Below are 72,089 nucleotides of genomic sequence, written 5' to 3' on the forward strand. Positions count from 1 at the left end.
GAGTTTCTCTTTAAAAAAGTTTTGTTTTTCCATTATTTGCAGACCAGTTTTAGGAACACTGGGTTTGGTTTCAGAGTTCTAGAAGGTGACATGCATGTATGCTATCAGAGGACAAAGTAAACATCAGTTTAATTTATTTTTGAGTGTCACAAACATCAACAATGGCAAGCCTAAAAATATATGCCAGAGATAAAATAGTGGCATGAATATCATTGGAGTGAAGAACTGCTTTTTCCTTGGATTTAAGTCCCACTTCTCAAGATAGAATCCACACATAGCATTATTATCTAGACCAAGAACATAGGGCTAGACAAATCATAGACCAGAGGGAAGAGTTGACATTTATTACTCTGCCAAAGTGACATAATATTAAAGTGACAACTAGTGACTTCTCAATACTATGGTAATCAAAACAAAGATTCACAACTGGTCAAGGTGTAGAGAATAAGAGACTGTACAGTGCTCAGCCCTAAATGCGACATCTATAATGCAAACCCTTCTCCCACGTGTCAGAGATCATTATAGAAGAGCAGGTTTGTGCCAAACACCATGGCCAGCAGAGTGTCAATGCACGGGAGGTAAGGACATTTAATTCAGCAAGACTCAGTGGCCTGTGTTGTTTCAAATTAAAGTCTGATATTAGGTAGTTTATTTCAAGCATATTTAAGCATAGCACAACTTAGAAAAAATTCATGGTGATAATTAACTTAATCCTGTTTCACAATAAAGATTAAGCCATGGCAACATCTAGAATCTGATAAAGTACAAGTGACAAATTCCATAACAATGAGTTCTAAAGATTAACTAAGAAAGCAAGCTCAAAGTTAACAATGTTCATGGTGAAGTTTCAGGAAGGATGGTGCTATAGATTTATATAGCTATAGATTTACTGAGATAAATGTAGGAGTCTGGGTGAGCTGGTAATGTCTGGCCATATAAAAAGTGTTGAGATCACCAGGCTATTAACCACACCCATTTTCAGAATTCTGGGCAGAACACAGATTATGTATCTCTTCCTTTAAAGGGACAATCTAATCATGTGTCTTTAACATTCCTTGTTTCCCTAGTGCTAGTCTGTGAATACAAGTATTTACATGCTTCCTGCAGTCTGGTAGAGCATAGTAGCAAAATCAGATGAGTATAGGAGACAGAGTTTTGCAGATATAAGAGGGAAGTTGCACATATGAATGTCCAGTGCTTATGAAAGTATTCACCAGACCTGTCTAACTTATGTCAGACAAAAGCCCAGTATGGAGAAAGGAGACTGAGACAAGATTTTAACTCTAGCTGAGAGAGATATTTTGTTTTATTGAGCTATACATTTTTCTCTACTCCCCCTTTTTCCTCCACCCTTCCATCTATCCTCTCCTGTGACACCCAAGCTCCTAATTTACTCAGGAGATCTTGTCTTTTTTCTCCTTTCTACGTAGATCCATGTATGTCTCTTTTAGTGTTTTTGTTGGCTAGGTTCTCTGGGGTTTTGGACTGTAAGTTTTTTCTTTGTTTTATGTCAAAAGTCACTTATGAAAGAGTCCTTCTATTATATTTGTCTTTCTAGATTTGGGTTACCTCACTTAATATGGTTTTTTTTTGCTAGATCCATCCATTTTTAAATGGCCTCATTTTTTACCACTATGTAGTATTCCATTGTGTAAATGTATCATAATTTGTGCATTTATAATGAATAAGTAAATCTTTAAAAGATTTACTTTTATTAGTGTGTGGCTTCTGGTAGACAGAATATGCTTCAATGTATGACAATAACCAAGGGTATATAGACACACTAATTAGACAGAAATTACTCCTTAAATAAAGTAGGCAGGGTATGGATCTCAGAGGAACTGAGGAAGTAAGAAGAGGTAAAATTGATCAAAAATTAAAACTCTATTGTAGTTCATTGCAGTTGATGATAATGTTGGCAATTATTTTTTTTAAAAAAAATTCTATCAGTATGTTTATAAGGCAAGGGTGATGGGGAAACTCTATCAACCAATCATATCTAGTTAGGGCGTGGCTACCTGGGGCCCAGGTAGAAAAACTGGGAGGAACCAGGTGCGTGCTCTCTCTGCACGGTGCCAGCTGGACAGATAGGATGGCGGACCTCCCACTCTTGTAGTATGAGTTTCCCCTTTTTTACCATTAAAATATAACTGTTATTCTTGAACTGGTCTGGTTATTTATCATACCGACCTAATTCACAACACAAGGGAGTATCAGTTTATATGCTGATTTCCATATCTTGAAATATTGAAAATTATAATATTTTGTTTATTATTTTGGGTTCTTTGTAAAGACAAAGTGTAGTTTTGAACTTAAAATGCAGAGGAACTACTGGGTAAATGCAGTAAAGAATCTAGAAAGTTGCTTTGGGACAAAAGTGAGAAGTAAATAAGTGGAGAAAGGATGTTTATTCAAGAATTTTTTACCAAGAAAAATGGTTTTGATGGCACAAATTCCATATTCATATTAAAGTAAATACCATTTCACATCTTAAAAATAAAAATAATCAGGTCATAGAATAAAAAGAAAATAGTAGACTATAAACTTTCTAAAGAGAGCAAAGGATGCAATCTTATGGTTTTGTGTCTGGAAAAGCCTTCTCAGGAAAATAAAACAAAACATTTTATTGAAAGTGTTTAAAGGAGACTGAAGTAAGATGTGTGCACTCCACCAGCAATGGATGGCTGTTTCCCTTACTCCACATCCTCACCAGCGTGAACTGTCACTTATTCTATTGATCTTAGCTATTCATTGGGGCTTAAGATAAAATCTCAAAATAATTTTGGTTTGCATTCCCTGAAGGTTACTAAAGTTGAACCTTCTTTTAAATGTTTTTCAGTCACTTGACTTTCCTTTTGTGAGAATTGTCTGTTTAGATCTCACTTTGTAGACCAGTCTGTCCTCAGATTCACATAGATTTGCCTGCCTCTGCCTCCTGAGTACTAGGTGGCATGTACCACCCTGCCCAATTAGCACCCTATTTTTTAATTGAATTACTCATTTGATCGATCTTCTGGTGTTTTGAGTACCTTATATATTTGGATATTAGGTCGCTATCAGATGTGTAGTTGGTAATACTTTTTTCTCATTCTGTACACTGCTTCCTTGTCTGAAGGATGGTGTCCTTTGCAATGCAGAAATTTTGCAATTTCATGATGTCCCTTTTATTAATTGTTGATCCTTAGTGCCTGCGCTAACCCTGTTCTGTTCAGAAGAACTCTCTTTATAGGACTTCATAATCCAAGAATAAGGTCAACAACTGACTAATGAAACCACATAAAACTTCAATTTGTGTACAGTAAATGGAACAGACAATGGAGAGAAGAAACAGCACACAGAATGAGAGAGAATCCTAATAGATTCTATACTCTGAAAGTTCTAATCAGACTATTGAACTCAATATTGACAAAATTCTGTGTATTCCATCCTATGTGTCCAACAGAGCACAAATATACCAGTATCTAGCAGTTAACGCATAAATTGAACAAACTACATACAGCATTTTGTACTTATGTCCCTTTAAAAAGAAATTTATTATTTTCACACTAGAGAAATTAAATTCAAGTATTATTTTCATAGAAAAGGAGAGCAATGAGGAAATTTGCAAATGAAAATACATAATCACAAATTAAATAGAAAGACATTTAAATGCTTGAATGTACTACTAAAGCTGTTGCTTATTTACAGTTGCTTGGTGTCTCTATTTTAAAAGCTGTCCACTGTTAAAAGCACTGAATTGATCTTGTGGATAGCTACTTCATCTCCATCTTCTGTGTTTTTTTTTTCAAGTCTTGGTAGCCTTGAAAGAGATAGTGAGAGATATTATAAGATTCTAGTCATTGAACTAAAACACTCTTTATATTTCTCCAGTCATCTATCCTTGCCTCTTGCCCTCAATGGCCTTATATGATCTTTTGCCCTCTCCAAGGCTGTTGATCTTCTCTGCTTTACTTTCTTCATTGTATTGCCTTATTTTGAGCCACCCTTTTCCAACTATGTGGTTCTTGAAGAGATGGCTTTTCACACTCAACATGACTTTCTTTTGGGGCAGGGAATTATAACAAAAAAGCAAAAGTATTGGTTTACCTTTCCAAAACATGGGTTGGAGCAGAAAAACAAAACCAAACTACATGAAGTTCTAATTTTCTTCACTACTGCTCTGGGCTATCAGGTATAGTTGGAACTCATGAATTCTTGTATTCTTGAAAATAGAACAATTAATGTTTATATCCTTGTGTCAAAATGTAGCCACATCTGCATTTTTGACTGTTGTATCTGGAGCATATCTTCTGCTAAAGTCATCTCTAGCTTATTAATGTAGTTATTTTCAGAGAGCTCCTTGCTCTTTTGTATCTGGAATGATCTATGTTGACCCCATTCCTCTTTAAATTTTTATATCTATGTTTCATCTCTTTCATTTTATCTTGCCCTTTCAATTTGTTTATCTTAATTTATAGTATTGTTTACTTATCCCTTCACTGTCCTGTGATTCATAACTGCCTCAATGATCTGTATAATCACCTTGTATAAGAATCTGCATTCAGTGCCAGGTAGCACAGGTAGATTTCAGTTCCACCATGCACGTTGTCTGTGATTATTACTGACTATCTGTGAAATGAAAATAATTATTATCTCTCTATTGTTGCTTAAAGTCTCAACACAAAGTAAGTACTTAGTATGTGTTCTCTATTTGTATGCATGTAAATTTCCTCAAGGGAGTTTAACATCATCATCAATCTGAGCATGCTTCAAACCCCTAGGTGTTGTTCTTGTTTTTAGTGTTGGCACCAGCGCCATTTATTCTGCCTATTAGTGTTATCTCTGAATAGCTTTTGGATGTGCTTTGAACCCACTTTTTTCTCTTACCACCATTACCAAGCTGGTTGTAAAATAATGAGGGTTTATCTTCTTAAACATTAGTCATTTCTATCACTCAAAGTTCCATTTATCTTTTCCCTGCCTAATAAAATTATAAAATAGATTCTGTGATGTCTTGATAAGGTAGCTGCCTGATTTCCAAAATCATTCTCAATAGCCTTTAAATGTTTTAGTGCTGTAAATCTATGGTGACTTTCAAACTGCTGGAGATTTCATAAGCAACTTGCAATGTTTCTGAATATTTAACACAAATATTTAATACAAAGTGTATAATAGTACATAGTTGTGTCTAACTAATATTTCTACCTCCAAGGCAAGTTTCTCTGAAACACAAATTTTCAAGACAAGTACAAAATTCTTTTTTACTTATGTGTCAAAGTTATCAAGCATTCAAACTCAGAAAGTCTTTCAATATTTACTTTATCCACCATGAATGGTTCTTACTTCCTTATTTCGGACAGCACTACATTTATTTGACCATTTAAACAGCCCTTTAGGCTCATGTTCTCAGAGTCTCTGTCTTTCATATGTAGAAGAATTAATAGTGGTGAGCCATACATTGATATATTTTCATGCCATTTCTATTTCTTAGGTCTCTCTCTCTCTCTCTCTCTCTCTCTCTCTCTCTCTCTCTCTCTCTCTCCTTCACTCCGCTAAGAAAATAGTACCTACTCACTTTTCATGATGTGCCAAATTCTGTGATAACTCATACATATCCAGGCATTTCTTACCCTAAAGTCCAGATTTAAAGTGAAGCTTTCCCCAGAATCAGTCAATTCTTAATGGTTAAAGCTGGCTTTCAACTCAAATTTGACACTTATTTAAAACTCTTGTTCTTGATCACTTTTGAAATATATTTCCACATCACTCTTACTTCCTCATATATCTTGTTATTTAGCATATATACAATATTCTTTGGATTATTTCTTCAATATATTTTTTAAAAATCTTCCCCATAGAAATGAGTATAAGGACATCATTTTAATTCTCCCCTCCAGAGACAGAATTATCTATGTGACACACTAAAAGTTCACGTACAGAATCCTAAAGAAATGTGAATTTCTGCTTTGATAAATCTGTTCCCTGTCTACTTCGTACCTTAATGAAACTGTGATCGCCAGACACCAGCTTCGGTTGCTTGTCAATTGTTTTCACTTGAAAGCAGAAGAGTCGCAGTTTGTCTCCTTCCTTACATCTGATGTTGTAGCATTGCTCACTCCCTAGAACTTCTATATTTCCTGTGCTGTCCTTCATTTCATAGACTGTATTCTTTGGGTTCACCTTTATCTGAAAAAGTAAAATTGGCATTACTTTTCTGAAAGTTATCTAATTCACAAACATTATTATACATTCAAAAAAGACTTTTTCAGGACAAAAAATAGAAAAATATGAGAACTGTTACAGACACAGGCATGTAGATGTCTGTAGTGAAGTGTTCCCAAAGAACTTTCTTTATTAGTGTGATGATTTTCTTTCTTTATCAAGAAGATTTGTGCCTGGAAGTGTTAGGACAATAAATGCTTTTCCTGATTTCCTCTGCTTCTTATACCTCAATAGCTTGCATTCCCTCTAAATCACCCAGGATCATAGACATTAGAAATTCAGGCATCCATATTTGTATCTTATGGTTATAAAGGGATGAATGACATTAACTCCCACTATTCATTCATCCAATAGGTTATAAGAAATCTACATAACAGGTAAGATTCCTGTAATTCACTCATTTAGACCCTCTTCATTTACTTTCTTTTCAAGTATCATGTCCAAATAAGCCAATATCCCCAATTCACATTGTATTGAGTGATCCATCAATGAGATGTCTGCATGTATTTTCTTCTCTAAATGAGAAAACTAGGTTCACTTGCCTTCTAAATGTCACTTTATACTATAGTTCTCAATTGCTAAGGTCTTCAGAAGTAGTTAATTGAATAAGATACAAAGTCAACATTGATTAAAACTACTGAAGAGATAAAAGATTCATTCTATTGAATGGTTTTTAATTTAGAAGGTTGCTAGCCAATCATTTATTACTCCAAATATCTGTTGTAATTAATATTCACCTTAGTTCAGACAATCAATAGAAACATAGTGTATAGAAAGAAAAGAATAAATATTGTATGGTTGCAATAGAGCTTAAAAATCTGAGACTGTTAGCATGGTACTGACCTACTATACTATTCCTGCTTATTGTGGCTGAGGGTAAATATTTTTTAGCAAAGAAAGTAAAGATTATTTGTAATTTATTTTCAGAGAACTTTTAAAGAAATATCATAGAAAATAGGCTGTTGAATTATCTCTTAATATGCGGGATAATTTCATCTGTTACCCCAGACATGGTAAAGTCTTCTGTAACAATACAGTCATTATACATGGACTGGAAAGTTCTTATATTTGAGCTCAGGTGTTGGTGGAGAAGAGGACATAAACAAAATTTCAGACATTACCTTGTGTAATGTAAATAACCCATAAACCGGTGTTCCAGTGGCATACTTGCGAATATCAAAAATCTTGGGAGTTTCTTTTGATTTTCTGATAAGCCTTATAGGGACTTTAATACTTTGGACAGGACCAGCTTCAAGCACAGAGGAATTTTCATTTATCTCTAGGATTCCTTTGAATTCAAGGTAATTAGAGATCATGATGACATTCTCTCTTGTGAACTTCTTTTTCAGGTTGATGTTGAAAACTTTCACGTGGAAATACTCGCTTTCAGTGGCCACTGTAGCATGAAACATCATCTTTCTTCCAGGTTCTGTTGACTTATATACAAATGGCTCTGTTGCCTTGAGTACCATCACTACCATGGCATTATTTTTGCAAACAGCACCTCTGGCAGTGTTCTGGTTTTGGGTCTGTGTCTTTTGGTTCTGGGTTGAACAAACACAGAGATAGAAACATATAAGTTTAGCCACAAATAAAAAAATAACCTTTACATAAGATAAACACAATCTCCACATTAGTTCTATCAATTTTTATATATTGGTTGAACTATGGAAAAGCTAAAGAGGAACTCTTTCACTGGCCAAACGTCTAATGAATTAAAACAATGGGTTTAGCCACAGAACCTTGAGCACTTTTGTTGTAAACTCAGAGGACTATTTCCAACATGAAACATGATGTTCAGCATGAACACAGCACTGGGCTGAACTCCTGGAGAAGCAGTATTATGAGCAAGGGAGCCAAGATCATGATGAAAAAACCCACAGAAACAGCTGACCCAAGCAAGTGGGAGCTTACTGACTCCAGACTGACAGCTGCGGAACCTGTATAAGACTGAACTAGGTTCTCTGAATGTGGGTGACACTTGTGTGGCTTGGGCAGTTTGTGAGGCCATTAGCAGTGGAACCACTATTTATCCCTAGTGGATGAACTGGCTCTTTGGAGCCCATTCCCTATGGAGGGGTACCTTGCTTAGCATAGATAAAGGGGCCTTGTTCCTCTTTCAAGTGATGTGTCAGATTTTGTTAACTCCTTGTGAGAGGCCTCTCTGAGGAGCAGTTGGGGGTGGTGTGGATAGATGTTGGAGATAGCGGAAGGACAGGAGGAAAAGAAAACTGGGATTGGTATGTAAAATAAGATTGTTTTAAAAATTAAATAAAATATTAGCAAAAAAATCATAAAGCAATATAGTTAGTGATAGTGATAGGTAAACAAGTAGGAAAGACTAGATTGAAATTAACAGAAAGTTATATGATATGCATAAAAAAATTAGTGATATACTATGAAAAACACAAAATGAAGTATGGGGTGGAGATAGGGGTGGGGTAAGGTTGGGGAAGGGGAGAGGGGGAGAGGGAAGGGAGAAGGGAAATACTGGCGAGAGCTTGGGGGAGTGTGAGGGTAGAGATGAAGGAAGTGCGGATATAGGAGCAGGGAAGAAGATATCTACATTAAGGGAGCCATTTTAGGGTTGGCAAAAGACTTGGCTCTAGGGGGGATCCCAGGTGTCCACAGGGATGTCCCCAGTTATGTCCTTGGTCATCAGAGTAGAGGGTGCCTGAACTGTCCTTGCCCTACTATCACACTGATGATTATCTTGAATATCACTATAAAATCTTCATCTGGTGACAGATGGAGATAGAGACAGAGACCCTCATCAGAGCAATGGACTGAGCTCCCAAGGTCCAGTTGAAGGGCAGACAGAGGGAGAAGATGAGCAAGGAAGTCAGGACTGTGAGGGGTTGGTCCACCCACTGAGGCAGTGTGCCTGTTCTAATGGGAGCTCACCAAATCCAGCTGGACTGGGACTAAACAAGCATGTGATCAAACCGGACTCTCTGATTGTGGCTCACAAAATGATTCTTAATGTGTAGAAGAGACAGGGCCACTTATTCATCCCAGCCACCCAGCCAGCTTAACCTTGAAATAATCACACAGAAACTGTGCTAATTAAATCACTGCTTAGCCTACTAGCTCTAACATCTTATTGGCTAACTCTTACACCTTGATTTAGCTCATTTCTATTAATCTATATATTGCCACGTGGCAGCGGCTTATCAGGAAAGATTCGGCATGCCTGATTCTGGCAGTTCCATGGTGTCTCTCTCCTCTTCTTTCTTCCTCCCAGAATTCAGTTCTGTCTTCTCAGGCTACCTGAATTCTGCCCCTATCAGGCCAATGCAGTTTCTTTATTCATTAACCAATATAAGCAACACATAGAAAGAAGGACCTCCTACACCATTAATGCACACATATCAAGGATATTCTGATGTGGGATATCCTTCTGTATATGAGTTGCTTTTATTGATTGATGAATAAAGCTGTTTTAACTAATGACTTAGCAGAGTAAATCCAGGTGGAAAATTCGAACATATATATATATATATATATATATATATATATATATAGAGAGAGAGAGAGAGAGAGAGAGAGAGAGTAGGCAGAGTCAGGCAGATGCCATGTAGCTGCCAAAGGAGAAGGATGCCAGAACCTTACCAGTAGACCACACCCTCATAGTGATACGCAGATTGATAGAAATGGGTTAATTTAAGATGTAACAACTAGCTAAAAATATGCCTAAGCTATTGGCCAAACTGTGTTGCAATTAATGTAGTTCCTGTGTGATTATTAGAGTCTGGGCAGCCAGGAAACCAAACACAGTCTCCATTCACAATATTCATTGAAAGTGGAACTGAGTTTGTAGTAGTGGATAAACAATCTACAGTGGATTATTTTAAAAAGCAACATAAATACTGATATAGCCATTGAATGTTATATGCTTGTATCTTAGGGAGTTGGAAAGGTAATCCTGATATTTCAAATTGGAAAAACAGTGAAGTAATAACTCTTGTAAGATGTTACTCTAGAAAGATTTTCCACATAATTATAACAATCAATGAAAAATATAACAAAAATATTTATCTCTAAATTATTAGAATGATAATGTTTGAGGTGAGTAAAATTGCTTCTGTTTTTGATTAACTGTCTGGTTATATTTCATCAAGTGATAAAGAGATGGGGGCATACAGAAGGAAACCTAGAGGGAGGAAAAGGAGAGTTCAGAGATGGATGCTGACATTGCTACGGTTTTTTTCCAGTGAGTACTCAGAAAAAGTAAGAGGCATCCATTCTCTAATTTCCCTCACTACATTTCTTTTCTTCCCTCTCAGAATTAGTATTTTTCTATTATTTTCATTTAAAAATTTTCCATACAATATACATTGATCAGGATTCCAACACTTCCAAATCCTCCCCCATTTAACTTCATGTCTTCCTCTCACTCTCAAAATGTAGATAAATAAAAAGATAAGAAAAAGCCAGAAAAACATTTCCCCAAAAAGACAAAATAAAAGAACCAATCCACCACACACATAAAACCATGTGGACCTCTTTGGTGTTGGTGCACCACCCTCATTCAGACTGTGGTTGATAGTCTCCATTGAAGAAACCCTTTGGTAGTTGTTATCTACTGAAAATTGCTTGTTGGTTAAGGGTGGGACTTATGTCCCCTCCCTTCTCCCTGTTCTGGGACCCCAGGCAGCTTGAACCTGTGCCTTTTAAATGTGTGCCACTACAGTGTCTGAGCTCATATGTGCATCACTCCTGTTTGTCCAAAAGGACAAACACTGATTCCTTGGAGTCATGTACTATCTTTGACTCTTACAAGCTTTCATCTTCCTCTTCCACATAGATCCCTTAAGGGATTTGATGCAGACTCCCCATTGAGGGATGGATACTGTGAAGTCTCTCACTATCTGCACATTGGCAGCTGTGGGTCTCTGTTAATTCCCATCTTTGACAAGAAGCTTCTCTGATGAGACCTGAATAAAGCACTGATCTATAGATATGACAGCTTGTCACTATGAGTCATCTTGTTGCTATGTTCCTTAAGCAGAATAATAGTAGTACGTTTCTCAGATTCTTGACTGCTTTAGCTAAGTCAGGTATGGGTTCCATCTTATAGAAATGGAGCCTATGGCTACTGACTCTTCATCTCTCCCTATCTATGATCAGCTCAAGGCAGGACATTTCTCATTGTCCGAAATGCCAGGTTTATTAAATGTCTTCGTGGCAGCCAAAAGTTATGATGCAGCAATTTCTGTAATTGTATCATGTACATTTATGTTTCTGCCTTTGTATGGTGATCTACTTCTATTGTATCCAAACACTGTGTGTGTCTAACTAATTAAATCTCAGTGATAAGTGTGGAACACGGTCAAAACTTGAAGATCTGATTCTGATATCTAGATCGAGAAAATGAAAGGGAGGCATAAGATTTGTACCTTATCCAAAGAAGTGTTGAATGAAGCCAAAGATGAGGTCTGGAATACTGAGTACTGGCATCTGGCTGTGTTTTCTGTAGAACATGGAGGGTGATTTGGCCTCTCAGACCCCTTGACCTTTTTCACGGCCGTCTTTTCATTATTCATACTTTTTCTTTTCTGAAAGTGTATCCATGGCAATGTTAATGAGTCTCAGTATCAAGTGATCAAAGTGTGTCTTCATTATTAGGTAGTAGGTTTATTATGCCTGAATATGTTGGAAACTTGGGGTGACACCCACCCTCTGGCCAAGTTTAGAATATGATTATGAATATTCACAAAATGTGTGCATAAGTAGTTTCATTATATAAAGGGAGAGGAAAGGGTTATATACACAGTTTTTCTCACATTACCATTATGGTAGGACATAATTGAATTTGAATTTGAAATTGAAAACTAGGTCTTGTATAAACATGGAACAGCCATTATTCTACTTGATTGTCAAGAATACCACATCTCTTGTAGGAGTTACCACATTTTAATGCCACATGATCATTTATCCATGAGTTTCAATAAAGCTTGAAGATAAGCTAAAAAAGCAGTCAGTGCCTGATGGACAGAGTATGGACAAGTGGCTCTGCTGCAGCCTTTTTGGCCTGTCAATCTGCTGCTGTACCTCAAGCTCACCTGAGCTGCGGAAGTTTTCCCTCCATCCGATGCTGAAGTATTGCTTGCAGTTGGTGTTTTTATAGCAGAACCTGCTTCTTGATTCTTATTTCTCAGTGGTGTTTTTCCTTTTACTGGGAAGAATATAATTTTCATCACAACAAATGCATGAACAAAAGAGTCCACTTGAACCAAAATAGAGGATCTAGGAACCATCTAGTTTTCCTGCCATATGAACACATTTTTATTGCATTCATATCAAAGTTTATTCCATTAGGTTATTGTAGGATTACACCACTAAAGGCACAGTCTTAGACACTGTTTCTACTACTTGATGTTTTCCTTACTTGTTCCCTATAATGGGAGAAAACCTTCTTGTCCTTGACCCTCATTACATCAGCCAAGCATTTCTCATTCTCATTCTCCTGCCATTCTCTTAAAAATACAAATTTTCATCATGATTTGTTGGTTATGTTTTGTGTATAGTATGCTCAAATCTGTAGATGGAGCAGCAGGCTGTTTCCTGCTGCCCGGAAGGGCTCCCGGCCACCGGCTAGCTTTACCCGAAATAATTACATGGAAACTGTATTCTTCTAAACACTGCGGGGCCCATTAGTTCCAGCCTCTTATTGGCTAATTCTCACATCTTGATTAACCCATTTCTAATAATCTGTGTAGCACCACGAGGTGGAGGCTTACTGGAAAGGATCTTAACCTGCATCCATCTTGGAGAGGAGAGCTATAGCGTCTGCTTGACTCAGCTTTCTTTCTCCTAGCATTCTGTTCTGTCTTCCCCACCTACCTATGTTCTAACCTATCAGGCCAAGCAGTTTCTTTATTAATTAACCAATGAAAGCAACAGATAGACATATGACCCTCCTCCATCACAAATCATAAAAAATCAGTAAAAGAAATCTGGTACTCACTTGTGGAATAAGATAGAAAAGTAGTGGATTTTATCTTTCTAAAATCTTATTACTTAACTCAATAATTTTATGAATGACAATGGTGATTTATACCTTCTTAAGGCAATATTTGATTAAAGTATTGTCTTATCTTTGTCAATAGAGATGATAATTATGTTAGTATTCTTAATAACATAAGTGACACTATTGGTTAATGAATATAATTAGATCTTAAACCATAATTTTCTAATATCTATGTTACACCTGCAAGCCCAATCTCAGATGAAATTTTATTTTTGTGTTAGTCCACATGCCAAATAGGCTCTTTAAGTTATAGCATCTACTAGAAAGGGAACAACTGTGATCACTGAAGTATAAATTGGTATATGAAAGCTATGTGGATGAAGGAAGCAGAGATAGTAATATGGTATTAGGGACAGAGGGTTCTACGTTACATGTTACCTTTTGATTTCTCTTCTTTAAGGGTTTTAGCAAGTCCTTTAAGAGTTTGTATATTTTCACAAAAGTCAATCAGTTTGCTCAATCCAGCATCAGTTGGAAATTCATCTTCCATCATGTCAGCAATCTGAACCTTGGTATATTTCTCTTGCATATTTCTCTCCAGTCTTAAATCACTGGACATTAATGACTTAAAGTAGTCAAATTGATCACTACTGATGTTCTCTAATCCTTTCAGCAGAACAATTCTCTTGTATTCATTCACCATCTTTAAAGTTGTTGGTGAAACTGTAAGGCAAAATTGGCATGCACAGTTGTATATGTGTTCAGAAATTTCCTAAGAAAGGAATGTCTACATGAATGAATGCACTATGTGAAAATATTGTATACATGTGTGTTAACAAAAAACAATAGTACAACAGTCATTTATGTTACACGGAATATTGGGTAAGAATTGCTGCATTAGGAAAAACTTCAAATCAATCTTTCCTATTAAAGAAGATGGTTATTTGGGGTCAAAGCTAGCTGAGATGGAAAGATTCTGGAAGAATGCCACTGTGGCAGAACTTAGGAGTATTGGTTTGCATCTTCTCTTTTCTTCACTTTAAGTGCCTGAACCTTTCCCTTGTTTGTTTATCGGATCCTGACTCCTCAGACTTACTGTGGCTAAACTGGTTACTTTTCTAGTGACTGTGACAATAATACCCAATAGAAACAACACATGGGGGCTGATATCCAAAATATACAAAGAACTCAAGAAATATATCTTCAAAAGAACAAATAATCCAATAAAAATGGGCTACAAACCTAAACAGAGAGTGCTCATCAGACAAATCTAAAATGGCTGAATGACAGTTAAGGAAATGTTCAACATTCTTAACCATCAGAGAAATGCAAATTAAAACAACTCTGAGATTTCATCTTACACCTGTAAGAATGGCCAAGTTCAAAAACACTGATGACAGCTTATGTTAGAGAGGATGTGGGGAGAAGGGAACACTTCTGCATTGCTGGTGGGAGTGCAAACTGGTACAGCTGCTTTCGAAATCAGTATGGCGATTTCTCAGGGAAGAACCTACATTAAGACCAAGCAATACCACTTTTGGGTATATACCCAAAGGTTGCTCAATTTTACCACAAGGACATGTGCACAACTATGTTCATAGCAGCATTGTTTGTCATAGCCAGAATCTGGAAACAACCTAAAGGCCCCTCAACTGAATAATGAATAAAGAAAATAAATGTGGTAAATTTACACCATGGAGTACTACTCAGAAGAAAAAAATAATGACATATTGAAATTTTCAGGCTAATTGATGGATCTAGGAAACACCATACTGCGTGAGATAACCCAGGCCCAGAAAGACAAATATGATATGTACTCACTCACTCATAAGTGGCTTTTAGACATAAAGCAAGTTTTCTAATTATCAGAAAAAGTTAAATAAAAGCTATAGTGACCTATCATTTCACCCAGTTAGAGTATTTATCATTACACAGATAAAAATAAATTATGATTAGGATTCAAAGAAGCAGCAACTCTAATACTTTGTTTGAAGTTACATAATTTAGCATAACCATTACAAAAAATAATATAGCAATCCCTTAAACACAAAAAGCACAACCAGTGTATTTCATTTCTTCCATTAAATGAATATATAACCAAAGGAGATGAATAAGTTATATAGAAAAGGTAATTGCACTTTTATATTTATTACATTATTATTTACAATAGCCAAAATACAGAATAACTGCAAATGTTTTTTGGGTGGATGAGTGAAGTAAGAAAAAAAAAATAGCCGGGCACTATAGTACATGCCTATAATTTCAGTACTGAAGAGGTGAAGAAAGGATTAGGAGTTCAAGGGAATCCCCAATTATGAGATTGTTTGGAAAATGAAAACAAAAACCAAATACAAAAGCACATGGTAAATATACATTTAATGGGCAATGGAGATGGCTTAGTTGGTAAAAGTGCCCATTGTAGCCTGCCTTAGATCCCTGGAACCTGTAGAAACAAGATGCAGTAGTGCATGTCTGTAATCCTAGCCCCCGTATGGTGACAGAGAAGCTGGAGATAGGAAAATTGCCTGGAAATTTGTGGGCCAGCTCTTCTGGAATACAGAGCATAGCAACAGAAAAATAAGAAAGGCTTACTCAAAACAACATAGAAGGCAAGAAGCAACTCCACAAAGATACATCATGATCTCCACATGTATATGCCTGCACTTCCATACATGACCCACACACACACACGCCAAGTATTCATTAGCCTTAGAAGCAATGAACTCCCGTCATTTGAAGCAACATGAATAGAAAATAAGATAACCTTGTTAAGGGAAAAATGACAGATAGAGAAAGATAAATACCACTTGTCTCAGTTATTAACAGAAATAAACTCTATAGAAGAATGAAGTGGAATCATGGTTCTCTAGAGATGGGGAAGATCTAGAGGCAGGAGGAACAAAGGAGGAACAGAAAGAAATTAAAAAATAAATTCAAGATTACAACACAGAGTACAGCTCAACTCTTGTTCTTATTTAGTACAACAGGGCAATTATTGGACAGAACAGTGTATGACATAGTTCAGCACAGTTAGAAAATAAAATGTGTAATTCCCAAAACATACAATAGTTGATTGTTGAAGGCATGGAAATGCCTGTTTCACAGACTATATTACTAGACATTACATATGTGTATTGATTTTACAGTGGGCCATATACAGGAGTGTAAGTTAGAAAAAATAATAAATCACTAAATAAATAATGTATAAGATTCAGCACTTAGATGGCAAACAGAAATCTCTTATTTCTTTCCTATGTTCTTTTATATTTCACAGAGATATCTGATCATATATTTAGGAAACAGACTCACCTCCCTGGAAATTTCTGCAGCGATGTTCAGATCCTGAGACCTTTAACAAGGCAAGAAGTGAGCTTGTTTGGTTTGAGTAGATAGATGAACGAGTAAATCAAAAACTGTAGAGTAGGACACAAGTCAAGACACCAGGGTCTGTGACATTGTTAAAGACACCTCCTATCTTGAGCAGCACTAAATGTCGCTCACTGTGCTTTCTCCTTGGGGAGGGGGTGCTGAAATAGTCAGGCCTCCTCCCAGTGTTGCTCAATTTCCCTGGGTAGTGAAACCTGACTCCTTACTTCCCATAAACATTTGGTTATCGTAAATATATATCAAAGTTTAGTTATGCTCACATTCTTCTCTTATGAAACTCACCAGCTCACAAAAGCCCAACCTTGTGACTTGTTTTTGTTTTTGTTTTTCGAGACAGGGTTTCTCTGTGGCTTTGGAACCTGTTCTGGAACTAGCTCTGTAGACCAGGCTGGTCTCGAACTCACAGAGATCCGCCTGCCTCTGCCTCGCGAGTGCTGGGATTAAAGGTGTGTGCCACCACCGCCCGGCATAATATTATTTCTGCGTGTATGCCTGAAGGCCAGAAGAGGGCACCAGACCTCATTACAGATGGTTGTGAGCCACCATGTGGTTGCTGGGAATTGAACTCAGGACCTTTGGAAGAGCAGGCAATGCTCTTAACTGCTGAGCCATCTCTCCAGCCCCCCTTGTGACTTTTGTAGCAAACAGTTGTACTCTAGTCACTAGACACAAACCCCACATACAGGGTGCACCAATTTCAGGGGGTTAACACTAGCTGGCCAAGGTCCCTTTGCTCTACCTGGGTAGGAATCATGGAGAACTGAGACAGGGTTTTTATTGTAGTAGAAGACTCAAGGCTTCGGACATAGTCTAATATACCCAGGGTCTTACAAACTCTAAACTCTTCAGAAGCTAAAGATCTGTGGTCCTGAGGTTTGAGATGGGAGACTTGTTAATCTGGGCTTTAACCACCAACTTCCAGCCTTGAACTTGGAAGCTTTTGTCATCAACAGCTTCTGGAAGCAGTAGGTAAAATATGGCAGCACACAGGCAGTGCCTTTATGATCCTGGGGCCTTGAGCGTGGCTAGTGTCACAGCTCTTTGGCTAGGATGCTGGCATTGTTGGCGCTTAAAGATTGACAGCTGTCTGGGATGCATCTGGTTGTTAGAGTCACCAGTGTCACATCCTCAGGTATTAATACAGCCCTCATTGACTTTATCTCTAACTTCTTATTTCAGCCCCAGAAGATCTCTGGAATTCCCAGCTGCTCTTTTACCACAACCACCACTGTCACTGATACTGTCACCTCCGCCACTCTGCCTTCCTCACAGTCTTCTAATCTTTCTCAGTGTTACCAGCTCATCTCACTCTATCAGTGAAAAACAAAAGCCAAGAAAAGGCCATTTAAGAGAAGCCTCTAACTGAGCTTTATGTTGCAATAGCACAGATTAAACCAGGAGTGATTTTTCCACATACTTCCAAAGGGAAATTATTTCTTGCTTATATGGACATATAAAGAGAATTGATAGTGATCAAGATACATCGTCAAACAACTCTATGGCTATCTGCAACAATCAAGGCACCGTGTTTTAATACAAATGAGAAACTGCCCTTCCTCCAATCATAGCTCTAATAATTTCACCATGTAAATGAAGTGTTGTGATTGCTGGTAGACTTGAGCCTTTTGCTGGGTCATAAGGAGAGATTCTTTCTCCAGGTCTAGTTCCAATTGATAATGTAGAAAGGTAAATGTATAGACACAGGACAAAAACATCAAGGGTTACATGTACTTGGAGGAAGTAGAGAAAAAGTTAAAGAACAGGTCAGTAAAAGTGTTTTAGGCAGTTTGGATGCTCACCTTACTAGACCTGGATGGAGGTGGGTGGTCCTTGGACTTCCCACAGGGCAGGGAACCCTGATTGCTCTTTGGGCTGACGAGGGAGAGGGACTTCATTGGGGGAGGGGGAGGGAAATGGGAGGCGGTGGCGGGGAAGAGACAGAAATCTTTAATAAATAAATAAATAATTAACAAAGATAAAAGTGTTCCATACGATACTGAAATGGTAGGCGTGTGTATTACACATTTGTGCCAAACCACAGAATGCACAAAAGGAAGAGAAAACTCTGATGTGAATTATGTGTTGGACTGATAAAGACATATCAGTATTAAACACATATTGGTTGGGTGTAGCAAATGTCTCACTGCTGTGGGAAATGGTGACAGTGAGGGAGATGGTACATGTGTTGGGCAAAGGATATATGGGAACTTTAATTTGGACACCATTCATTCATTTTAAATTATATCTACTATCTATCTATCATCTATCTATCTATCTATCTATCTATCTATCTATCATCTCTCTCTCATGTGTGTGTTTGTGTACAGGTACGTGCATGTTCTGCCATTTATGTGGAGGTTAGATGGTAACTCTTGTGCTACTTTATTGAATTAGCATATTTATATATTGAATTCATATATTATACATATATAATATAAATATATTATATATTTAATTCAGCTAGTCAAGTTTGTGAGTAAATGTTTTTATTCACTGAGTCATTTGTCTGGCCCTGGCACCGTTTTCTATGAACTTAAATTTCTAAAGACAACAATGATAAATAAACAAAAAATAACATTATAGAATTTAAGGCTAATTCATTTTTTGTAGTAAAACATATAAAAGAGCTTTTTATGTGTGACATAAAACCTGTGTGCTTAAGTATTTAAGTAGTGAGAGAAATGCCACAGTAAAGAAGATGGGGCCTTAACAATAATTGAGCTTATTTTCCATCCCAAACTTTAAGAAGTAATTTCCCATGCTATAATCCCTCCCTATAACTCATCATGGCAGGATTGTATTAGCTGAAATGTCACAGCCTCAGACAGGGTTTCCTTTCAGGAAAGGCATTAGCACATTCTAGTCTATTGACCCTGGCCAAACTGCAGTCCATAAACCTGAAGAGATATGGATCTCTAATTACAGAAGGGTCTAGATCGTGTCACAAATCATGAGTATTTTTGATGTATCAGAGATCTTGCCTCTTTCATAGTTTAATGTCTTCTAAAGATCATGATAAATATACAGACCTGAAGACCTCCAGGCTTTTAGTCATTCATTGAACTCATCTCTAACCCAATACTTTTAATACTCAGAAATCATTTCTTGTGTTTGGAATTAGATTCGTGTATGCTGCTAAAATAATAGATGTCAGCAAAGTTAGGCTCCATTTGTGCAGCAGTTTATTGTATGTTCACTTAAATTTTTTTACAGACTCTTCCCATTGGTCTTCCATGTGGTCACTACTTTCAGTTGCAAATGAGGCCCCCCAAATTAAGGGAATTGTGTATAATTTTTTAAAATGATAAAGTATGGGATTAGAATTAAAGTGTAGGGGTTTTGATGGAATATTTTGTGGTATATTCGTTTGTGGATTTTACTTTCTAGTAACACCCGAGAGTCATACATGTACAGACACGTAAAGATAGGTAATGATTGCAACCTTTTCTGTTTTAAAAGGATGTGAGCTTTGTTTTCATAAGATAGGCAGCTTACAACATGTTCTAAAAGATCAGAAAAGAACACAAAATTAGCGTAATTGGCTTGGTTCACATGGTATGCCTCCTCCCCCCACAGTGTGTATAATCAAGAGTCAATCTATTTATTGAACTTGATTTCACTCCTTTGTTGCTAGTGCCCTGATATTAAGCTGGGATTAGTTTCATCATACTTACTTTGCACTCAATATCATTTATCAGAGTTTAGAATTACAGTTCAAAACACCATAAAAGTTACAGAGTGAAATTACTTTTGTTTTAATAAAAAGGTTGAGGCCAGGGAAGGTCTGTGGCTCACAATGTACTGGAGTTAGCTAGTGGCAAAGTTTGGATTCACACTTAGGCCTGCCCGAATGTCAGTCTAAGTCAACATATTGCCTAGTATAGATACAAGAAACAAATGTATTATTTAGGGAAAGTCTCTGCAGAAGGGATTCCTACAAAGTCTTAACCTAAAGTACCGATTTTGACGTCTAGGTCTGTGTTCCCATGATCCTAATTAGGGCTAATTGAAGAAAGTAAAAAGGAAACAACGAGGGCCTCCCCAAAGCTTCCTACTATGACACTCCTGTGCTGGTGATCTCTGAAGAGAAAATGCTGATAATTACTGAAGTTGAAGTCCCAGGTCATTAATTGGGCATTGACTTCCACCTGGGAGCCATTCCCCTTGCTCTGGCTCCTGGCTTCCTCAGCTCAATTAAGCAACTCGTTTGTTTTCTCATTAGGAAACTTGTTAGTGTCTCACTCTGTTCCCCTGAGTTGCTCTGGAGAAAACTTTGTGGGAGGATTTCTAAAGCTGCTTCAGGTCTGCCTCTCTCGCTTCCCTGTGAGACATATGCTCCAACAGGATGTGTTACATCCATAGTCAGCAGTGGGGTCAAAGCTCCTTGTCTTGAAAACATAATATGGAAACAAATGGTTGGTGTGACTAGAGATAGCAATGGTCAAGGCAACTGCCTGAGACCTACTGAAAAAGAGGGAATATTGAACACTTGCTTTGAACACCCGTTTATAAGCATGTCCAGGACCATTGCATGCTGTTGAGCTTTTGTGCAGTCAGGCTGGTGCATTCTGGTCTCTTCTCTCTATGTCTAGAATTGCTATAGTCCCTGAACATTGGTGCAGCTTTTTTGTTGTCCACCGAACACTTATTTGAGTGACAGTTCACTGAGGAAAGACAGGTCATGATACATGTACAACCTCATTCCTCATTTATCAAATAGATGCCCAGGACTCCAGTTACTTAACCTGTTAATGGACATCGAGTGTAGGAACAGGGCTTTCAACTACGACAGATGAAATGCTATTTGTAACTCTTCATTCTTTAAGTCCATTTAACCAGTCACCAGGAATTTAACCAGAATGTATATATTTATAACCGTCAACTTTGTAGTAGCAGGAGCAATATCATTTATACAGTATTGGCTAGAGTGGCGGTATTCACCAGGACACAGGGCCTTAGGAAGACCCCGGAATTATTATAACGTTAGAGAGAAAAATGATGCCTCTTTTGTAAAATGGCCTAGTTCTGAGAGTGGAGAAAAGAACATCTTGGATGAATAATATAGGAAAGACAGGAGATTTGTTCAGTAATTAAAAGTATTCCATAGTGAAAAGCATATATAAGGTTTAAGCATGGCACTTAAGATACTGGATTTGGAGGCTACCAGAGTAAATCAATCTATTCATCCTCTGGCCATCACTACTATCTGAGGTTTCAGTCAATGCCATTGTCTAGGCCTGAGGTCTTTGTCTTCCTGTTTCCATGATGATAATGGATTGTATTTCTTTTCCCAAATGCACCCATGCCCATTATCTATCCCAGGTAGGCATGTGTCCCACTTTCCTTCAGACTGGTTCGGTCATTGCTGCACAGCCCTAGCAAGATGGGAACCCATCAGACTTACATAAAGATAAAACAAAATACCCCAGAAAACACTAACTTCTCTGCTTTCAAATAGAAAAATGAACAAACCTCATATAAAGGATCACATATAAAAATGATCAATATAAGGTGAAACATATGGGAATAGGAAGTAGAGGTTGGAACTTAACAACTCTGGCCTTCCCTATGCTCACCTGGTGTCCCCACCATTTTCTTCTCTGAGATGACTCATTTCAGCTCTCTTTTTTTCTGATGATGGAACTGAAGGCCAAGGAGGGAATATGAATGTCTAAAAGAGGCACCGCTTCTTAGACAGACAGAATGTGGCAGAGACAGACCGCCCTGTGAGTCTTGAATACTCTTTATATTTGATCAAAAGTAGTTTGAATTTCTGCATCATCCCAGTAGATGCCCACTGGTTCTTTTGTTTATTTATTTATTTTGGTGTGTGCATGTGTGTGAAAATGCATGCCTGTGTGCACATGGGGAAGTGCATGCTGTTTCTGTATGTGTTTTCTGAGCACATGAAGAAATTAAAGAACAACTTATAGGAGTTGGTTCTGTTCTTTCACCATGTGGGTCTTGGAGACCGGATTCAGGTTTTCCCTGCTGTTCCCTGCTGACCCACCTCTTCAGCCCCCTCTCTGATTTTACACTCCTTTACACATTCTTTTTAAAAGTCAGTGCCAGTTATTTGAGGCAAATAAAGAAATAGTTCTGAACTTCCCACAAAGAAAAACACACATTCATCCTTAGATGAATTTGGCAACCTCTGCTACTCTATTGCAACATTCTTGGCTTCATTCCATTGCTGCAAAACATGTGCTGGGCATGGAAGACTTTTCAGATTCTCCCTATTTTAAGAAAGTTTGTTATGTGATTGCAACACTGTTTTGAATGTTGGACATTAAATGCGCTAGGCAAGCAGTCTGCCCCTGAGATCTCTTTCTAGCTAAAACCCTGTTTTAAGAAGGGAGGACCTGATGTAGGCCCAGTCAGATGGTCAACTTCTGAATATGCCAAAGAGGAGGGAAATATGTCCACAAATATACAGGTTTTGCCTCCTTTTAGTTAAAAAATTCTGGGGAAAAACATGAACATCTTCTGAATTATGTTTCCTTACCCTTAAAACATAATAATGAACTGAAACTCCCACAAAGATTAAAAGAAATGAAATATACAAAGTGGATGACCATGGTCTGAGCAGTAAAGAGGGTTTTTAGGTGGTAATAGATCCCCTTTCCTCCAGACACAGGGCAGATAGTGTTTAGAATGGGATTTTAACATCACTTTCCATGGTTTAGTCATTATCTTTAATAGTTTTTCCCCCTTATGTCTTTGAATTTTGCACTGTCTTTCTCACTTCTGAAACACAGACAATAGGTAAGTTGAGAGAATTCTTTGTTTTTTTTCTCTTTTTATTTTATTTAAATATTTTTCATTTTATATACCAACCACAGTTACCCCTCTCTTCCGTTCTCCCACTTTCCTCACTCCCCCACTTCCCATCCCCTCCTCAGGGTGGTAAGGCCTCTCCTGGGCAGCCAACAAACTCTGGAATACCAAGTTGAGGCAAGACCAAGACTCTCCCCCCTGCATCAAGGCCGAGCAAGGTATCCTACCACGGGGAATGGCCTCCATTAAAAGCCTGTTCATGCATCAATGATAATTCCAGATCCCACTATCAGGGGTCCCACAAACAGATCAAGTCAAATAACTGTTCTTCACATTCAGAGGGCTCTGCTCAGTCCCATGCAGGTTCCCTCCCCAGCTGTCAGTCCAGTCCATGAGCTCCTACTAGCTTGGATCAATTATCTCTGTGATTTTCCCCATCATGACCTTGACCCCCTCCTTCATATAGTCCCTCCTCCCACTCTTCACCTGGACTCCAGGAGCTCAGCCCAGTGCCTACAAACCTTGAGCTAGGGAAATTCTCAGGAATCCACAAGGATGACCCTAGCTAAGACGCCTAGCATTAGCACAGAGGGTGTTTAACTGGCCTTCTGCTGTAATCAGATTGGTGACTAACCCAATTGTCGTCATAGAATTTTCATCCAGTAACTAATAGAAGCATATGCAGAGAGAACTCTTGTGTTAAAGTATTTTATATGTGGAAAAGTATATATCCATATGCGAAAGACACTACTTTAAATTTTTTCCATATAAATTCCATAAAGGGGATTCTTGCCTAATTTACATATATCTCACATTTATCATGTAAATGACAGCCAAATTCATAGTGATTCAAGTTGATCTTTTCCCTTGGACCGAGGTGTTTAGTGAAACCCTGGGCGTTCTTGTCATTCTTCTTACCTATGCAAAGTAGGTACCATAACTTTTTGTCTTTCTAATTACAGTTATCTCAACCTTTGTTGAAAAGTATTTGTGAAGACAAAAAAATACGTCCCGAGCAGCACACTCCTTGGTGATACCCAAAGGAAGTGTTGAGCATCTCTTGGATCAGATTAATTCATCATTAAGGTCTATGCTCAGTGATGAGTATGAAGAACTTGCAGTCTTAGTATGGAGTCTTCAGTAGTCATCTCACAACTCAGGAAACAGACACTCATCACTGATTGCTAGAGCAGGACACAATGTCATCACGCTACTGTGAGCACAATCATAACAGTAAATAATATGCCTATTTTATTTTTAATAATCAAGTAATCTACAGAAGGTAATGTGAATGAGGGTTTCTCCCAAACCAAGTTTCTCCCTCTCTGTGCTTTTACATACACTATACTCATAAAAAAATTTAATAGTGTTTCTTAGAACTCTTCAGTGTTTTCTTTAGTGAAAGCAAATTAATGTAAGTATTTCTATACATCCTGGACGATTTATATATCATTTCAGGAAGGGCATTCTCATTTTGATAAAAAAAAAAAACTCCTTTGTCTTGTTTGGTTGTTTTATTTAACCAGTTCCCTATTGTGGATCCCTTGAATTGCTTCTGGTCTTTACAATTATAAATAAGACTAAAGGAAAATACAAGACGAAATCCTAGAAATAGGATAACCTGGTTTAATGAAAATAAGTATGAAGTTTACATAAGTATTGTTAACATTCCATTCAAAGTATGTTATATTATATTCTTACATCTAATACACGAAGAACATCTGTTTGATTACCACCTTTCAAATCAAGTATGTCTGTGAACTTCTAGGTCTTTGTCAAAGTAAAAACATGAGAAGAATACCAGAATATTGCTCCAGATTGAACACACCTTATTTTGAGTTGGCTAATATCTATTCACATGTTTCATATTTGTGTTTTATTTCAGTTTCTATTTAAAGTTTATTTCTCACATTACAAATTAAACTTCTTGAGAAAAGAAATACCATCCTCTATACTATCTTTACCCTAGCATAAAATACGGAAAACAAAAAGTGGTCCATTTGATGAATGAGTACTTCTTGTCACAGTGGTTTAGCTGCATATGATATCACTTTGAACTTTGGTTCATATTTTTCCTTAGGAAACAATATTATGAACAAATATGCCAATAAAAGGGATAGTCAGATTAAAAAATTACAATCACTTTAACATTATTTTACACAACTATTTATCTCTTCCTTTGAAATCATTTCCCACAGCCTTAGTTTTGACTGTCTCTTACTGGAATATGAATTTACTGATGAAGGCATCAGTCCTGGGTGCAAGATGAAGAGTAATTATCTGAGAAATAGAACTGGCATGTTTCACTTCTCTCTGCCCAACTTGTTGCCCCAGAGGGACTTTCACTAAGAGCTCATGACACTGACAGTTCCAGGAAACACCCACAAGGAGCCTCTGGGAAAATGGACTTTCTAGGAGCACTGGATATAAGTAGATAGCAACAGAAATTGCTCTGAGGAGGAAGCTACAGTTTCTAAAGCCATCAAGGGATCAGGTAACAGGTGAAGGTGGTAAAGCAGGTATGTGATTCTCAAAAGAGAATTAGGCAAGAGCTTTGATCCTCTCAGGGTGTGGCCAGAAAACTCAAGCAAAATGAGACTTGATGCCCACAAAACTCACAATCATTTTCCAATAACATCGGGAAATCAAAACTTATATGAGTTTCAGGAATGAACTGCCAAGTGTTTCTATTCTTTCTTTTTGGGAAGAGGAAGTTGGTTAAGTGAAAAATCCCCAGTTCAGACTGTACAGCTGGGGTGTGTCAGAGCAAGGGGATGCAGTCAGTCTCTGGCTGATGCAGTCTCTTCCCTGCCTGGGGATTCTGACTCACGCTTTTCTTCTTTGATAATTCCTGTTGCCTGTCACTCAGGAAAACCCACTTTTAAAAGCTGCCGTATGAGCATTGAATGAATAATCATTACACAGAATGGGCCTGATATTTTAGAGAGCACTTTTGGAGTGTCAGCCCCATTTTCATGCCCAGATCACCTAATCCTTCCCTCCCAAAACAGTGGATGAAGTGTAAGATTTCGTGAGAGAGGTCACAACCTTTAAGTGGCAATCCCTGACAACAGCACAATACCTCTGGTTATTTTATCATTGTAAACTAGCTGCACGGAGTCCTCAGAAAAGATAAAGCTCATAAGAAGGATTACAATAGAAAAGCTCCTTCTCCCCTTTTATTGGCTAGGGAGAATTGAGTTGCTGGACTCTCAAGAGTTCAGTACTAGAACATACACAAAGATTAAACGGGGTCAGGAGTTGTCATTTCTAGTCCAAGCCCAGCCACCTACTGATGTTGGGTCATTCAGCCAATCATTTTGCCTTGGACAGGAGGTAGGGAGGGGGAGGTGCAGTTTCAGTATGAAAACATAAGGGGTTTAATTAGACAATCTCCAAACTCAGCCGTGTGCTCACAGTTCCTGTTCCTGGCTCTAGGAATATTGCATGAAGAGATGGAGGATGCTGAAGTAGTTCGTCTTGCATCTTAACTCCCCCTCCTCCTTGGAATCATGGACCGTGCTAACCACACCTGGACCCACACCTTCATCCTTGCTGGTTTCAGCCCCACGGGCACTCTGCGACCTCTTGCCTTCATGGCGACCCTGTGCATCTATCTCCTCACACTTGCAGGGAACTTGTTCATCATTGTCCTCGTTCAAGCAGATTCGGGGCTGTCCACTCCCATGTACTTCTTTATCAGTGTCCTCTCCTTCCTGGAACTCTGGTATGTCAGCACCACAGTGCCCACCTTGCTACATACCCTGCTCCGCGGACGTTCACCCATCCCGTCGACTGCATGCTTTGTCCAGCTGTATGTGTTCCATTCCTTGGGCATGACTGAGTGTTACCTGTTAGGTGTCATGGCTCTGGACCGCTACCTGGCCATCTGTCGCCCGCTCCACTACCATGCACTCATGAGCAGACAGGTGCAGCTGTGGCTAGCAGGGGCCACTTGGGTGGCTGGCTTCTCAGCTGCCCTGGTGCCTGCCAGTCTCACTGCCACTTTACCTTACTGTTTGAAAGAGGTGGCCCATTACTTCTGTGACTTGGCACCACTAATGCGGTTGGCATGTATGGACACCAGCTGGCATGCTCAGGTTCACGGGGCGGTTATTGGTGTGGCCACTGGATGCAATTTTGTCCTCATCTTGGGACTCTACGGGGGTATTCTGAAAGCTGTGCTGAAGCTGCCTTCAGCTGCCAGCCGAGCCAAAGCCTTCTCTACTTGTTCGTCCCACATGACAGTCGTGGCGCTGTTCTATGCTTCTGCTTTTACTGTATACGTGGGCTCGCCTCAGAACAGACCCGAGGGCACCGACAAGCTTATCGCCTTAGTGTATGCCCTTCTGACTCCATTCCTCAATCCCATCATCTATTCCCTTCGCAACAAGGAAGTGAAGGAGGCTGTGAAAAGGGTCAGTGACAAGATCAGGACTATGTTGAGGGAAGCCTAATTATCTCTTTCGGCGTTACCCACATCCTGGGCAAACGTAAGAATCAACTGGTTCGTTAATCATTTTGCAGGATCAGAATCAATGCCAATAAGATTATCACTCAGTTTAGCACTCACTGTACTGCACAGACCCACTCTTTCTTGACCTATTAGAGATGAAATAGGTCAAGGGAAAGGAGTTTTATCTTAATCCTTTCTGATCTGATGGTTTCTTCACCCATCAGATGCTACGGTGGATTAAAAACTTGCAAAGAGGAATTATTTTTTATTTTATTTATTTATTAAAAATTTCCACCTCCTCCCCTTCTCCCATTTCCCTCCCACTCCCTCCACTCCCACTCCCTTTCCAGTCCTAAGAGAAGTCAGGGTGCCCTGCCCAATGGAAAGTCCAAGGTCCTCCTTCTCCATCCAGGCCTAGGAAGCTTTACATCCAAAGAGTCCAGGTTTGGTCCCAAAAAGCCAGTACATGCAGTAGAATCAAAACCCAGTGCCATTGTCATTGACTTCTCAGTCAGCTCTCATTGTCAGCCACATTCAGAAAGTCTGGTCTGATCATATGCTCATTCAGTCCCAGTCCAACTGGCCTCGGTGAGCTCCCATCAGATCAATCACACCGTTTCAGTAGGTGGGTGCACCCCTCGCGGTCCTGACTTCCTTGCTCATGTTCTCCCTCCTTCTGCTCTTCATCTGGACCTTGGGAGCTCAGTCCAGTGCTCCAATGTGAGTCTCTGTCATAGAGAAACTATTTTAATTGAATTTATGACTTTGAATTTTTGTATTGGGGCAAGATATAAGAATGAAAAAAGTGAAACGCGTTCACCCGGTGCCTAGCTTTGTTTCTGTCATTCTCATATGCAGACAACCCCAAAGTGTGTGGCTGGTGACTCAGAATTCATGAGTCTCTCCAGGATAGTGGGTGAAGTCAGCAGGCATGACAACAGGGAAATACGGCCAACTGAGGCCTGCAGCAGCTGGTTTATAAGACACGTGATCCCAACAGAGCTTAAAAGGGAGAAAACACGGGTGACGGAAACAGTACCCTGAGAACATGGGTGGTGATTCATGCGGAGCCGGGAGCTCCACTGGTCCAGTCCAGTAATCTTGAGTCACCGTCCCAGGGCCACCTCAGCAGGATTTAACTCTCAGGGAGTGGCTGAAGACTAGAACTGTTCACCTAGTTCCCTTTGGCTCAAGAGCAACGGAGTTGAGCATGTTGTCTGAGCTCTCTTTCAGTGCCATAGATATTATCTTAGAGTGAATTTGAAGTCATCTTTGTAGGAGGAGCAGAAAAAAAAATGACAGGAGTCTCAGGAAAGGCATGCCTGTAAACAACAGAAAGGGAAACACCGCACAAAGCTGTGGAGTCAGCCCCACTTTCTGTTTTAAGCTTGACAGCACTGCTCCCTTCCGCCTCTGCACTTTAGAGATCTGTGAATCCTGAGCCACCAGCCACCCACTTAGGGGTGGTCTGGATATCAGAATGACAAAACTAAAGCCTTGGCAAAGACTGGGGATGGTGTGAATACGTCTCATCTTTCTCATTCTTACATATGCCCCACTACAAAACTGACCGCAATGATTTTTTAATACTCTCCACATCAGGATTGGTGATTATTACGTCCATATATACACAGGTGTGTGAGTGTGTGTGTGTGTGTGTGTGTGTGTGTGTATGAGTTGAGTTGAACCTGTATCCCAGCTTGGCTTGGGATTCACTGTATACACCAGACAGGCCTTAAACTCACACAGCTGTGCTGTCATGTCTAGCCTAAAATACTCTACAAAGCCTTTGTCTTATCCCACTGACTAAGGATTATTGTTTCACTATTCGCACAACTAAGTTAGAAGGATTTCTGGAATTGCCATCAAGAGCCAGACTCAACAAGCTGTCATCCAGATGTCTAGTCGACCCTGGCAGAGTCACCTCGGCCTCATCTCTGTGTGAAATCTCAGTGGCTGGCAGGGATAGCTGCTCACATTCCTTCCAGCTGAGGGAGTTTCGATTCTGGAATTGCAGCACTTTGAAAAGCATCATGATCCAGATCTGGCAGAGAACATTCTGATTATCCCGAAGAAAGGAAATTTATTGGTCAAATTCCCACAGGTTTTTTTTTTCTACTTATTGGGGAAAAATATTTGTTTTCTGGTTTCTCTTTGTCTTAAAATGCCTGTAACAGAATATTCTAAAATTCCAATGATTAATAAATGTTCAAATTGACCTTGTTACCTCACAGTGTTAAAAAGAAAAGAGGTTAAGATTTCCTGCATTGGTTCAAATGTTAATCTCATATTCACTTGCTGTGTGAGCTTAGGCGACATATTGAAAATCTCTGCCTCAAGTTTCTTAATCTGTAAAATGGGTGCAGTAATAGGAATCTTAGAAACTATATAAATGTTATAGTTTTATATTTCCCACATCCAGTGACTGCTTATCTGTGCACTAATCTCTCCTTTGTGGGGTATTATGCAGCCTAGTTGAGGCATTCCAATTAAGTGTCTCCTCTTGAGCTGTGCTTCATGTCCTTGTTTAACTGGAAGATTCAGGCAGGATCATTAACCCTATGTTCTTCAGTGCTGGGCACAGCACTCCATTCTTTCACTATTATTTGAGACCCCCATCCTTTGTCTCCTATGCCTCTAACTTCACATAGGCTACTGATTATGATTTCAAAAGAATTGTTTTCTGTGTTGTTAGCACTAAAGAACTTCCGGGAGCTGTTTGTCCTGGTAGTGACTTGCATCGCTGTAGTTAAGTCTATGGGCTTCCATTTCTATGAGGTTCATGTTCTATGGTAGGGTAGGATGCTTACGTATCGGCTGTGGAGCTAGAACTAGTCATATCACAACTGAGGAAAGCAAGGAATACCATACCATGGATATTTATTCATTTTTTGAGAAGAATAAATACGTGAACAAATAAACAGACTTTTAAAAAAGTCAAATAACTGTGGCAAAAATTATATTACTGTCCTTTAACTCTATCAGGATAAAATGCCTTTCATAAATCCATTCATAAGACTCTAAGCTACCTTTGCCTTTTGTTGTGCAATTGTTTTATCTCCTAACCATCTTGGGGTCTTTCTCTTTATAACATAAGTTGAGGCTATCATCACACAGTGCTTTTCAAAATATGCAAACAGCATTTATATACTTCGTGTATAATGTTATTGGATCTTCAACCCTCTACATGCCAGACAATACCTCAGGGATCTGGAATCTCTCAGGCTGTCTCTGGCAGGAAGTATTGTATATTTCATTTTGTACAACAAATAGCATCCCATTTTACAAGTGCCTAATGCGATGTATGGAGCTAAATATTCATGCCCGCTCATAGCCACCTTGCCAATGTGAATAACAACTCTAGTTGAACAGACAGGATGAAAAGGTTGGGACTAAAAGTGAACACACCAATCGCAGTATGCTTGCAGTAAGACCAGCATTTCTCATGCAGGATATTTGTACTTTGTCTTAACTTTAGTACATTAGGTAGCAAAGAAAGGTAAAATTAGTAAGAACCCTGTTCACCGAATGCAAGCCTGCCAAGTTATTTTTCAGAATGACCTATGATATCATTTTCCTATTTATCAGGTACATTTTAGCTGCATTTGATAGTATTTTTGTAACCTATAGGGTGCAATTTTAAAATGATGTATTATTTATAAACACAGCATGATAAATTTTTAGAGGAAGAGAAACTTACCATCATGTAAATTCGTGATGTTTCCTCATCTTCCTTAGCTGCTTGCAAGTTTCCGACAATTGATTTTGGTTTCTTTCACCCTCCCCCCCATCCTCCCAGTTCTACTCTACTTCCCTACACAACTCAACTTTGCCTCATCTTTATTCCGTTTTTAAAAAAAATTTAAACCCTTCAAGTTCTGTTTGTAATGCCCATACATCCTTGGGTATGTGGCCTTCCACTGCATCTTGGTGGACCTGTGAGGGGCTGTGCTCTTAAAAAACAAAAATTGTCCTTTCCTCCTCTCCCAAAGCTACCAGTTGCAAATAAACTCAGCTAAGAGTAAGTCTTGGTATTCACCTCTCCTCTCCATGCTGGGATTTGGTCTGGCATGATCTTATGCAAGTCTTATGCATGATGTCATAAGTGATGTGCATTCATATGTGTATCTGCGCTGCTATGTCCAGGAAACAGCTTGCTTTTATTCATCCACCAACTCTGGCTCTTAGTGGTTCTTTTTCCCACTCATCTTAAATGTCCCTAACCTTATAAAGCATTTATTTATTCACTTCTAATTTCTCATAGGCATGTGGTATTACTGGAAAATTTTACTAATGAGCTGATGAGTTTTGTACTTAGTATGTCCTATCTCACATAAAATTTTTACATAGATGATTTTAAAAATCATTCTTTGTTTCTGATTTCAACTTATGGTATACATTCCTCTTCCACTTGATGCTAGATGGCATCTCCTACCTCTATGCTCAGGTATTTGACCTCATCTGATTAATAACCTGAGAGACTTGAGATATGGAGTGTATAATCTACTCAGTGAATACCATGCTTTCAGACTTATAAATGGAGATATCACATCAAATGTAGAAATGATGTGCAGTTCTTCTCAAAGCTTGGCTAACAAACATGGGAATGCGGAAGGACAAATGTGAGGTGAAGGGAAGGAGAATTTCGGAGCATTTACCTTGCTACTCTGAGTAGCCCCATTATTACTTTCAGGGTTCAGATAGACTACAGTTCCTTGTTTAGAATTATAGAAAATACAGCATTGTATTGAAGGATTGCTGCAACTTATCTATCCCAGTGAATAGTCGGGTATTTCAGAGGTAGTAAGATCTAGAACCTGCCCATCATGGAATCTATTAGCACTTAGAAACAATGTGTGTTTTATGCTTTGGTCTCCAATGCTATGCTTCCCATAGGAAGCTTTTAAAGCCTCAGGGATTTTATGTGTTTATGTCCACTTAATGTGATTTGTTTCTTTTTTTCTTTTTCCAATATAGTTTCTTTTTTTTTAAATTTGGTTATTTGGGCATTTCACATAATACACCCTGATCACACTCACTTTTCATTACACCTAGGTTCACACCCACCCCTGTGACCTCTTTCCAAAATAAAGAAAAAAGAAAAAAAGCCAGCACTGTCTTGTGTTTGCTCATATACTCAATGGAACATGGTCAAGCTCCCAGTGACCAACCCATTAAAGAAAACTGAGTCCCTTCCCATCACTACCCCTATCAGAAACCATCAACTATGGAGAGATACACTCTGGCATCCCTATCACAATTTTAAAAGTTCTTTTCAATGGCTTTCTGTTTAGACTTTTATTTGGGAAGAGGGATGGACCCTTATCAAAAGTCCTCTTGGACATCCTGCTGTGGCCTTGAGCCATGGAGATCCTACGGCCATGGTTCCACAAGACCAGTCCCTTCATGAGCTATTTGTTTCTTAATATAATTGATTATTTCCTTCTCTTAAGGTTAATTTAACAACTACTTTGCACTTATCTCTTGCTCTGAAATGAAAAAAGTAAGCACCTTTATATCAATTACAAAAGTCAAATGTTTTACACTCACACTCAGTGGATAAATGCAATTATCTTGAATTTATCTGGACTCTGAATCTATTTGAGTACACACTTGGAGACAGTACTCAGCTGAGGTCAAAGCTCAGGTACTGATAAAAGGAATTTTGAAAAAAATTAGAGTAGAAACATTTTATGAAAAACCAAGCTTATCTCATTAGTGTGTCCAGGGTAAAATGGTGGTGGACTGGGTTGAGTACTGGCAGCAAACCTGCTGCTGGGGATTTGAAATACTGATTTAGAATAGCATTTTCGGAGAGCCAGGGGGGTTGCTCAGCAGTAAAGAAGGCTTGCTGCTCATACAGAGGACCTGAGTTTAAGTCCCAGCATCAATTTCTGGCAGCTCATAACTGCCTGTAACTTCAGTGCCAGAGTGTCTGGTGCCCTCTTCTGGCCTTTGTGGATACCTGCGTGCCTGTGCACATAAACATAGACACATGCGTTCACAATGCACATAAATCAATAATTTTAACAGTGAATTAAAACTGGGAATAGTATTTTCAATAGTTGGTAAACAGTGGTTAGAACAATGAACTAATTGTGGTCACTCTGGTGTCGGGTAATGGTAGAAGGGGTGAAGATGGAGATGTTCAGCAGAAAAGGAATGGTACCTCTGTGGGTTAGGTTGCTAGACTGTAAGGCAAATGGTGAATAATGACAAATATTCTAGCAAATAGGTTTTCAAGAGGCAATTCTTTTCCGGGATCCCCAAATTATTATTCTCCATGCATTGATGAGGATGTGAGAGTTGGGTTGTTTCTTTAATGACATGTAATATAATCATTGCAAAACAGGCAATATCCCTGGGATTTGATCTCAGAACTCCAAAGTGAAGATTGCAGGACTAAGTTGTTTGAGAAACATGTCTCATTTGACTCACTTTTCTGAGCCTAACTTCTTGGCCCGGGGGATCCATACTGAGAGGTAATCATAGCAGCCCGAGGGAACATTCATTAAGGAATCTGTAGGAGACCTGCAGTTCCAGGAGCATGGTCTATAAGGATAGAACTATCTTTGCATAGAGATGATATCAAGAAGGATGAGACTAGTTCTACTGTAATCAAATCAGTGAGGTGATGGTTGGAGTTGGCACAGAAGAGGTAAGAGTGGCTGAAGAAGAGAAGTAGGGAGCAACATTGACCTTTTCTAAATAATTTCCCTGGGAGTATGGGAGCGGCACTCTAGGGACATTAATGTAGATGATGCATCTCCGTGCTAACCCAACACACATCAGTCAATGACTGGAGAATCACAGACTAATAACTTGTAAGGAACTTCACGAACCTCTAACTTAAACTTCTTCACTTAAAGAAGTTCAAACAAGGAGGAAGCCATGGTCTGGCCCAAGGTTCGCTTTGAGTTGCTAGTAAAAAAAAATTTAGAAATACAATTCCTGAATAAGGTGCCCTTGATGCACCTCCCCGAGGCCTGCTTAATACCATCTCCTTTCTCCCTATCCCCTCCAGAATCCTGAAGTTTGTCTCCTGTTAGGATCCAACCAGAAAAAAAATCCGGGAGTCTTCTTGATTATTCATGTTGTGCCAAATATGTAACCTTTGAGAAATTCTCCCAAGATAGCTTTGTTTTTTTTTTAAATCAATCTTTTCCTCTTTCAATCTTTGATAAGAACTTTGATGAGTTCCAAGAGACTCCCCCAGTGAGACTTAGCTCTTTGAAAGAGCAAGTCTCTTTTTCCTACTGCACTCTGGTCATTGGAGTCAGTATATAGTACAGGACATTATTACATAACGTCATAGGAACGTTTCCTTAGGTATGGTAGGTGGATGAGAGAGAATTTTTCTACCTCTTGTTTAGTTTTTATTTTTGTCTTGCTTTGTTCATGCAGAAAGGAGAAAATTCTAGACCCCAGGCACTTCTCTCATAGTCTACAATTGGTGGTTCATGAAGAAAGGAACAGATATTGAGCAAATCACTCCTGACTTCCAGTATTGACTCCTCTTTTATAGACTAGAGGGAATGTATTGGGTAGACTGTGCTATTTCTTTGCTTGTGTCATCTCATCTTTTATTTCAAGAGTTAAAAGCCTAAAGCTGCTCATTTGGTGCCTTTATCTCTCATTCCCAGGAATCATGGATCATGTTAACCACACCTGGACCCACACCTTCATCCTTGCTGGTTTTACTCCCACTGGTACCCTGCAACATCTTGCAATCTTCGGAACCCTGTCCATCTATCTCCTCACACTTGCAGGGAACTTGTTCATCATTGTCCTTGTTCAAGCAGATTCGGGGCTGTCCACTCCCATGTATTTCTTTATCAGTGTCCTCTCCTTCCTGGAACTCTGGTATGTCAGCACCACAGTGCCCACCTTGCTACATACCCTGCTCCGCGGACGTTCACCCATCCCGTCGACTGCATGCTTTGTCCAGCTGTATGTGTTCCATTCCTTGGGCATGACTGAGTGTTACCTGTTAGGTGTCATGGCTCTGGACCGCTACCTGGCCATCTGTCGCCCACTTCACTACCATGTACTCATGAGTAGACAGGTACAGCTACGGCTAGTTGCAGGTACTTGGGTGGCTGGCTTCTCAGCTGCCCTGGTGCCTGCTGGTCTCACTGCCACGTTACCCTATTGTTTGAAAGAGGTAGCCCATTACTTTTGCGACCTCGCACCAGTCATGCAGTTGGCATGTGTGGACACAAGCTGGCACGCTCGGGTTTATATTACTGTGATCGGTATGATCAATACATGCAACCTTGTCCTTATCTTGGGACTCTATGGGGGTATTGCTAAAGCTGTGCTGAAACTGCCTTCAGCTGCCAGCCGTGCCAAAGCCTTCTCCACCTGCTCCTCCCATATAACTGTAGTGACTCTGTTCTTCGGCTCTGCCTTCATTGTCTATGTAGGGCCACCAGAGATCCGAGCTGAGGGCAGAGGCAAGCTTATTGCCCTGGTATACACGTTTCTCACCCCTTTCCTCAACCCTATTATTTATACCCTTCGCAACAAGGAAGTGAAGGAAGCTGTTAAGAGGGTTAAACAGAGGATTAAGGCTTTGCTGAATTGACTCTATAGAGTCTACATATTTATAATCCACCCAGTGGAAAATTGCAAGATTTAACTGGTTACTTATGTCAATCATAAACTAGATGTTTCAATAATAATATGTGAAATAGTCAACAAAAGTAGTCCTGGATGAGGATAAATTGAAAACCTGTTGGAGAAGAAATATAGTCCCGGAATCTACTAATATAGGAGTGGATGAGGACACATATTTGAGGAAATAACCACAGCAAAAAAAGTAAATAAAGTTCAGGGGATTTTTTGGGGGGGGCAGAAAAAAATTGAAATGTGTTAATTTCTAGAACCTAGGCTGATTATGAGGTTGCAGTTCAAACTGGATTTTGGAGAATGATCCAGAAGATATTGAGATTAGTTACAGGAAGATTGGAAGGGTACACTGGACAAATGTTGAGTTGGCGAACAGTGAGCTATGATACAGAAAACGAAGAGAAACCCAAAAACTTGGAGCTCTTGAGCAACACTGTGATCAAACACATTGGAAGATGGAATGGAGGTTTTCCCTAGTTTGAAGAGAATGGGATGGGAAACAAAGGTGCCTCGGTGACTGGAGGTCTAAGAAAGTAATACCGTCATGGTCTACACTTTAAATTGGAAACCAGCAAACATCATGGACACATCCTCGTTTGTGAAAAACTAGCCTATGAACCATGGAAAGCTGCAAAGAGAGAAGTCAGAGCACTTTCGCCTCCCTGTTTTCAAGCCCCTTACAGGTCTATTTTATTTTATTGTTTGATAACTTCATACACACATGTAATGTGTTTTAAAGACAACCATCTCCCACTCTCCTATCCAATTCCTTCCTATCCTCCACCACCACTTCTCCTTCCAAACTTTATGTGTTTTTAACTCTTTTTATTTGAATTTTTTATACAGTGTACTTTGATTCTATCCTCCTTCTCCTTCCCTATTCTCCCTACCTCTATAATGACCCAACTTCATACTTCATATTCTTCTTCTTCTTCTTCTTCTTCTTCTTCTTCTTCTTCTTCTTCTTCTTCTTCTTCTTCTTCTTCTTCTTCTTCTTCTTTTCTTCTTCTTCTTCTTCTCCTCCTCCTCCTCCTCCTCCTCCTCCTCCTCCTCCTCCTCCTCCGCCTTCTCCTCCTCCTCTTTCTTCTTCTCATTTTCCTCCTTCTTCTTAATCTTTCTTCTCTACAGAACATTTATTGTTCTGAGAATCACAAAGAAACACAGGTGTCTGTGAGCCATAGACTTTTATGGGCCCATCTTCCCCAGAATGCAACCCTCTAATCAATGGTGAATGTGGCCTACCATGGATTTTCCAATTTGCCTGGTTTATGAAGAACTCATGGTACTTGTGAATTTTTACATTGTATATGGATCATAAAATTTCTAGCAGTAGTGTTCTGACTTCTTTTGTCCATTACATAACAAAAATACCTGAGTGCTATATTTAAGAAAGACTGACAAGCATGGGTAATATTGATCTCACATATTTAACAGATTTGTTTCAATTTGGCTAGCACTCACAACTGTCTAGTGAGAAGATTTCAGAAACTATATAGTTTATATATTTTTATCCATAAAAATGGAATAAACATTTCTGGAAAAGTAATAATCCGTTTAACATTTTCAGTTCGTTTTTTGTCCCTTCTAAAGAGATGATATGTTTAATTTTTTATTCCATCTTCAGGACGCTTAAATAACATTTGTTCCTTGATTTCTGTCCTCTTCAGGTTTTAGAAAGTTGTCTCTGCCAAATCCACTCATAGAGAGTACACTGTGTATATATTTTATGTGTCAGGATGTAGCAATAGAAGTCACTAAAAATAAAAATTTTAAAAGTATGCCAATTCAAAGAATAGAAAGCTTATATGAGAATAAATCTTTTTTTTCTGTGCATTTGGGATGCTGTGGTTGCATGCTTACTGTCTGGGAAAGACAGAGATTTTTTTTCTCAGGATGATTTTAAGTGATGTCATTCTCAAAACACTAGAATAAAGTAAACGTTACTTAAAATAAAATCATATAAAGGTGTGTGTGTGTGTGTGTGTGTGTGTGTGTGTGTGTGTGTATGCGCACGGTCATGTGGGTAGGTGGGTGGTAGGTGGGAAGTGGGAGGATGGAGGGTGGGTTTTCTGTTGCTTATGCATATACATAAGTTTTGCATCCATGTATGGACTGCCAAATTCTTGGTTCACATACACTCTTTGGGCCAAATAAGATCTGGAATCTGTTTCTACAGGCATGTTTCTACCAGAGTAGAACCTTAGGCATATTTTCCCATACTAGAAATGGTTACATATGTGTTACAAAGACAAAGTTGAGTACTTCTTATGGAGCCTGGAAAACTGACAACTTAAAAGTATTTACTATCTGGCTCTTAAAGAAAAATAATTGCCTGTCCCTTAGTAAAAGTATATGCTATTGTAAAAGTACAGACTGGGAAAAACTGTATGAATTAAGTTATAATTTCAGAACAAAGGGTATACTAGGACAAAATCAATGAGTTACTGCATACTGATGCACTGGCATCCAGCATGGCATCTGCCCACTGGTGATTCTGAGCCCTGACATGGAATCCATCGCCTTTCCCAGCTCTGTTTAGTTATTTCCGTGCTTTCTGGCCTTTTGCTTTCTTCTGTTTTCTTGATTCCAGTCCCACAGACATACACTGTATACACTGGGAAAAAAAACTGACTTTGATTACATTCTATTGACTGCTTCCAAACTTTGGAAGGCAATGCTAACATACCCGGTTATCATAGGCCCTTTGTGCTTTATTTACAATACTGAGGCAGGTATGTGTGTAACTCAAGGCACAGTTTTGGATACTCTCTCTTAGTTTCCTTGAAAATAAATTGAACTAATAAGTATTATTATTACATTACAGAGTGACTGTGAAAATTGTATTAGCTTATGCATGCACTGGGCTTAGGGAACTATCTAATAACCAGCCAAAGTTCAGAAAGTAGATTTTTAATTGGAAAACCATTAAGAATTCATATCCATTCTTTATTTCAAAAGTGGTAGCTGTTATCAGTGAGGCTTCTCAAAGAAAAAGAAATACCAAGAAATCTTAGACTTTCTTTTTGTTAAGGAGTCACTAGAAACAGGGTAGCGAGGGAGCGAATGAAATGGATGAATTACCTGAAACTACCTCTCAGGAGTAAACACTGCTTCCATGAGTCCCCCAAGAAGCCCAAATGAGCCTTATTCTCACTTCATGCTTTCTTGTTCCCCAAGTGACCTAAAACTTGTTTCTTTATCTCGAGGGACCATGGTTGTGGGGATAAGATTCACGAAGGAGGAGAAAGTGCTGTTCAATCCAGCCTTCATCTATTGCAGACACAGAGCCAGACAAGGCAGAAACAGGCGATGTATAGTGGTTGGTCAGTTAACTGGGCTTAACTAGCTGTAAGGAACAGGGATTGAACAGGGATTGAACAGGTGGGAATAATGGATTTGAAAGCAGATACCGTTTTAAGATCCAGGGAGTAGGATCCAGTGGAGAGATAACTCATAAAAATTTTATAAAATTTAAAATTATAAAATTTTATAAAATTTAAAAAATTCCATCTCTACAAACTTTACAGAATCAGATCACAAAGGGTATTAAAGGTCAGCTTGGCTCCTATCCTTCCCAATCCAGTGAGAGATTCACTACTGTGTACTCTGTAGAGTGGGTGATGATGCAGGCAAGCTACCGTGCAGATGACATAAAAACAGGTTTCTATAAGTTCTTGCTTTTCTCGGGGACAGGTGTTCTTGGTAAGTACCTAAAGAGAGCCTTACCCAGCGTTTTTAGTGAAGGTATTAAGCATCTTGAGAGAAGGAATTTAAGGATCAGAAGTCTTCGGAGTGGTTCTGAAAAGCATGTCATGCTTGCCAGGCCTCCTTTGACATTAACATACAGCTAGCTTTAGACAAGGTCATTTGTAGAAAGAACACTATCTAACGAACAGTTTCTTAGACACAGCAGATAATTAGACATATTTCTTTTATTTATTTGGGCTGGAGGTATAAAAAGGCAGGAGTGTATACAGATCAGGGAAAATTAATTGGAATATATTGATCTTACGATACAGACAGGATGGGGATTCTGTATGCAGATGGAAAGGTGTAACTTAATGTGGGTATAGGGGGAAGTAGCATACAAGAAACCTGAACTCTGTGCTTGCCATTTCCATCTTTTATTGGGGATATTCCTTAATTAGCAGAGTGTGTACGTTCTCTCAAAGATATCCCCAATTTGTAGAAAAGATAGACTTAGTATAAGGTAGCAACTCTATGTTAATTAGCTACTCTGAATAATATGATGTATAAAAGGAATAAAGAACTTTTTCTAGGAAAGGAAAAAAACAAAAGACTTCATTAATGAGCTAATATTTGACCTGATTGTGAAGGATACAAGAGGTAGGTCACAGAAAGGGAAGAAAGAATGAGAATTAAATCAGAAACTAGTGGTCAAGAGGGGTAAAGTTACCCATAAAGCAATAAAGCACAAAATACTCTCTTGATATCCATCTCTTATAATTGGGGAGGTGAATTCATAGTTTATGACAGATTTAAGAGGAATCTTTTAAGCAGAAATTGCTTTGCATGTATTTTGCATTTTCAAACATAAAATCTGTAAGTTTATCTCTATATGAGGGCATTAGGGCTGGGGGGCAGTTGAGTTAGAGTGAGTGGTATAAATCAAAGGGAAGGTGTCTGGTGTGCTAATTATTTAATTAGCTTGGCTAAATAATTTTTATTTAATACCTCTATTGTAGCAACCATTATTTTAAAGGTTAAGTTGAAAAAGACAAAAAAAGTTGGTAATTTTTAATATGATGGTTGGAATTAGATGGCCATTATGAAATCAGTATGTGCTCTGGTGGACACAGTGGCTGAGGCTGGCTGCCATTTTTAGACAAATGAAGTAACATATCGATTGCTCCTCTCTTACTATCTTTCCCCTTTCTATTACCCTTCTTTTCTTTGCAATCTTTTCCTTTCCTTTCTTTTGATATATTGTTCACATTATGCTTGAGAACAATGAGAATGTCCCGTGCATTTTAAGATGGGATTTCACTTAAGTTATCCATCTATTCCTATATATTTTGGTTAGCTTTCTGAAAATACTGGGGTTTTTATTTATTGCTACTTTATCCTTCCTAATTTTAAACCTATATTTCATCATTAAATGTGCTGCTCAACTATCTTTTTTTTCATGTCAGGGGCATCCACAGACACCTACGCTCATCCACCTCTGAGGTTCTTATCGTAAGAATTACATTTCAGCTGTGTTGGCAGTCTGTCTACACATGACTGTACGACTCTTTCTAATTATTCTTTAGTGGCATCTTTTGAGATAGGGTCCTAGGTGGCTGGGTGAGTTTTACAGTTCCTTTCCTGGGTTTCTTACAGCCCAGAAGAGAATACTTATCTGTAGTGCTTCTTTTCCTCTGCCATTGATTCTTACTCTGCTTGGAGAAGTTGGCTCAGTGCCTTCCTTTTCTGAGAATTCCCTTTCCATAATTCTTGTCTGACAAGTGAGCACCTTCCTGCCACTCCATAGTGTTTTAAATGTCACAGGTTGTGTTGAGAAGACTGATGGGCATACCTACCTGTGGTGATGTGACTGCAAGCTCTGAGGTCAGAGATGGCACCTTGTTGAGTTTTGTATTCCTTAGTCCTAAGATATCCTTGTTTGATGAATATTAATAGATTTTAGTTAGAGGGCAAGTAAAATCTGCTTCACCAATGTCATATACTATCTCATCATTTTGGCCTGGGCTGAGGGAAAGTCTACAAATGACTTTGGAAAAGCTGCATGGCTTAGAGTTGAGCAATATGGAGTACAGAAATTGAAATTTTCTTTCTATGAACTGGTGTTCATAGAACAAAAATTCTGTTCATAGAACAGAAATAAAATAGCATAGTGTCACAACCTATTTCTCCTCATGTTTCCCTTGTGTAAAATGGGTATGACAATAGTACCTTTCTCACTGAATATATTCAAAACCAGAGCTAGTTGTTATTTAGTTTTAATACTATTAGTATTAATGACAGTAAGTAAAATGTTTCCTTTAAATTTATTAGGGCGAAAGATAAATAAATCATCAGGTTAGACTGGCAATCCTTCTAACTCAGCTTTTCAATCGTTCCTTGTCCTCTTCAGCTTCCCATGGATCAACACAACTTCTCTAGCCTGTCTGAGTTCGTGCTCCTTGGCTTCCCCAATGTGGGACACATCAGGGGCTGGCTTTTTGTCTTGCTGTTGTTGGCATACCTGTTCACCATTGGTGGTAATATGCTCATCTTCCTAGTCATCCGACTGGATGCAACTCTTCACAAACCCATGTACCACTTTGTCAGTGTTCTCTCTTTCTTGGAGTTGTGGTATACAGTCACCACCATCCCCAAGATGCTAGCTAATCTTCTCAGTGAGAAGAAGACCATTTCTTTTGCAGGATGCCTCCTTCAGACCTATTTCTTCCACTCCCTTGGGGCCTCTGAATGCTACCTTCTCACAGCCATGGCCTATGACCGATACCTGGCCATCTGTCGGCCCCTCCACTACCCTTCAATTATGACCACAACACTTTGTGTCAAGATGGCTGCTGCCTGCTGGACTTGTGGTTTCCTGTGTCCTATTTCTGAGGTCATCCTGGTCTCTCAACTCCCCTTCTGTAACTACAATGAAATCCCACACATCTTCTGTGATTTTCCACCCCTTCTGAGCCTGGCCTGCAAGGACACATCCACTAATGTTCTGGTGGACTTTGCTGTCAATGCCTTCATCATCCTGATCACTTTCCTTTTCATCATGACTTCTTATGGGAGAATCATTGGTGCTGTGCTGAAGATAAAAACAGCAGCCGGAAGAAAAAAAGCCTTTTCCACATGTGCCTCACATCTCATTGTGGTCCTCATATTCTTTGGGAGCATCATCTTCATGTATGTTCGGCTAAAGAAGAGCTATTCACTAACTCTTGATCGGACTCTGGCTGTAGTCTATTCTGTGTTAACACCTTTGGCCAATCCTATTATCTATAGTCTTCGAAACAAGGAACTCATTCAGGCTGTCAAGAGGACCATCTTCAAGAAGGGGGAGAAAGCTAGTCCAACTCATCATTGACTTTCTACCAAAGTCCACTCCTTACTCAATGTTCACCTCTAGAAGTATCTATGTACATTTGAGCTGGTCTTAATCAATCTTGCTTCCTTGTTACACAGGCTCAGGAATCCATATTCTCTCTTCTTTGTTTGTTTGTTTCTTTGTTTCTTTGTTTCTTTCTTTCTTTCTTTCATTTTCTGTATCTGCACCCTTCCTATTTTAACTTGATCAGTGTTCTCTGCATTAAGAACATTCAGTATCCAATTCATAGTTTTAAACAAGTACCTTCTCTTGCCACACATTTCTGACCATGTAGAGGTCAATTTTTCTTCTCCCCCTTTCCAACTAAATAGTCCAACACTTATCTCGTTTTCCCTTTCGTTTAGTTTCAACCCATTTCCCTGTGGCTTTGTTCCAGATTTGAAAGGAAATTTTTGCCAAAAATATTAATGAAGCTGAATCCAGTGGGGCTATCTTGTTCCTCATTCTTTAAATCTTAACATGCATGACCAGTTTTTCTCCTTAAAATATGTGTGTCTTGACTTTCATGATATCAATAGATTTTAGATTTCTCATTTCCCAAGTAAGTCTCTTTTGGTATTCTTTATTTTATAGTACTGTGTCTCTAGATTCTTAGTTATTCTTATTGCTTTAAATATGATTCTTAGCAATATTATGATAGTAGAAGTTTTCTGCATCTAAGACTGAAATAATCTCTTTTGAGTTGTAGATTCTGTAAGACATAGCTCAAAACCCTATGTAGATATAGTCCAGGAATTTGCATTTTGACATTCCAAAAGTAAAAATTTCACAGTCTTGACCTTGGGAATTAGATGCATTTATATCTCTGTAAATTTGCATTAATTAGATGCATTTATATCTCTGTAAATTTGCATTATTATATTTGCTTCATTTTCCTCCACCCTATTTTCAGTTCATAATTAATTCATGCTGATATTTCCTCAAAATACATTTTGAACCTGTTTCTGATTATTTTTAGTGTGCTATCCTGGTATGAATTAGCGCCTTTCATATATGAGCTGCATTATATGCTTCCATATAAGATCTAATATTTTAAGGGCTCCAGAGATGGCTCAGCAATTAAAAACGTTGACTATTTTTTATAAAGGTTCAGTGTTTTATTTCTCAAGATGATGACTCACAACCGTCTTGTAACTCGAGTCCCAATCCCCTCCTCTAACCTCTGGTGGCACCAGGAATGCATATGGTCCACAGATATCCACATAGGCAACACACAACACACATACACACACACACACACACACACACACACACACACACACACATACACACACTAAAATATATCTTGTAAAAGATCCAATATTTTAAACCTAAATTATATAAGTAGTTCCAAAACCTAGGAAAATCAGTTACTGATAGAGTGAAATCTAAAGCCTTACCACAGCTTTTAAAACTAGACAAAATTCTTATGTGCTATTTCCCTAATATAATAAGGATCTTTCATCCTTCATCTTTCCCTTAGTGTATCCAGGGTCTTTCTTCAGAGGTATTATCACTTCTTATATAATATGATGTTTTTTGGTTTCAGAACCTTAACACTTCCCCCAACACTTTAGTGACTCATTCCTCCCAATTGTGTTGGTTCAATATCACTTTCAGAGCTAGTGAGATTATTCCATGAGAATAAGCACTTGGGATGCAAACTGATGACTTGGATTCAAGCCATAGAACCATGGTGGAAGGAGAGTATTAACTCCATAAAGTTGTCCTCTGACCTCCACAGGTACTCTATGGCATGTATACACACCTACCCTCACACCAAATCAATCAGTATCTTAATGTCATTTCAAATGACAGTGTCTTGGAAATCCTTTGTGAATACTCAACCTGATCTTCACTTTTTTATTAGTTCTTGGAAAATTTTTTATAGTGTATTTTGATCATATTCTCTCCTTCTTTCAACTCCTCTCAGATCCAGCCCCCTTTCCTACCTACTCAACTTTGTGTTTTATTTGATTTTTTTTTTTACTTAGTAAGTCCCATTTCTACTGACCATATATTCTTAAATGAGTGGTCTTCACTGGAGTATGGTTGAGCAGGAGCTAAATTGTTACAGAAACTGACTTTCCCTCTCTCAGTAGCTGTCAATTGCTAATAGCTCTTTACTACTGTTGGAATCAATGCCCACCTCCCCCTCCCTGCTGGGATTTTGTCTGGCCTAAGTTTACATGGCTTTTGTATATGCTATCACCACTGCTGTGAGTTCATGTGTGTGACTGATCTTCATTAAATTATTTTTTCCTTAAAAATATGTGAAATTATTTCTATGTGTAGGTATATTTGCTTTTATGCAATTAGAAAGTTAATCACATTTTCTAAGACTAAGATTTATGTTCTTAAATATATTTATATAGTGCATTACTTTCATGGATTTGCATATGTTGAACAAATCGTGCGTCTTTGGGCTGAAACCTGCAAGGTGGTGGTAATGCATGATTTTTTTTAATGCGTTTCAAATTTGTTTTGGAAGTGTTTCATTGATAATTTTTGTACACTAGGTTTATTTTTTAATTTAATTTTATTTTGTCCTTAACTAGTTCTGATATTGGACTTTGTAGAATGAGTTTGGTAGAGTCCTTCCCCTTTCACAAATGTGGGGTCATTTGTAAAGTGTTGGTATCACATCTTAACTGTAGAATTGAACAATGTATTTAGCCCTGGTCTTTTCTTTGTAGAGGGCCTTTTACTTACTTCTTCAATCATGCTACTCAATATGGGTCTATATGAGTTGTTAATAATGTCTTGATTTAGTTTTAGTAAGACATATATGTTTAGGCATTTATCAGTTTCTTATAGGTTTTACAGGTTTGGGGATATATTCTAAGCATTTTAATTACTTTGGTTTGTGAAACAGTTGCCTTCCATTGTTAATTTTGTTACTTTTTATCTTCTCTCCCTTTTACTAACTTTTCTAGTGGTATCCAGCTTTGTTTCTTTTTTATGTATTGTTTTTGTGTTCTTGTTTCATCCATTTCCGTCCTAATATTCATCATTTTCTACCATCTACTGTATTTATAAAATATTTTCCTCACTGATATCTTCAATGGATCAATATTCCTTAAAATGTTCTTTGTTCAGTCTCCAAATAGTCATGTAATTTCTGTCTCTGTAGATTTCTAGTTTATTTCTTTATGATATGATGATGCAAGAAATTATTCCTCTCTATTTTATTTCTTACGACTTACTTTGTGAATTATAATGTAATTGGTATTAAAGTAGTTTCCAAGTACCACTTAAAAGAATGTGTCTTCCTAACCACTGTGCTAAATATTCTATAGATATCATTTAAATCCAATCAGTCTGTCATATAACTTCACTATGAAGTTTCTTGCTTGATTTTTTTGTTGGGTGGAGCTAAAGACGAAAGATGGATATTACATCACCTACTCTTAATGTATCTATACATATCTGACATTTAGTGCACTTTAGTATTTTTTATATAAAATTAGGAGCCCCAGCATTGGATATATACATACTTAGAGTTATTAAATTATTTGGTGACTTTCCTCACTTTTTATCTCTTCTGAGGAAGTTCAGGTAAGAGTTTACTTTATCTGATAATGGAATTGCTATGCCAACTTTTTTATAGTTTCCATTTCTTTTGTAAGTTAATCTCCCTTAACTAAGAATTGTGCTTCCGTGCTCCCCTAACCAACTTTCTTTATCCCAATCATCCTGTTTCCCCAAGTTTCCCCCATCCTCCCCTTCTCACTTTTCTCTCCCCATCTCCCCTTACCCACATCGCACCCCACCCCCAAGATCCCAATTTTCTCCCCGGCAATTTTGTCTACTTCCCTTAGCCAAGAGGATAACTATATGTTTTTCCTTGGGTTCCCCTTCTTACTTAGCTTCTTTAGATTCACCTATTGTAGACTCAGTGACCCTTATTTATGGCTAGAAACCAATTATGAGTGAGTACATCCTATGTTCATCTTTTTGGGTCTGGGATACCTCACTCAGGATAGTGTTTTCTATTTCCATCCATTTGCATGCAAAATTCGAGAAGTCATTGTTTTTTACCGCAGCGTAGTACTCTAGTGTGTATATATTCCATACTTTCTTCATCCATTCTTCCATTGAAGGGCATCTAGGTTGTTTCCAGGTTCTGGCTATTACAAATAATACTGCTATGAACATAGTTGAACAAATGCTTTTGTCATATGATAGGGCATCTAGGAGGATTGGGATAAAGGAAGGTTGGACAGGGGAGCACGGAACCACAATTCTTAGTTAAGGGAGCCACTTTAGGTTTGGCAAGAGACCTGACCCTAGAGGGGCTCCCAGGTGCCCAAGCCGAGGTCCCCAGTTAGTTCCTTGGGCAGCTGAGGATAGGGAACCTGAAATGACCCTATCCTAGAGCAATACTGACGAAAATCTTGCATATCATCATAGAACCTTCATCTGGTGATGGATGGAGATAGAGACAGAGACCCACACTGGAGCACTGGACTGAGCTCCCAAGGTCCAATGAGGAGCAGAAGGAGGGAGAACATGAGCAAAGAAGTCGGGACCACGAGGGGTGCACCCACCCACTGAGACAGTGGAGCTGATCTACTGGGAGCTCACCAAGGCCAGCTGGACTGTGACTGAAAAAGCATGGGATAAAACTGGACTCTCTGAACATGGCGAACAATGAGGGCTGATGAGACGCAAAGGACAATGGCACGGGGTTTTGATCCTACTTCATGTGCTGGCTTTGTGGGAGCCTAGCCAGTTTGGATGTTCACCTTCCTGGATATGGACGGACGGGGGAGGACCTAGGACTTACCACAGGGCAGAAAACCCTGACTGCTCTTTGGACTGGAGAGGGAGGGGGAAAGGAGTGGGGGGAGGGGGAGAACGGTGGGAGGAGGGGGAGAAGGGTGGGAGGAGGGGGAGGGAAATGGGAGGCTGGGAGGAGGTGGAAACTTGTTTTCTTTTCTCCTTTTCTCAATAAAAAAAGAAGAAGAAGAAGAAGAAAAAAGAATCCTGTATCAGACATGAGGAGCAAATTTTCGAGTTGCTTACCAGGGCTGTCCAAGAGGCTCCCAAAACATACAGCCTATTGCTATTGCCCTTCACTGCTTCCTAAAGGTGGGAGTTGAGTCTCTATTGCTGAAGACATCATGCACTTCACACACAGGGCCCACCACTTCCTTAGCTAGAATGGATCTGAATGCCTAACCTCTAAGGACTAGTTTCCATGATACCTAAAGGCAAAATTCTTCCAAGCAGGAAAACAGCCAAAAATCCTACCCAGTAGATGTCCCCAGCTAGGTCCTTGGGCAGCAGAGTAGAGGGTGCCTGACTGTCCTTGCCCCACTATCACTCTGATGATTATCTCGAATATCACCATAGAATCTTCGTCTGGCGACAGATGGAGATAGAGATAGAGACCCTCATCAGAGCAACGGACTGAGCTCCCAAGGTCCAGTAGAAGAGCAGAAGGAGGGAGAAGATAAGCAAGGAAGTCTGGACCCCGAGGGGTTGGGCCACCCACTAGGACAGTGTGCTTGTTCTAAAGGGAGCTCATCAAATCCAGCTGGACCGGGTCTGAATGAGCATGTGATCAAACTGGACAAGGAACATTATAGAAGAGTAAGTAGGGGTGTTGTAAGAGCCAGAAGATCAGGTATTTCGCTGTGAGGTTGTACCCAAACATTGGCTGAACAAGAATGACACCAGTGAACATGCCAAAGCAGACTGAGAAAAACTCATGAGGCCTCAACTCAACACAAAGAACTACAGGCAACTGAAGAAAACTGGCAGTGAGAAATTTGGTCTTCCCCAGGGAAAACCTCACCAACTGGATGTTCAGAGCTAAACAGTGTCAGACCTGAAAGCATACATCATATAAGTAATATTATATGAACTGAGCAGTTTATAATTTAGGAATATATGTGTATATACATATATATACATACATATATGTGCATGTCATAACAATGAAAGAAGAGTCAATGGATTAGAAGGAGAGTGGGAGGTATGTGAAGAACGGTTTGGAAGGAAGAAAGGGAAAGGAGAAATTTTATAATTAGGCAATAATTTCAAAAACTTAAATCAAAGTAAATCAACAAAATCACAACACCAGTTTAACATATCCTAGGATAATCAAAAGACAAATAACCTTTGTAAATAAATGTGTGAATGTATCGTCTAGTAAGACGTTAGGAGGTAGCTAAAGGAAGTTTATATTAGAACTCTGAAAACGTGGTTGTAATTAAAAACTGGAAAGCCTACATAAGTTATCCCACACAGCTCGGAGTTCATAATTTTTCACACTCATTATCACACTTAGATATTTCTTTATCATGAGGGAAATGACATCTCTTCTTTACAGATATATTCAGCTGATAAATAACAATTGAATATGTTTACATGGAAATGTGATTTTTAAATATATATGTATATAACATGATCCTCAATACCTCTCCTACTTAATTTTTAAGGAATAAATATGTACACTACATTCTTTGGGAAAGTTTGAAATTAGATGATTAATCAAGTAGCTAGCTAGTTTCACATGAATAGTTGAAGTTGCCGCTAGATTGAAATCCAGAATCCTAAGGTAGCAATCAGGGCAAGCTAACACTGCCATATACTGGTGAAAGAGAGGATATAAAACTGCTCTAGTTTTACTAATAATCAGGATTAGGGCCTGCAGTGATAGTTTCTATGTTCTCAGATTGTGTCTCTCTTCATCATCTCAGGAACCAAGACAGTCACATTTTATGAAGGTTCTATTACATGTATGAGAAAGTGTAAATTTCTTTCTCTAGAGTTTTGCAATGCAGGGGCTCAGTTTGTTTTGGAGTTTTATGGTGGTAATCACTAAAGAAAAAACACTGCAGTAAGAGAGTCTTGCATCTTGAACTGATGGTAATTGTTGCAATAAGCTAAGCAGGCAGGAGCAAAGGACTCCTGGGTAATGAACTTCATGGATGCCAGTTCGCTTCCCAAAGGAACACCTTAGCAACCTCAAGAGGTCTGCTGTGAAGGCCCAGAGACATCTGCCCAATCAAGAATATAGATTATGAAAGGGGAATATTTTAAGGTTTGATTTACTTGTGCAGGTTTTCTCAAAGTGAGAAAGCTCAACTCACGCATCACTTATGAGTGGTTACACATGTTTCTGCAAAGAAATGAAATAGGATGTGATGGGGGAATTCTCTTCAAGCTGTAGACTCACCTGTGGCCCCAGAGTCAAGCCCTAAGGATCCTCATTATCCAGCTGTGAGTAAGAATGTGTCAGGAAGACACTTTATCATCTTTCTTTCTAGGCTGGTCATTAGGAAAAGACCAAGAATATTCAGCAATACAAAGTTCACCAAATAATTAGGGTTCGTGGAATGTTCATATTGTGTAGAACACAAAACGAATATTATTGAAAAGTCGTTATTTATGCTCATACATTCTTTCTGAAGATAGGTTTCCACACAATAGTTCAGAATGTACCAGGGTTAAAAATGTGTGCCACCATGCCAGGCATATATTCTCCTTTGTAAATGTGAAGATCCTAGTCTCAGAATTAGCAGTTTGGATATGCTTTTAAGCAAGTGTGTGATTTTTGACAAGGCATCTTCCCTTTCTTGATCCCCATGTCCTTCTTTGTAAAATGGAGAAACTGAAGGGGTTGATCTCTTAAGTTGCAACCATTTGGGCTTATGTCTCAGTAGATACAAGTCAGGGACAATGAAGTAGAGAATAAAATGTAAGACAATAATTCTGAAAGCTTCTTGGAATATGAGAAGTGAGATATGGCCTAACTAAGAAAAGTACAAATTTGTAAATATTCTATGTCTTCTAACAGCCCTTACTCCAGTTCTTACACCAAAGGAAATGACCCTCATGAAAGACACGGACAAGCATTTAGATTGACATTATATTTTTCATCAGCCATTGCCTTGGTGATACATAAGACATTGTGCAAGAATTCTATGTAGCAAATAAAGTACAGAATTTATTTTTTGATTTCAAAAGGCTTACAGTTGGGCTGAGGAGATGGCTTAGCAGTTAAGAAACCTCCCTGTTCTTCCAAAGGACCTGAATTAGGTTCGCAATGCCCACATTAGGTGACTCACTACTACTACTTTTTCTTACTCCAGCTTCTTAGGATCTGGCACCTCTGGCCTTCGTGTATATACCTATATGCAGAGTCATATATATATATATATATATATATATATATATATATATATATTCAAAAGTTATACAAATAAACATTTTTAAAAGCTCACAGAGCTATTTCTGTAGGGTAAAATATAAGGATAAGAATAACTTAGAATCTGAATCAGTATATAATGAAAGGGCAGTGAGGAAGTATGAATGGATCTTCCTCTGTCTCTGTTATTCTCTCAAATTTCTATCTCTGTCTCTTTGTGTCTGTATATTTCTCTGTGTGATGTTCAGATGATCATGAGTAGGATTCTGGGATGTTGGTTCTTTTCCTCTATCACTCTCTGTCTTAATTCTTTGAATCAAGGTCATTAAACTGAAATTTCACCACTGAAGTTAGGATGGCGAGCCAGCAAACTCTTGAGAACCACCTGTTTTTGCCTGCCATTGATAGGTAACAGGCTCAAGCAGCCTAGCTTGGCTTTTCATGCAGGTGCTAGACATTCAAACCAAAGTCCTCAAGCTTGACAAGACAGAGTTCTTACCCGCTAAGACATTTTCCCAGCACATGACTGCTGGGAGCAGCAGAAAAAGATACTTTGATCGTGCATAGCCAGAGAAAGAAGTGAGCGTGAGGTAAATGGAGATTTAGGTGTCTTCAGGGTCCTACAAATGAGACAAAGTTTTAATGTGGGAATAGTACAAACAGATGAGTCAATATTGAATGCAGGGAGCCCCTGATGATGAAATTTTGATGATAATGGTGAACATATTGATGATGCTGATATTTAAAAGCATGACTCACAATCAAAATGATAGGGTCACTCCATAGAATAAAAAGAGTGCTTGGAAGTCAGATCTCATGTCAAAGGGAGGAAGAGTTTTATCAGTCTAAGCATTTCTACAATACAGAAGGCTGTCATATCACCACCTGGCATCGTCAGTGCTGGCAGGGGTTTGATGTTCATCTGTAGGAGTTTTTGAGGACACAGTTTTCTTCCTACAGGAGAGAGTATGAGTCTTTGCTGGTCTGAGTCAGACCCAGGAGGTGCTGCATTTAGTGAGGATGGATAATGCTACTGCTTTCATTCTTCCTTCTTTTAGGAACTGTTGAAAGCTCTTTTTTCTTTATGAATGGATAGGAATAGATGGAATACATGTTATATTTAAAAATTCAAACACTTCAATGAAATTCAAATTTATGATGGTCCTTGAGCTTCTTTCAATGTTGTATCAATGTTTATTACTGCTAGAAATGACCAATTAAGTAGAAACGATAAAATAGTTTTGAAATCAACAGAGATTTATAATTATATTGAGTGACTTGGATCTGAAAAAGTGAGTGAAAAGAGATGTCAAATTATATGAATTATATGAATAGTATATAAATATCATGAACTGGAGGATTGAGGTGCATGTGTAATTATGTGTGGAGTCATACGCGTGTGTAACATGTTTGTTTAGTGAGTGAGATTATTGTCATGTTTCTATACTGATAGAATAGTCTGAGAAAGTATTTTGCTTATTTCTTTATTTAGTTAGTTAGAATATTAAAGTCTTTGGACAAGAAGGTGAGTTTAGTTAATAATAGTATATTGTATTTTAAACATTTTTATTTGTGTGTGTGCTTATGTATGTTTCTGTGTGTGTGTGTGCCATGGCAAAGGTGTGGGGGACAGAAGACAACTTTTATTAGTCTTTTCTCTCCTTCTACCATGTAAGACACTGAATCAAACTCATATTTTTAGGCTTGGTACCAAGTGCACTTGTGCACTGAGCCATCTCAACATCCCAGTTCACTGTATTTTTTAAAATACCAAGAAAACAGGTGTCAAGTGGCTTCATCACAAAATGACAGTTACCTGAAACCATACTTAACTAGCTGAGTCCAATCCTTCCTCACTTTACAGCACAATGCCATACATGATAAATACATACAATTTTGTATAACAAGTAAAGTAAGGAAAAACACACAAAAAAAGGAAACAGGAGTTTCTTAGCATTGGCCACTATAGTTTAGTTAATCCCTGAGTCTGTGCCTAGTTATAATGTTTAGAAAATATTCAACAATATCTAGTTATATTGACCAAAAATATCTTTTATCTGCACCAATAATGAGTAAGAGAAGTGCATTTAAGATTGGAAATAGGGAAGACTGAGAAAGTGGCCATTTTGGAGGAGAGAAGGGTGGTGTAGGATTTGTTTGGTCTATTTGAGTCTCCATTTATTTAAACTGTCTTAGTTTCTATTGCAATTTTTACTAGTGCCTCAAAGAGGCCTAAAATTCTGACTGATATTTTTGCAAATAGGTGGTGTTAGTTTTGTTTTCATGGGTGAATATAAGGAGGTAGGAATGAAAATATCAGTGTTTCAGGAGCCGAAAGCTTGAGCAAGCAAACAAGTTGAAGTTAGAAAGCAAGAAATGTAATGGGAATTGCACATCCTTGGTCTGCTACACTGTTGATACTTCCCAGTATAAGTGATGCTCTTACACAATATATAAGGCGACATGCACCATGAATAAGGAAGACAAAGTTCTGAAGCCTACAGTAAGCAAGAAAAGTGAGTTATAAGGTGGGATGTGGGGCCAAAGATTTGTTGTGTAGTAAGGGGCAGTTTAGTTCTAATTATTGGATAGTTCTAATTACTGAAGATGGGAAGAGTGGGCAGGGGTGGAATTATCACTTCTCAAAGTGTGTGCTAGTGGAAAGTTTACTCTAGCAGTCTGGGGAAGGCATTGAAAGGTTTTTTGAGAAGATGCCAATGGCTGATTCTTCCCTTATATCTTCTAGATTTGCTTTATAAGTACATGAATGCTGAGCAATGGACACGGGAAACTGGAGCCAGGTAACAGAATTCATCATTTTGGGCTTCCCTTACCTTCAGGGTGTTCAGACTTATCTCTTTTTCTTGTTGCTTGCCATTTACCTCACTACAATATTGGGAAACCTGCTGATATTCTTGCTGGTCCATATGGACTCTCGGCTCCACACACCCATGTACAAGTTTGTCAGCATTCTCTCCTTCTTGGAGCTTGGCTACACAGCTGCCACCATCCCTAAGATGCTGGCAAACTTGCTCAGTGAGAAGAAGACCATTTCCTTTTCTGGATGCCTCCTGCAGATCTATTTCTTCCACTCTCTTGGAGCTACCGAGTGCTACCTCCTGACAGCAATGGCATATGACAGGTACTTAGCCATCTGCCGGCCCCTCCATTATCCTACCCTGATGACCCAGACACTCTGCACCAAGATTGCTATTGGCTGCTGGTTGGGAGGCTTGGCAGGGCCAGTGGTAGAAATTTCCTTGGTGTCTCGTCTTCCTTTCTGTGGTCCCAATCATATTCAACACATCTTTTGTGACTTCCCTCCTGTGCTGAGCTTGGCTTGTACTGACACATCAGTCAATGTCCTGGTAGATTTTATTGTAAACTCCTGCAAGATCCTGGCCACATTCCTGCTGATTCTCAGCTCCTACCTGCAAATTATCCGCACAGTACTCAGGATCCCTTCTGCTGCAGGCAAGAAGAAGGCCTTCTCCACATGTGCATCCCACCTCACTGTGGTTCTCATATTCTATGGTAGCATTCTCTTCATGTATGTGCGGCTGAAGAAAAGTTACTCCCTTGACTATGACCGAGCCTTGGCAGTGGTCTACTCTGTGGTTACCCCTTTCCTAAATCCCTTCATCTACAGTTTGCGCAACAAGGAAATTAAGGAGGCCCTGAAGAGGCAGCTGATGAGAACAGGGATGCTGTGATGATGGGTGGCAGAATGAAGGTCAAGGACAGATGTGATATATGATGGCTGAGGGATCATCAAGAGTCAGAGAGGAGAAATGAAGCATCTCATTCTTCTCTATGTCAGGTGTTGAAGTGGTGGTTAGGGCTGGCTGGCCTCCAGTGTTATCATAGCCATTACAATATCTGCTGGAGCCACAGACGTCTTCACCCCAGAGACTGCAAAGTATACACAACCCTTCAGCATCATAGGATAATGTGATTTTATAACTTTAGATACTTGTTAATCATGCTTAGAAATATTGCCAAATATGTTTTTTATCTAATACATGTAGGCTCAAAGTTACTTGACTTAATATAAATCATATAATTGTATCTTAAAAGGTGATTCTTATTGAATAAAATTTTGAGCAAAAATAAATGTTTCTTAGATTACTTAGCAATTTTCTTGAATAGGAAACACTAGTCTATTGGGCATATGTTTGAAATTTCACAAATTTGAGTCAAATTTATAGTTTATTGAATGACTTATCAATTCCTTGGTATTGGTAAGGTAGACCAATCTCTTTAAATCTTGATTTTACAATGTAATGTTTTCTTATAGGAATCTTTTAATAGTCAAAACAAAAACCTCTAAACCATAGTACATAGTTTCTAGTTAAAATACTATTTTCTTATATTTAGTAACTTTAATCCACTTGATTCCTCTTTATCTGAGAATTAGAATCACATTATTATGAACATGTATAATATAGTAACATTTAGTACACACACACACAAATATATATGTATATATATATATATATATATATATGTAACAAAAATTGTCTCAGAAGAAAGGAATAGTGTTGTGAGAATTTATTCTTCCAGAAGTACTGGCTTTGGGGTGTGGCCTTGTCTGCTATGTGACAACTGATAAGCTGGAGAGAGAGCACTCTCACTCTCTTGCTTTGGCTCTTGCTTGGCTTGGTCGGGGACCAAGCAACAGAAGAGTTCCAGGATCAGTGGTGGCTTCAGCCTTACTCTCTACCTGTGAATTTGTCTTTTTCATTATTACCCCCTTAATAAATTGATTATTATATCTTTGTGAGATTTTGTTTATTTATGGAACCAAATATGGGGCATAAACCCACTACCTTGAGACTAACACTCTCATGTTCTGCCAGCTGAGCTGATGCAAAAGAACTCACAAAGGTATAATAACCAATTTATTAAGGGGGTGCAATGAGAAAGACAAACTCACAGATACAGAGCAAGGTTGAAGCCGCCGCTGATTCTGTGCCACCTCTCTGCCACTTGGTCTCTGGCCACATCAAGTATGAGTCAAAGTAAGAAAGCTAGCATGCTTTCTCTCCAGGTTATCAGTTGTCACTTAGCAAATAAGCCATGCTCTAAGGCCTGTCCTGGAACTAACCTTTGTAGACTAGGCCAGCCTTGAACTCACAGAGATCTGCCTACCTCTGCCTACAGAGTGCTGGGATTAAAGGCATGCACCACCACTGCCCAGCCAGAACTCACAGAGATCCACCTGCCTCTGCTTCCCAAGTGCTGGAATTAAAGGCATGCACTACCGCTGCCCGGCCAGTACCCCATTTTCAATTGTGTTATTTTTTCTTGATTATCTAGGTTAGTTTTAGTTCATTATATATATTTGGATATTAACCTTCTATCAGATGTGAAGCTATTAAAAATCTTTTCCAATTCTCTAGGTTATTACTTTGTCTTAATTATTTGTCCTTTGCCTTACAGAAGCTTTTAGTTTTATCAGGTCCCATTTATTAATTTTTAATTTTAGTGCCTAAAATAACAGTGTTCTGTTCAGAGTATCTTCTCCTGTACTAGAAAATACAAATCTGTCAAACACTTTCTCTTCTATCAGGTTCAGTGTACCTGGTTTTATGTTCATGTCTTTGATCCATTTGGAGTTAAATTATGTGCAGAGTGATGAGTATGAATCTATTTTAAGGTCAATTTTGTTATATGTATATGTATTTCTGATCTTTATTAAGGTATTGTGATTGTGTAGTTCATTTTAAAATATAATGTATAATAGGAAATATAGGTTGCTAATGGATAATCGTCGATAATAGTAAAGCTTGTAGTCATGTTAGTTAGATTTTCTAGATATATAGAGATATATTTCAGTTAGACATTCTTCATATCTTTCAAAGACTACAGAATATGGCATTTTAAATGTTTTAATAACTTAGGGCTTTTCATGACAATGATACAATCTGCTCCTGGCAGTACCAATCTACTTCAAGGGAAAGTTGGCCATCAAAGAGGCTCCTTATGGAGTTTGATAGCCATTTGGGTAAGAAACTGTTCTTGCCTGGACTGTTGCATAAACTGGACAAAGAGAACCCGCAGCGAGAGGACTGCTGAACTTGCCGAAAGGTGAGATGGTCTTTCGGGGTTCCTGATTCATAAAAGAGTCTGCGAGACATTCTGCAGGACACAGCAGAAAATGACTGAACTTTCTTTGAAATTTCCTGCTTCAAGGAAAAGTCTGCTAGATACTGGCCGAAGATTGATGCCCCAACAGTACAAAAGAACTTTGGGTGACTGTCCAGGCAGTGAGATGTCTCTTTCATTTCTAGAGTTTGGAAGTTGCTTATTTCTTGTTTGCTTAGGTAATATTATATCCTTCTGGAGTCGTTGATGGAATTGAATAATGGTTAGTTATGGTTATAGTTTTCCTTAGTTATGATAAAAGATAAAATAGATATAAATATTGTGACTGTAATTCTTGCTTTATAACTGTTTTGCTATATGTAATTTTACTATGTTAAAGTGAAAGCCTTTCTTTTTTAAACAGAAAAAGGGGAAATGATGTAGGTGAGTCATCTGTCTATCTGTTGCTTTCATTGGTTAATTAATAAAGAAACTGCTTGGTCTTTGATAGGACAGCAGCTTAGGTAGGCGGAGTAGACAGAAAAGAATTCTGGGAGAAAGAAAGCTGAGTCAAGCAGATCCTATAGCTCTCCTCTCCAAGATGTACGCAGGTTAAGATCCTTCCTGGTAAGCCACCACTTCGTGGTGCTACACAGATTATTAGAAATAAGTTAATCAAGATGTGAGAGTTAGCCAGCAAGAGGCTAGAGCTAATGGGACAAACAGTGTTTAAAAAAGTATAGTTTCCATGTAATTATTTCGGGTAAAGCTAGCCAAGAGCTGAGCCACAGCCTGCTGCTCCCATCACTACACCTGCTATATTACTAAAGGTGTTTATGAGTTATAGAAGGTCCTTGGTAGGATTTTTTTGGTTGCTTATGTAAACTATCATATCATTAGCAAATAATGAGAGTTTGACTTCTTTTTTTTCTCGTTTGTATACCCTTGATCTCCTTTTGTTGTCTTATTGCTCTAACAGCATAGTACTTTAAGTACTATGTTGAGTAGATATGGAGAGAGTGGACAACCTTGTCTTGTGCCTGATTTCAGTGGGATTGCTTTGAGTGTCTCTCCACTTAGTTTGATGTTGGCTTTTGTCTTGCTGTATATTGCCTTTATTATGTTTAGGTATGTTCCTTGTATCCCTGCTCACTCCAAGACTTTCAGGTATGCTATTATGTTGTTAGTTATGAGACCGTCCATTTTTTTGATGTAGGCACTCAGTGCTATGAGCTTGCCTTTTAGCATTTTATTCATTGCATCCTATGAGTTTGGGTATTTGGTGTCTTAATTTTCATTTAATCCTAGAAAGACTTAGTTTTTGTCTTGACCCATTTCTTTTATTCAGTAGAGATTTGTTTGGTTTCTATGAGTTTGTAAGCTTTCTGTTCCTTATAATGCTGTTGATATCTAGCTTTAAACAGTGGTTTTCTGATAGGATACATGATGTTATTTCAATTTTTGTATCAGTTGAGACTTGCTTTACATCAGAGTATGTCTTCAACTTTGGAGAAAATTCCAAGAGGTACAGAAAATAAGACATATTCTTTAGTGTTTGGGTGGAATGTTCTATAAATATCAGTTAAGATCCTTTTATTGCACTGTTAGCTCAGAATTCCTCTGTTTAGTCTTTTGTCTGGATGTCCTCTATTAATGAAAGTGGGGTATTGATGTTTCTCATTTTCAGTGTGTTAGGGTCAGTTTGTGATTTAAGTTGTAGTAGTGTTTGTTTTACAAACTTAGGTGCCGTTGTGTTTGGAGTATAGATGTTAAAAACTGAAATGTCTTCATTTTGAATTTTTTTATGAGTATGTAGTATCTTTTCCTATCTTCTTCAAGTTCATTTTGGTTTGAAATTTATATTCTTAGATATTAGAATGACTACAGAGACTTGATTCTTAGTTCCATTCGCTTGAAATATCTTTTTCCAATTTTTACCCTGAGATAATATTATTCTTTTTTTAAATTATTGTTTATATATTTATTAAAGATTTCTGTCTTCTCATCACCACCTCCCATTTCACTCCCCCTCTCCCAGTCAACTTCCCCTCTCTCATCAACCCAAAGAGCAGTCAGGGTTCCCTGCCCTGTGGGGAGTCCAAGGACCTCCCACCTACTTCCAGGTCTAGTAAGGTGAGCATCCAAACAGCCTAGGCTCCCACAAAGCCAGTACATGCAGTAGGGTCAAAACCCAGTGTCATTGTTCTTGACTTTTCAGCAGTCCTCCTTGTCCGCTATGTTCAGTGAGTCTGGTTTTATCCCAGGCTTTTTCAGACCAAGTCAAGCTGGCCTTGGTGAGTTCCTGATAGAACATCCCCATTGTCTCAGTGTGTGGGTGTACCCCTCACAGTCCTGAGTTCTTTGCTCTTGCTCTCTCTCCATCTGCTCCTGATTTGGACCTTGGGGTTTCAGTCTGGTGCTCCAATGTGGGAATCTGTCTCTGTCTCCTTTCATCGCCTGATGAAGGTTAATATCCAGGAGAATGACTATATGTTTTTCTTTGGGTTCACCTTCTTATTTAGCTTCTCTAGGATCATGAATTATAGGCTCAATGTCCTTTATTTATGGCTAGAAACCAATTATGACTAGGACATCCCATGTTCCTCTTTTTGGGTCTGGCTTACCTCACTCAGGATAGTGTTTTCTATTTCCATCCATTTGCATGCAAAATTCAAGAAGTCATTGTTTTTACTGCTGAGTAGTACTCTAATATGTATATATTCCATACTTTCTTCATCCATTCTTGTTGAGGGAGCTGCGGGCCTCTTCCCACAGCCTGGCTCCCAGCTGCCTGGCTAGCTTATACCCATAAATAACAACACACAAACTGTATTCATTTAGACACTACCTGGCCCATTTCTATTAATGTGTGTAGCACTGAGGTGCGCTTACCGGGAAGATTCTAGCCTACATCCATCCTGGGTCAGAGCTTCCTCGTGTTTGCCCTGGAGAGGAGCAGCAGCATGGCATCTAACCTAACTTCCTCTTCCTCCCAGCATTCTGTTCTGTTTACTCCACCCACCTAAAGGCCGGCCTATCAAATGGGCCAAGGCAGTTTTTTTATTAGCCAATGACCTTCCTCCATCATTTCCCCTTTTTCTGTTTAAACAAAAAGGAAAGGCTTTAACTTTAACATAGCAAAATTACATATAACAAAACAGTTATCAAGTAAGAATTATAGTTACAATATTTATATATATATATATATATATATATATATATATATATATATATTATCTTTTACCATAACAAAGAAAAACAACTATAACTATCTATCTATTCTTCAACTCCATCAAAGACTCCAGAAGGATATATATTATGTAAGTAAATGAGAAGTAAGCAACTTACAAAACCCTAAAAATCACAAAGACATCTTGCTGCCTGGACAGTCACCCAAAGTTCCTCTGTTGTGTTGGGGCATCCATCTTTGGCCTACAGGCCCATAGTTTCCAGAGACACTTTCACGAAGCAGGAAATTTCAAAGGCAGTCACTATTTGGTGTGTCCTGCAGAATGTCTTGCAGACTCCTTCATGAATCAGGAACCCCGAAAGATCATCTCACCTTTAAGCAAGTTCTGTAGTCCTCTCTCTGTGGATTCTCTGTGTCCAGTTTTTGCAATAGTCCAGGCTAGAGCAGTTTCTTGCACAAATGGCTATCAAATTCCATAAGGATCCTCTTTGATGCCCATCTTCTTCTTGAAGTACATTGGTGTTTCCAGGAGCAGACATGTCTCATTGTCATGAAAAACCCTAAGTTATTAAAACATTAAATAGCTATTCTGTAGTCTTTGAAAGATATGAAGAATGCCAATCTAACTGAAATATATATCCATATATCTAGAAAATCTAACATGACTACAAACTTGACTATTATTAGTGATTATCCATTAACAACCTATATACATTACATTTTTAAATGAACTACACAATCACAATACCTGAATCAAGATCAGAAACACTTATACATATAACAAAATTGACCTTAAATTTAAATCGCTAAAGCAAAATCCATATCAATGTAAATTATTCATACCTATATCATATCCCCCTTTAAATGTAAAAGAACATTTGTAAACAATATTTGGGAATATGGGCACAGTTATTTCTTTCCAAACTGCTTCCTGCTGTATGGGGGCACTGTTAATCAGATATTTTAGGATATAACCTGTGTGCTAGGTTCATCTCAGTCGTCAATTGAGTGAAGTAATTTTTGAGGGTGTTCACAGCAACCTTTCAGGGGGGTGTGGTCCTTCATATCATATTGGAATAGAAACAATCCACAGGGTCTCATCCTCTGTGAAAACAAAAGAAGAAACTCCTTTCCAAAGCATCATGTCCTTAGATCCAAATTTTAAAGTCAAGGTATTTTCTTAATATCTACTTTGGATTAGTTCAGCAGCATTTATAAATAAATATCTTTTAGCAGATGTTGCTCTTTCCTCAGCATTCAAACAATTCAAAGAGAGCATAATAGCATACAGTATCAATATTCTCTGTGTATTTTCCATCTTTATGTGGCTTTATTTTAACCTCTATTTCATTTATTTTTACTTTTTGAGACAGGTTCTCTGTATATCTTTGTCCTGGAATTACTCTGAAGACCAGGTTGTCCTTAAACTCTCAGAGATCCATCTGTCTCTGCCTCCCAGGCATTGGGATTAAAGGTGTATGCTACCACACCTTGAAGTCACAGAGGTCAATCTCCTTCTGACTCCCAAGTGTTGGGATTAAAGGTGTGTACTACCACACCCAACTACTCTCTTTCTTCCTTTTTTTGTTTTTTAATTTAAGAGCTTTAACTTTTAGCCTGCATATATTTTTAACACACTGTAAATCATTTAAAGTTTTTTTTGTAGTTGTTTTTGAATCTCTCTTTACTGTATCTCTCTCTTTTTCTGATGACATGAACCTTTAAATTATTGAGCAATGTGTGCAGGATTAAAGCCATGGCTTTGGTGACTAGATCCAGCCCATTTCTTAGCTTTCTGCCATTCCAGCCTTGAGGCTGAAGTACCAGCCAGAGCCGTGTTCATTGCCACAACTCTACAGTGTTTCAAGGTCCTTGCCAGAAAGCAAGCTGCAACAGTATTAAGCAACACTCAAAGGCTCCATAGTCAGGACCGCCTGCTTGAAAAAGTCAGTTTTCCCTGGCAGGATGGCCCAGAAAACTGGCATTTTAAAACAGCACAACTTTTTTTCCTGCTACAGCTGAAAACAAACAAGCATTCAGTCGGCTTTTATCAACACCATTTAAGTGATTCGTGGCAGGACCTCTTATGAGCTGCAGGGTTTTGCAGCTAAAGCTGAGTCAGGAAGCCTCTCTTAGATGAGAGCGCTTGCTTGCCTCTAGCAAGCAGAGCAGACTCGAGAAATTGCTGCTACCAAGAAAACATGCTTTACTCTATTCTTTCCCAAGCTTTCTCAGGCTTTCTGTGGATGCAGTTGTCCACACGTTGGGCAGCCATTCTGTTGAGGGAGCTGCGGGCCTCTTCCCACAGCCCTGCTCCCAGCTGCCTGGCTAGCTTATACCCCGAAATAACAACACACAAACTATATTCATTTAAACACTGCCTGGCCCATTTCTATTAATGTGTGTAGCACCGAGGTGCGCTTACCGGGAAGATTCTAGCCTATGTCCATCCTGGGTCAGAGCTTCCTCACATCTGCCCTGGAGAGAAGCAGCAGCATGACATCTAACCTAACTTCCTCTTCCTCCCAGCATTCTGTTCTGTTTACTCCACCCACCTAAGGGCTGGCCTATCAAATGGGCCAAGGCAGTTTCTTTATTAGCCAATGACCTTCCTCCATCACATTCTTCCATTGAAGGGCATCAAACAATCCTGTACAATAAAGGATCATCTGGATAATATTATTCTTGATGTTGCAGTATATTACCTTGGTATAGCAGAAAGATAGTTGTTTTTTTCACATTCATCATGTTAGACTGTGTCCTTTTACTGGGTAATTGAAACTGACAGTGATGAGAGATACCAAGGACCAATGATTATCGATTTCTGTTACTGTTTAATGGTGGTGGTGGGAATGGTAGTTGTGGAGGGTGTGTGTTTTTTCATGTTTGATTTGGTTGGTCTGATTTTTCCCCTTTATTTTCATGGTGTAGTTAGCCTCCTTACATTGGAGTTATCCTTCTAGTATTTTCTGTAGTACTGGATTTATAAATAGATATTGCTTAAGTTTGGCTTTTATCATGAAATGTCTCATTTTATACATATATGCTGATCAAAACTTTTACTTGTTATAGTAGTTTGGACTGGCATCTGTGGTCTCTTTGAGTCTGCAGCACATCTATCCAGGTCCTTCTGTCTTTAAGGGTCTCCATTGAGAGGTCAGGTATAGTTTTCATAGGTCCACTTTTATGTTATGTTTTTCCCCTTGTTGTTTTTATATTCTTTCTTTGTTCTGTTTGTTTAGTGTTTTGATTATTATGTACTCAGGGAGCTTTCTCTTCTTGTCCAATCTATTTGGTACACTGTGTGATCCTTGTACCTTTATATGCATCTTCTTTAGGTTAGCTAAATTTTCTTCTATGATTTTGTTGAAAATTGTTTCTGGACCTTTGACCTGAATTTCTTTTCCTTCCTCTATTACTATTATTTCTAGATATGGCCTTTGTATAGTTTCTTCTATTTGTATTTTCAACACCTGAGATTCTATCATCTACCTTTTGTATTATGTTGACCAATCTTGCCCCTCTAGTTCTTGTTTAAATTCCTACATCTGTCCTTTCCATTATTCCCTAGCTTTGGGCTTTCCTTATTTATTCTATTTCCATTTTTCAGGTCTTGAACAGTTTATTCATTTCTTTCTACTGTTCCTTTGTTTTTACCCCTAGAGTTTTTTAAGGGATTTATTAATTTTCTTCTTAAGGACCTCTATCTTAGTTGTACATGACATTTAAGATTTTTTTCTTTTGTTTCAGCATTATTTATATATTCAGGTGTGCTTTGGTAGGACTACTGGGCTCTAAAGGAGACATATTGTTCTTGCTGCTGTTGTCTGTATTTTTACCCTGGAATCTAAACATCCAGGTATCCAAAGATTATAGTTCTAGGTGCTGCTATCTGGTTTTATCTTTGTTGAGTTGGAGTGTTGGTCCATGGTTTCGAATTTTCCTCTGATTTTAGAGTAGCATTGTGGCTGTGTGCTGCCTGGTAGGAAATTTTCTGTGGATCATATCTGTAAGGTATGGCCACTGGAGGTTCCAGGTAGACTATGTATCTAAGTACTGGATACTGGCATTTAGGAGTAGGATTAGGCAAGGGGTCTGAGGGAATTCACAAGAGAGAGGAAAGCAGAGTGTTTCACCAGGATTTGCTTATTTGCACTTTTTGCAATGGGGCCAGAAAGTGAAGAGAGGTCACACCAGAAGGTTTGCAATAGTGTCAGGGAAAAGATTGAGAGATTAGATCTGTAAGAGCAGGAAACGTGAAGATCTGCAGTCATACCTGCTTCACTGTCAGGAGACAGAAATACTTTTATTTCAAAGCTGGAGCTAAATATATTAACATAAATAAATCCCCAAAATAATTTTGAATGAATAGTGTATTATAAAACTATGCCTAATGAACAATCCTATGTAAAGTAGAGAGGGGATGCTTAGGGATTCACAGATAAACAAGGCACCTGTAGAAGCACTATCTCTGCATGGGAAAAGACACAAGTCTGAGAACACAAGCAGATGGTAAAACCCCTTGCAAAAAACTGTCATGAAGGCAGAGTGGTTGCCTGCGGTTGCTACATAAGCTTTAAACTTGGTTAACTTATCCATCAAATGCTTATAGAGAGTCTTGAACAGAAATAAACTTTTAAAAATCTTAGTACTCAGTGTCCATTTTTTATATAAATCACCATTAAGTAATTTTTAATTAAAAAATATTTTTCAAATGCTGTTTCCTGTCTTGCCCACTGCTACCATTACGTTTGACAATTAAGCTTTCATTTCTGTGATAAACATATTTTCATAAGATAAGAAGATATTAATGTGCTATTAATTTGATTTTTGTCCAACATTATCTTCCTGTACATATTAGTTTTAAAATTTAGGAAAATAATTAAAAGTAAATATATCCATCTACTTTTATTTTCTACCCACTCTATGATGGACTTTTTCTATCTCTCTATGGGCTTGCTCATGTGTGCTTATCAATACACATTTTATGTACAAGATATGAAGAAATCTTTGTGGTCAATAAAATGTGACATATCTCAGTGAGAACATCACTTATCCTCTAAAGGCCTCATCATTTGAATCTTCCTGAAGAAGTCCTACTGAAATTGTATCTATGTCATATGCTTCAGAATTGTGATATCCTCACATGCTGCTGGAAAGGCTCATGCAAGTGCATAAAGACAGTAAGGGCTATGAGCCAGAGACTCTGAGCTTCACTCCTTTTGTTCCTATTTCGTCCTCTGCCTTAGTCTGCCTGACATTGTGTAATAGAAACAATTCTTTCATAGCCCATTGAGAAAACAAATCATCTATCTCCTGTCCTCTACTATCAAGCATGATGTCAAATCCTTGGTTCCCATAGGGATGGAGTCTTTGTGAAATGGAAGCATGGAACAGAGTCCCTAATTAGGCACTTGGGGTATAAGAAGCTTTTCCCTAAGCCCTGGGAAGTGTGTCAAAATAAAGCCTTTTCCCACTGTTTATCCCCAAAGAAACCTAGTGTGTGGTAGTTATAATCTTCCTACTTGTTGGGCTGCAAAAAGAAATCAAGATATTTGGGGGGAAAAGAGGTTTCTGGAAGAAGTGAGTATAAGACGAAAAGACCTCCAGAGTCATTGTTGAGGTCGTGCCAGTGCATGAGGCAGGGGGACCGTAGCTCAGGTATGGAGACTTTGAGGGTTGGTTGTATTCTTTAACCACAGAAATTCATCACAAATACACAGAGAAATAATTTATTAAATTTAAGCCGTGATATTGCATCTATGGCATTTATTATCACTTCTTAATCATGGACTCAATCCATAGTCTAGGATGCCTATATGTTATATATCAGAGTCAAGAAAGACACCCAGGAATAAAGAAACCCCTGACAATGACTGTAGCTTACTAGTAGAGATTCTGGTTGTTCCTCTTCACCAGAGAATAGAGGAATACTTTCTTGTATAATTCTTCCCTTTTCCTACTTCAGGTTTCAATATCGTGGTTGTAAATTATATTATTGACAGAGTAATTTGACTCACTGCACAATTATACATGTATCATATTACTGCAGACCAGCAAGATAACCAGATCATAAATTCAAAAGATAGGGACATTAAAATTCTTTTAAGAATACCCATGCTTTCTCATTACATTTTTAGGTTTAGAAGCAAGCTTTGCAGTCTTTTTAGACAGCCCTCACCATGCAATATTTTAGCAAATCATGTTTAAGAAATCTTGCTTCAGTTACCTGAGGTATTGAACTGGACCAAGACATATTACGTGAAGAATCTCAGTAATAGCATAAGAAAAGAAACAGAACATAGATTACTTTTACTGTGAACATCATTTTTTAAGGAAAAAGTTTCCATGAAGAAATACCAAAAGGGAATTTATTTTTCATAGTATTTATGTTTAAATATAGATTCAATGTTGTACAAGATCACTAGCAAAATTTTTGGCTCATGCTTGCACTCCGACTCTTCCTTGTGGGTGGATGCTTGTTCATTCTTTCAAAAGAGTATATGTATTGTGTCTTAGCTCCCAGATAAGTGGCTGTTTGGGGTGGCTATCCAGAGCTTGCCTTTTTTCCAGGTCCAGCCTTCAGATCTCACACTGTCAAACAATTGAATTTGACTAAGACACAGTTTAGACTTGCATCATGTAAAGTATTGTAGCAAATACTCCTAGAGACACCACTAAACCTGAGTCAGATGCTCACTATTTTCAAACTTTAGGTTTGTAGAATGAATGAGATTTTCTGTCAAAGACAATGTGTTAAAAAAAAAATACTCTCACAAGTAGAAAAGGTAACTTTCTGTTGAAATAGGCTGATGAATCTCCATCTCATGAAGAAGCATAAGACAGAATGGAGCATCAGCCAGATGTATGTACACTTAAGGAGGTATTTTATCAGATCTTGATCAAATAATTTTGCATCAAATATTATTTTCCATATATGGTTGCTTCTAGATAATACACATTTCTGTTCACTTTACTGCAACCAAAGCCATTTTGCTTGTCATAATGAGAGATGGGTTTAGCTAAATTAATAGCATACTGATTGTATCTGAAAATAATCTTTATTTAAAACAATTTCCCTTAGATTATGTAATAAAAGGCAGCTTCTATACTACCACATTGTCAGTTAGCAATGCATACCAATTTACCTTTCTAAATAGTCAACTGTTTCTTTAAAAAAAAAACAGAATACTTGACAACTAAATACACTTAGCAAAAGAAATTACAAGTCTGATAACACTTTAATATATTTTATTTAATTGGTTTAATATTGAGAATATTTACATTGGTAAAATTTTGCATATTTGTGCTTTTAACTGAGTGCTGATTGTACTGATTGTATTCCTTCAGCCAGCTAATAAACTGCTAAAAATATGAATAAGGAGAATCAGACAAAGGTGATAGAATTCTATTTTTCTGATTTCCCTCAGTTTGAGGATGGTGGCCTTTTGTTCTTCATCCTTCTGCTTTGTATTTACATGTTCATTGTTGTTGGAAACTCCATCATCTTCTTGGCTGTGCAACTGGATGTCCGTCTGCACAATCCCATGTACAGTTTCATCAGCATCTTTTCCTTCCTGGAGATTTGTTATACCACAGTGACCATTCCCAGAATGCTCTACAACCTAGTCAGCAAAGATAAAATCATCTCCTTCATTGGTTGTCTGCTGCAGATGTATTTTTTCCATGCCTTTGGAGTCACAGAAGGCTTGGTCCTCACAATAATGGCCATTGACAGATACGTTGCCATCTGTAACCCACTCCGCTATGCAATCATCATAACTCCACAGCTGTGCACACAGCTTTGCACAGGCTCCTTTATCCTCGGCTTCGTCATGCTCCTCCCAGAGATTGTGTGGATATCTACTCTGCCCTTCTGTGGCCCCAATCATATCCACCAGCTCTTCTGTGATTTAGAACCTGTACTTCTCTTGGCATGTACAGACACGTCTATGATTCTGGTTGAAGATGTCATCCACGCTATCTCCATCCTGACCTGTGTCTCTATCATCACCCTTTCCTATTTAAGAATCATCACCGTGATCCTGAGGTTTCCATCTGGTGAGAGCCGGCAGAAGGCATTCTCCACATGCTCAGCCCACATCACCATATTCCTGCTGTTTTTTGGCAGTGTGGCTCTCATGTACTTGCGCTTCTCTGTCACTTTCCAGCCAATACTGGAGAAGATCATCGCACTAATGTTTGCTGTCCTTGCCCCATTTTTCAATCCTATAATCTATAGCCTGAGGAACAAAGACATGAAAGATGCTATTAAGAAAGTGTTCTGTTTTCAAAAGCCGTTCACTGTCTCCGGGACCTAATGTGAGTTTACCCATGTCTGTCCAAAATATCTCATCATTGGCATATGTTTTAAAGCAAACAATCATAAGATTAGTATGTAAATGTAAGGTTTTTTCAGAGTCTTGGTTGTTTGCCTTTCCAGTTTTCTAATACAATGACCATTGCTTGTCCTGGTAAAGAAAGTCATCTGCATCTTCTCACTATTTATATTATCAACAGGGTCTTCTAATTTTGAAATCAATGTTATGGTAGATGTTATTGTAAACTGCAAGATCCTGTCCACATTTCTGCAGGTTCTGAGCTCCTGCAGATAATCCTCAAAGAGCTCAGGATTCCTTCTGCTGCAGGCAAGAAGAAGGCCTTCTCCACATGTGTCTCCCACCGCACTGTCGTTCTCATCTTCTATGGCAGCATCCTCTTCATGTATGTGCGGCTGAAGAAAAGTTACTCCCTTGACTATAACCGAGCCTTGGCAGTGGTCTACTCTGTGGTTACCCCTTTTCTTAACCCTTTCCTCTACAGTTTGCGCAGCAAGGAAATCAAGGAGGCCCTGAAGAGGCAGCTGAAGAGAACAGGGATGCTGTGATGATGAGTGGCAGAATGAAGGCCAAGGACAGATGTGGTGTGTGATGGCTGAGGGGTCATCAAGAGTCAGAGAGGAGAAATGAAGCATCTCATTCTTCTCTATGTCAGGTGTTGAAGTGGTGGCAAGGGCTGCCTGGCCTTCAGTGTTATCATAGCCATTACAACATCTGCTGGAGCCACAGACATCTTCACCCCAGAGACTGCAAAGTGTACACAGCCCTCAGTATCTATCATAGGATGCTGTGATTTTATAACTTCAGATACTGGTGAATTATGCTTAGAATTTTTGCCAAATATGTTTTTACCTAATACATGTAGGTTCAGATTTACATGATTTAATATAAATCATATAACTGTTTCTTAAACGATGATTTTTATTGAATAAAATTTGGAGCAAAAATAAGTGTTTCTTAGATTACTCAGCAATTTTCTTGAATAGTAAACACTAGTTTATGGGCATATGCTTGAAATTTCACAAATTCGAGTCTACATTATAGCTTATATAATGATCAATTACTTTGTATTGGTAAGGTAAACCAATCTCTTTGAAATTTAATTTATTATGCAATATTTTCTTATAAAAAATTTTTGACAGTGTCAACAAAAATCTTTAAACTATAGCTTCTAGCATATGGTTTTCGGTAAAAATAATATTGTCTTTGTTTTGAAAACTTTAATTCACCTGGTTCATCTTTATTCCAAGATTTAGAGTAACATTATTATGAACATGTATAATATAATAACATTTAGTACACATATATGTAACAAAAATATGTCTCAAAAGAAAGGAATAACCCAGTCAGAGAGCATCTTTGTAACAAGGATGGAGTGTGTTGTGTGTCCTGATAAGTCATCTGTGTCATTATTAGTGATCCTAAACATTTACATCTCGTATAATATATGAAAGTGTAGGAGCTGGACAATTGCCAAAAAACAGGCTTACATTACACTAATTATTCTACTTAACTAGCTATTTCCTGTAACGTGACTATTAGAAAGTGGGAACTTACTTATCAACCAGTACTAAGAAATGTTTATACATCTGAATATGTTTGTAATTGAAAGATCAAACATAGACTATAAGAAGTGTCTAGGGGACTCGTGGCTCACCATTTAGAAGCTCTTCCTGTTACTGTAGAAAATTGGAGTTCAGTCCCCAGTACCCAAATCAGGTTACTCACAGCTGCCTGTCACCCTAGTTCCAGGGTACTCAATTGCTTCTTGTATCTCCTTACACAGACACACAAATATATGCAATGCTTAAAAGTGAATTCTTTCAAAAAGAGCAATACTTGTTCTATGTGGAGGCAAAAAAAAAAGTGAGCCTGTTCCACCTTGTCTGAAGGTCAGAGTTTGAGGTTGCTCAAAGTTGTTAACAAGTGTGGCTACACCATTGACCTAGGGTGTAATTAGTTGGTGTTTGGGCCATTGAGCTGGCCCAGAGAGATGTATCCTGTCCACCCTGACCAAAGGTCAGAGAATTCAAGCATAACTCTGCTCCTTTTGAGTTAGAAGATTTGACCTAGGGAGTGGCTGCCTTCAGGATACTTGGTCTAGGGTGGGTTCACTGCCTAAACAACAGAATGCTTTTCTCATAAATTAATGGCTTGCATCTTAAACTATTGAAGCAAGCAACTGTTCAGGTAGTCCTGTGTATAACTTTAAAGCATTTTTTGTATTTTTTTATTTTCCTCCTTTTCATATTGGGATATAAAATTGTATGGAAAATTAAATACTGCACAGACTCAGTACTCGGAACTTAAAACTCAGTATAGAGTAGACTGAGTTGTCTTTCCAGTACTATCGTAAATCTCTGTGATTCTTTCTTATTTCTGTTCCTCTTATTTAACATTTCTAATTCTCACCACCGTACTCTGGAACATATGGACCTGCTGAGGCTAGGAGCCTGGCAAAATCACCCCAAAAAGGTGGTTCCTGACAGTTTTATAGATCAAGTGGATCCCCCAAATAAATGTACCTCTACTACCTTCAGAATGTCACCCACCCATCCATCCTGTTGTTTAAAGACAACACAATTTATTTATCCTTTGAAAATTTTATGCAATACATTTTGATCATATCTCCCAGCTACACCCAAATTCCTACCTCTCCAACATTATGCATTATGCTTTATGTTCTCTCTCTCTCTCTCTCTCTCTCTCTCTCTCTCTCTCTCTCTCTCTCTCTCTCTCTCTCCTCTTCTCTTCTCTTTCTTCCTTTTAAACTAGTTGAATCCAACTTTTGTAGGCTAAATTCTCGTGGTCATAGGGCCTGCCCTTGAGT

General features: G+C 38.5%; 6 protein-coding genes across 6 annotated transcripts; 5 read left to right on the top strand and 1 right to left on the bottom strand.

Annotated features, from left to right (window-relative positions):
• Nucleotides 1-3,519: 3,519 nt before the first annotated feature.
• On the bottom strand, nt 3,520-16,673 carry LOC142859028 (interferon-activable protein 204-like). The gene is made up of 7 exons (XM_075989203.1): nt 16,484-16,673; nt 13,613-13,897; nt 12,267-12,379; nt 11,601-11,759; nt 7,323-7,745; nt 5,977-6,165; nt 3,520-3,799 (listed from the first exon to the last, which is right to left on the bottom strand). Exons 2-7 carry the CDS (start codon nt 13,875-13,877, stop codon nt 3,785-3,787), a joined length of 1,164 nt encoding a protein of 387 aa, XP_075845318.1. The 5' UTR covers nt 13,878-13,897; nt 16,484-16,673; the 3' UTR covers nt 3,520-3,784.
• A 10,177-nt stretch (nt 16,674-26,850) lies between these two features.
• Nucleotides 26,851-27,795, top strand: LOC142858168 (olfactory receptor 6N2-like). Its single transcript, XM_075987363.1, has one exon. It carries the CDS (start codon nt 26,851-26,853, stop codon nt 27,793-27,795), a length of 945 nt encoding a protein of 314 aa, XP_075843478.1.
• Nucleotides 27,796-35,442: 7,647 nt separating this feature from the next.
• On the top strand, nt 35,443-36,381 carry LOC142858381 (olfactory receptor 6N2-like). The gene has a single exon (XM_075987567.1). The coding sequence runs from the start codon at nt 35,443-35,445 to the stop codon at nt 36,379-36,381; it is 939 nt and encodes a 312-aa protein (XP_075843682.1).
• A 6,147-nt stretch (nt 36,382-42,528) lies between these two features.
• Nucleotides 42,529-43,482, top strand: LOC142858382 (olfactory receptor 6N2). Its single transcript, XM_075987568.1, has one exon. It carries the CDS (start codon nt 42,529-42,531, stop codon nt 43,480-43,482), a length of 954 nt encoding a protein of 317 aa, XP_075843683.1.
• A 10,938-nt stretch (nt 43,483-54,420) lies between these two features.
• Nucleotides 54,421-55,356, top strand: LOC142858383 (olfactory receptor 6N1). Its single transcript, XM_075987569.1, has one exon. The coding sequence runs from the start codon at nt 54,421-54,423 to the stop codon at nt 55,354-55,356; it is 936 nt and encodes a 311-aa protein (XP_075843684.1).
• A 12,937-nt stretch (nt 55,357-68,293) lies between these two features.
• LOC142858384 (olfactory receptor 6K3-like) lies at nt 68,294-69,241 on the top strand. The gene has a single exon (XM_075987571.1). The coding sequence runs from the start codon at nt 68,294-68,296 to the stop codon at nt 69,239-69,241; it is 948 nt and encodes a 315-aa protein (XP_075843686.1).
• The last annotated feature ends 2,848 nt before the right edge of the window (nt 69,242-72,089 follow it).

The sequence above is a fragment of the Microtus pennsylvanicus genome, chromosome 10, assembly GCF_037038515.1.
Source record: "Microtus pennsylvanicus isolate mMicPen1 chromosome 10, mMicPen1.hap1, whole genome shotgun sequence".
NCBI classification, from domain to species: domain Eukaryota; kingdom Metazoa; phylum Chordata; class Mammalia; order Rodentia; family Cricetidae; genus Microtus; species Microtus pennsylvanicus.

What these genes read in the sequence shown, in the direction of transcription:
- LOC142859028 (XM_075989203.1), bottom strand. Translation starts at nt 13,877, where the DNA reads ATGGTGAATGAATACAAGAGAATTGTTCTGCTGAAAGGATTAGAGAAC. An exon ending in TAAAGAAGAGAAATCAAAAG is followed by an intron (nt 12,380 to 13,612) that starts GTAACATGTAAC and finishes TATTCTTCCCAG; the next exon opens with TAAAAGGAAAAACACCACTG. An exon ending in GGTTATTTACATTACACAAG is followed by an intron (nt 6,166 to 7,322) that starts GTAATGTCTGAA and finishes TTACTTTTTCAG; the next exon opens with ATAAAGGTGAACCCAAAGAA.
- LOC142858168 (XM_075987363.1), top strand. Translation starts at nt 26,851, where the DNA reads ATGGACCGTGCTAACCACACCTGGACCCACACCTTCATCCTTGCTGGT.
- LOC142858381 (XM_075987567.1), top strand. Translation starts at nt 35,443, where the DNA reads ATGGATCATGTTAACCACACCTGGACCCACACCTTCATCCTTGCTGGT.
- LOC142858382 (XM_075987568.1), top strand. Translation starts at nt 42,529, where the DNA reads ATGGATCAACACAACTTCTCTAGCCTGTCTGAGTTCGTGCTCCTTGGC.
- LOC142858383 (XM_075987569.1), top strand. Translation starts at nt 54,421, where the DNA reads ATGGACACGGGAAACTGGAGCCAGGTAACAGAATTCATCATTTTGGGC.
- LOC142858384 (XM_075987571.1), top strand. Translation starts at nt 68,294, where the DNA reads ATGAATAAGGAGAATCAGACAAAGGTGATAGAATTCTATTTTTCTGAT.